The sequence below is a fragment of the Chrysemys picta genome, chromosome 14 (assembly GCF_011386835.1).
Source record: "Chrysemys picta bellii isolate R12L10 chromosome 14, ASM1138683v2, whole genome shotgun sequence".
Classification (NCBI taxonomy): domain Eukaryota; kingdom Metazoa; phylum Chordata; order Testudines; family Emydidae; genus Chrysemys; species Chrysemys picta.
In genome coordinates, this window is record NC_088804.1 from 23,462,217 (window position 1) to 23,534,305 (window position 72,089).

At 39.7% G+C, this 72,089-nt stretch overlaps 1 long non-coding RNA gene across 1 annotated transcript; it reads right to left on the bottom strand.

The window, feature by feature from the left end:
• Positions 1-2,943: 2,943 nt before the first annotated feature.
• Positions 2,944-58,324, bottom strand: LOC112059379 (uncharacterized). Its single transcript, XR_002888658.3, has 4 exons — positions 56,754-58,324; positions 55,109-55,198; positions 54,493-54,637; positions 2,944-3,084 (listed from the first exon to the last, which is right to left on the bottom strand). It is a non-coding gene; the product is annotated as an uncharacterized LOC112059379 (long non-coding RNA).
• Between the last annotated feature and the right edge of the window lie 13,765 nt (positions 58,325-72,089).

Genomic DNA, 72,089 nt, shown 5'->3' on the forward strand with positions numbered 1-72,089 from the left:
TACAAAGACTTCTGCTGTAGAAGTGACTGGAATGTCACAGATTCAGCATGACCTGATTGCTTAGTCAAACAAGAGACAAACAAAATGGCTTTTGACTTTAGCCACTGCTCTAGGAAACATTTGGGGAAGGCTGCTTCTAGCTGCGTTCCCTCCCCCAGCTCTTCAGACAGCAAGAGTAGGTAGAAACATAATGTGGCCCTCTGTTCCCCACAAAGTCCATAAATCTTGCACAACCAAGACAATTCAAACATTCCCCAGCTCTGTTTGTTACATTTTTCTCCCCATGGGCTAAGCTGCTAGAAGACATTCCCTGCCCTCATATTAACTTGTTTGTTTGTTTGTTTGTTTCAAAGTAGCAGCATAAAGCACTTACAATCAAGATCAGATCAGTTTACCCTCTTCTCAGATTAGTACAACTCTTCCTCATGCATTATATTTAGATTTTCTTTAAAAAAAATGCATTTGCTCCAAAGACAAACAAATCATTTGTCTTCAGATTTCATCTGTCAAAGCCTGGACAGGTTAATTCTATAGTATTTTTTAAATCCCTAAATGCTCTGAAGTTTGCTTCTCACATGTTATTGTCCTCATTAGTTGCACCTGCATATCTGGATTATTTCAAAATACCACTGCTCAGACAACATAATGGAGGTTTCTAGTCATTTTAGCAGGAGACATAAGGTTAGAGTGATGGAAAAAACCAGGAGAGGGAACCAATGCCTACTGTAAGCATGTATGGCTACCTATTCCCTACTGTAGGTTAGAATTCTTTAGTTCTACTGGTTTAGACTAAAGATGAGCAAATATGGGGGAAATCAGTTATGAACAGTTCAGTAAGTTTGAGATGGAATTTAACTTCAGCTGTGCTCACATCTCTGTTTACGTTTTGTAAACAGTCATGTTAGCAAGATTTGTTTAATCATAAACTGCAATTTGTATCATGACTAAACACAATCCATTTCAGCAGGAAGTACGATTAGTTTATTAAAGGTTAGGTCCCCAATTAAGGAAGAAAGACATTACCACATGATTAAATTCACCTCTGGGCATAGGGTTAGCAACAGGCCTATGCACCATGTTAGTCCTACTTAGAGCCTGTTTTGAGGGCTTGAGAGTGATTTAAGGAGCACCCAGGCCTTGTGCTGTCTCGTTGCACAGGGCTGAATTTCACCTACATTCATATAACAAGGGAACACATCACAGAAAGCAATTGACATGAAACCTGCAGAAATTTTTTCGCAAAATATATTTGAACAGTTGCATGTAGCTAACAAGTCATGGTCTGTTCAGAGACAATTCGCAACAGAAGAAAAGGGCTAGATACACTGTAAAAATGCTTGTGAACTGTCTATCTAGGTCTAGCTTGGACCATTTGAGGCTGCTGTTCATTAGTGATGGGTGAACTTCACAAGGGTCAAAGATTTCCTTTGGTTAAGCAGCCAAAAGTTCAAATACTTATATAGTCCCCTTTCCAGCTTAGGGGCTTCAGAGAAGCAGCTCCCTCAGAGATCAGCATGTAGGCAGAAACTGGGATTGCATCTGAGAATGCCAGCTTGACCTGTGCTGGAGGGACACACATAGAGTCATAGAGTTTAAAGCCAAAAGATCATATCATTTAGTCTGACCACCTGAATGCCAGAGGCCACCAACACTGCCCAGCACCCTCACACTATATCCAACAACAGACACAGCCTATAGGGGCTGGGTTAGGACCCTCACTAGCATGCCTGGGTGACCCCTGAGAGCCTACACATGGCTGGGCCCTATAAACTGAGCCTGGCAGGGACTATATGGCCAAGTAGAGACCTGATTGCAGGGAATCAAACTGCTGGAGACCCAGCCTAAGAGTCACTCTCTGCAGTAGAAGGGGAGGTGGCCATTTTGATTCTCTGTCAAACACCAACCCACTCCCACAGCTCCACAACACGGACACCGAGCCAGTGTGGAAAGAAAACCAGCTGAACCCCATAGGCCTTCCCACCACCAGAAGTCCGGGGATGGCTGGGGATCGAGTCTGCCAAGGACTCCAACTAGCTGGAAGGGAGAGCTTTTGGCCTCCCAGGAAGGAAACCAGGCCTTGACATTATGCTCCAGCCCCACCACCCACACAAAACTTGTGGGGGAGGGCTTCTCATTTTAGTGATTTAGTTTGTGGGCTTTTAGTTGTGAATAGAATATCATAAAGGTAACAGGGGTTGGGTTTATGCACCCAGCCGCTAGGTGGAGGCACCAAGCAGCTAAAGGGGGACTCAGCAAGTTCCTGAGGAGAGTGGAGTCAGGGCTCCACTATCCTGGGGGATCAGGGTGCCCCAAAAGGGGGTTTTACCTGTTATTCAAACATTATTCAAGCTACATCAGCTATGTCTTGGAGCTCCTAAACCGTGCGGAAAACCCTGCTGGAATAGACTATCTCACAATATTTGGAGCTTCTCTTACTTGTCCTAATCCAAACCAGGAACTACAGAGTCAAGAAAAAATATGCTGGGAAATTATTCAACTAAACTATTTTTAATCTTTTAAAAAATTGCCATGATTTATAGGTGCAAATTCAAGTAATCTGAGCCAAGTCCATTTCTGTGGTCAAATAGAAAATACCTGGCTAGTGTCTGCTGCAAGATGAAGAATGAATACTGGAATTAAAGGATACACTGAAAAAAATGCATTGATTACAGAAATGTACTGTTGTAATTATTTTATTATTCAAATGTTTTGTTGAGAAAATTTTGTTGACTCACAATCAATTGTAACAAAAAGATAATGTAAGCAATAATCTAAAAGATGCCAAATACTTTTAAAGAGGAGTATTTGATGAAACCTACAGACTCATTGTTCATCTTTTGATGGTTAGGCACAGACATCAATGAAACCTTTTCCATAACCTACCAGTTTTTAGTGAGTTATGTACCCTCTGAAGTATCTGCATTTGTGAAGTATTATGATCACTTCAGAATTACCAGTTTCCTATGAATGTCTGATTTATGAGCAATCTGTTAAATATTTGAATGAGATCTGCTTACCTGAACTAATCCATCTGAAGAAAAAATGTTCGCCCCAAACGCCAGGGGTTATGTTATGTCATCTTACCTATGTGAAAGAAAACACGCTGTTATCAAAGAGAAATTTGTTAACAATTTGGAGGTTATGCAATGAACAAAAGTTCTGTGGATGATTGGCTCTCCATTCTGGGTTGGTTCTTCACATTCATAATTATTAGCTACAGTTAGACTAACTTGATCATCGTGGCACAGAGAAAAATAAAATAAAATCAGAACTGCGGTGCAAAGTTTGATATTAAAATTCAAGCCGTCAAATAGCAAGAGTTGACCTGACTGCATGACATGCACAGTACACCAGACCTGTTCTACAGCTCAGCTGCTGAAAGCTACCAACCTCCATTTCCATGTGGGTTTAATAGTAATACTCTGCATTTCTTCCACAGCAGGAACTCAAAGCACTTTCCAAGCATTAAGTCCCACAAAGAGGATGGGGGGAAATAAATGGTGTATGGAAAGAAGAAGGAAGTAGGGGAAGGCAAAGAGCAGAATGAGGGAAGGGAAAGAGAGAAAATGGAAAGGGGCTAGAGAATGGCAAAAGAGAGGGAAGCGAATGGAGGGATTCTAGAGAAAGAATTCAGAGACTGGAGAGGTGGAGAGGGCCAGCCTGTGTGAAAGTGGTGGGCAAACAACATTTAAAAGGTGCAGAAATGTATTTGAGATAAGCCCTCTAAAGCTTGCATGCTTACCTGAAGTTTAATGGACCTTCAGGTAAGGTCTCCTATTTCCAACACAACTAGATCTGTTCCCTGTCCTTCTCAATCCCATCTTTCCTTTCCCCCAGTGCCTCTGAACGAATCCGGTTCCTTTTCCTTCAGCCATTAGGGTACAAGCTGCTGTATCCTTTCTCCCCTATCCCAGCAGCTCCTCTTGCGCCCCATTTCCTTCCAACCCTCAGACCTTTGCTGACAGTGCTGTGTCAGTGATTCTTACCCATTTTTCCTTAATGCTTTATGGTAGAGTTGATTATATACAGCTCCCAAATATACACATTGGGAACATGAAATCAAAAGTGTTGCACCATAGCCTGTCTTGACATCATTCTCCGCTAAGACGCCAACCCCTAAAGAGAGCTGAGAATAGAATGCTGCTTGAATCTTGTTTGAGAGCTGATCTTTGGCAGTGCCAGCCCTCAGTCCTTAGCGGAACAGTGGTGGCTTTCCTACTACAACCTTTTCCAATAATTTTTCAACAATATCAGCTGTTACAATTATACAGCACCCTAATATTTTAAGGTAAATAACCACACAAATGTGCCCTGCCACATTTACCTGTCCTGAGACTTTATATACAACCTTCACTATACAACACACTCCACTTAGTCAATGCTTAACTAGGACAAACACTTACTGGAGCATCCCCCAGGGAACTGGTTTAGCTAATGATAATGAATGGCAATGACTGCTGCATAACTGGGACAGGATTTGCAAAAAAGTTCACCTCCATTTGACCAGTGCCAAGGGATTAAATAGGTGTGGTGTGCTAATCGCTTGCCTTTTAATGCAGAAGTTGCTAAATAAAGATTAAAAGAAGAAGAAATAAGAATGGCGCATAATATATATCATTTCGTCAGCACTTTTTATTTTGCTAAACTATTTGATTTCTACATGCAGCAGAAAGATGTATAGAGCAACAAGACTGGGTTGTGATGGGCCCACCTCAAGCATCTATGGCCTTATTTTTAGATTTGCTGAACACCTACTGCTTCCATTTGGGTACCCAGGACTGATTTTTGGCCACAGAAAATGTAGGCACCCAAATTCAGTGGACACTTTTTAAATTTAGTCCTCAATGGCCTGATTGTGCACAGAAATCAAGTAATTAGCTGGTTAAGTACTAGCATTTCTGCCTGCAAAGAACAGAGCCCATCCTTTACTGGTGATGCAAAATTGTGTACACATAAGTGAAGACTGGGTAAAGATCCCTTAAAAATCAGACCTGAAGTGCTAGAGGAAACAGCACCAAAGTTGCTAACTTCGAAGGAAGATGCTGGTTTGACTGACGTGTATTATCCTAATGAATTGTGTCTGTAAATCTATCATCTGGGACAATTATGTATGCAAATAATGTCTGGAGGGTACTTCTTGCCTATCCTAGGCTGCATAAACTCTGAAAGATAGTGGAGGGTAAAGCATTTCAGTAACAGGGTATTTCTCATCTCACCAGAAGGGGAAAGGACCAGAATTCTCCAAGAAAGGTTTTCAGCCAGATTTAAGTATTCAAGGTATAAGATCATTCAAATAAGCCTCTGAGAAGCATACAAAAAATAAATTGGGGGCAGCGGGGGTTATAGCTAAAATGCCCCCTGGCCTCAAGCCTCATGACAATCACTTGTCACTACTTCATTTCCTAATAACTGTCATCCCAATAAATAGCAGAACAATTAACATTTATATCAATCATAAATATTACATTCATACAGCCCTGTCATTTTTAAACCAAATCCTGATCTCCCTTTTCTAACAGCTCTTGAATTTTATAGCAACATATAATAACCATCTGACTGCCTTTATTTCCATTGAACTTTTATTTTTAACGTCTTTGGTGTTTCAACCAAAATATTTATAGCATTTTCTTTTGAATACTTAATAGACTCCCTCATGAATATTGTTGTCCCTTTTTCTTGCATTATTTTGCAGCTCCTTCCTTTAAGGAGAGCTGGGCAAAGCCACTGATATTTGTTTTGTAAGTATTCCTGAGTGAAAGCTGAGAATTTCATGAGTGGTCATGAATCTGATCCAATGTTTGAACCAATGAGCACAGCTTTCTGGTATGAAGATAGGGTGACCAGACAGCAAATGTGAAAAATCAGGATGGGGGTTGGGGGTAATAGAGCCTATATAAGAAAAAGACCTGAAAATCTGGACGGTCCCTATAAAATCTGGTCACCTTATATGAAGATGCAAAACTTTTGCATAGACAAATAGGCTAAACCATGAGTTTCTACAAATTTGGCGAAATGTGTATGAAACAAGATCTCTCTCAAGTACAGCGTCTCCATTTTTTTTTTTTTTTTACTACCTCCTTGTACAGATTACTGGTTCCCATTTGCTGGGCTTTGTATCATCAGGTATCTTGTGCCATGCCTTCAGCACACAGCTGGTCCTCTTCTTTGGTGTCATTCCTCCTGTCTGCATTTATAACCAACTATGCAATGTCAGTATGTATTGATCTCCTGGTGGATATCACTTGGCCTTTCCAGATCTGGTTCCTGGTTGCATAGAACCTCAGCTGACTAGATCCTGGGATCCAGTTAGGTACAGCACAAGCTGGAGGGGAAGAGAACTGCTCTCACACTGCATGATATTGGTCTCAAAGGGTTGAACTCAAAGGCAAGGGAGGGACATTCCTGGCATGCTCCCTTTTCTCTGGCCATGTTCCCTATACGTGTAGCAGGCAGGGGAGTACCTCTGCCAGCCCTATGCCACCGGAGAATTCCCTTGCATTGGTGTGATCTCACAGGGCAAGATGCCCTGGCTCTATATTCAGAACCTGCCAATAGCATGCAGGATCTTGTACACCATGTTTAACCTTAAAAACCCTTTCTCCCCCCCTCCCCCCCCATTAGGCTTTTATGGAGGGAACAGGCAAGGCGCTCTCTAGGCTTTGACTACACACTGCTGGCTGGTTTGAAACTCACTGAGGTATGTGATCAGCTGAGCCCATCTGAAGGTGTACAGGAGCTGTGAGGCTGCTGGTGAGGGAAGGAGTTTTCCCCCACCCCTTCTCCACCACAGACAGGCGGCCTTGTGGCTGCTAGCTTGGAGCCTGCTCCAATGCATATTGACATAAATGGGAGTATTTTCATTGACTTTAATGGGTATTGGGAGCAGGCTTTGGCTGGGAGCTGAGAAACCACTTTTATTATTCCGTTATTTTTATTATTATTCATTAATTATTTATTAATTATTATTATTATAACAATAGTGCCTACAGACCAGGGCCCCATAATACTAGATACTTATAACAAATATTATATATAACAGATACAGTCCCTTCCCCAAAGCATTTACAATCTAAGTATAAGACAAGAGACAACAGGTGGATGCAGCAGACAGACAGGAGAACAGGGAAATAAATGGTTTGTGTTTTGCACAAAAAGCAGTGATCACAGCACACCAGCTGCCTAACCACTGTTGAGATTTGTGCAGACACCATGGTGAAGGAGAGTTGTGAAGGGGGGTAATGTGGTGGCATGCAGAATTTTATGGGGAGCACCTCCCGTGGGTGAAGACCAGCATGGGAGAAAGTGCAAAGATGCTTGTTGGAATTTTTTAAACGGGCAATCAAAACTGGCATAATTTGTAGAGCTATGGGAAGGGTTAAAATGTAGATGGTGTATCAGAGAGGATATGTAGGGTGGGAATGGGCCACAAGGAGCCTTAAATGTCATTTGTTTTTGAAGTGGTAGAAAGGGGAAGTCCAAGGAGGGATGTCATGTGAGAGGTGAGGTGGTTGAAGTGAGGAGCGAGGAAAATGATCTTTTGCTGCAACATTTTGACTAGACACAAGTGGGGTAAAATAGGATTTGGCAAGACTGAAGGTGATTGCAGCTCATGAGACACAAAATTATGAGGACCTGGCAAAGCGGTTTAGCTGTGTGGACAGAAAGGAAGGGCGAGATTTTAGAAACAGCAAGTTTTAGACACAACCTGTCTGTGAGGATTTAAAGAGAGATCTGAGACACAAAATATTCTTAGGTTATGAGTGACAGGGAAGATGATGTTCTGTCCAGTGACTGGAAAAGAGGATGGGGAAAAGCTCTGTTTTGACCATGATGAGCTTAATTCAACAGCTGGACATCCATGAGGAGCTGCCAGAAGGATAAAAGTAGACAAGTCAGGAGAGGAGAGGTAGATCTGCAAGTCATCAGCATAACAATGACAGTCTGGTGGTGATCTGCATAGAGTTGCACTAGAGTGAAATGAGGGTTGGAAGAAATGTCCCTCTCTAGAAAACTAGCCCAGATGTGAAGGATTTTGCACTTTCCTTGGTGCAGCTGCGGAGGTGAAAGAAGAAAAGATTTCCAAAGAATGTGTCAAGGACACACCTATCTTTTTATCAGTTTGCTGTTCCCTTCACTGAATAAATATGCTCTTTTCACTGCCTTCCTCACTCCAGCCCAGATTTCAGTCTAGCCACGTAATTCCATTTGCAGATCAGATAATTTTTAGTTTTGTTTAATATTTTAGGAATGAGCCCATCTGTTATTGGAGCCCAGTTTTCTGACCCATCGTGAGTCTAATCGCTAGAGGCCTTATTTTCATCTGTGAAAACAAATATTAAGGGTCTGGAAAGTGGGGTGATGCAAGAAGGTTAAGTAGGCTGGACACCATTAAGATGAGAAACAGTCATACCTCTATTTTTAAATCCAAGTAAAGGACTTGCTTTGCAAATGTAACAAGTTTTTTGTGTATTTGGTTTATCATGTTTTGGCCATTCCACTCTCTTAAGAGTACAGATAAGATTAGGACAGTTGCATGTCATGGTTTAAAGAGTATGAACAGCAACACTGTCTGATATATGAACATCTAAAAACTTGCTTCTCAGGTCACTTTTACCTTGAAAATGTCTTCTTTTCAACCTGAAGAGATGTCAGCTGGGACACTTGTAGTAAGCTTCTATTTCTTAATACACTCACTTTACAAGACATATTTTCCAGATATTTTGACCAATAAAGGTGTGTGTGTGTGCATGTGTGCGCACACATGCGGTCACATTTTTCAAATTTAGTGTAAATTGTAAGTAAAGGATACTACCAGCTACACTCAAGTATAGCAGCTATACAATTTTCTATATACAGCTTTCATACTAACACCCATTGAGATATACAGAATTGATTATCGCCCAAGTTCTGGTCCTGTTAAAATAAGAAGTGGTACAGCACACTGAATGAACCAGTGTAAGGCATGAATGTTTGTGGCTGGAAATGACTAGGAACAAAGACTAGTTGCAGACCTCCAACAGTTCACTTGTGATCTCAGCCAGATTTCAAACCCAAGTCTTTTGAAATGAAAAGACTCTCAGTCAACCCACTGCACCACCTAGACCTCCCAATACATTGTTAATATGTCTGCTGAAATACCTGGATGTTTGTAAGTGTCACCTGAAACATTAAGATGAGAGCACTGTGGTTTTGTCACTGGTATAAGTCATGACCTTATCATCAGAAGCCTAATCCTGTAACACTGTAGTGTGTTCAGGCTTATCATAATGACTATTCTGAATTGTGCTATGTTTTCAGCAGCCATTGGTAAATAATCCACTCTTTTCCTTTGTCCACAATGGTACAGTCCAGTTCTTAACATTGCCTGGGTCTGTATCATTGTAACAAATCTTTTCCACAGTACTATAATTCCCTCTAGTTGGTCTACTCATGTGCTATAAAGAAAAAAAAACGTTTTAGTAGCTTTAATCAAAACATTATTGACTAAGAGCATTAAAATCTCAGAGAGGCATTTAATTCAAAATTTCCCATATTCACAGTAGTAGTGATTGAGTAACTGAAATATCAACCTTTATGTCATAGTAGTTTGTTAGAATGTTTGTTTACTCTTCATCTGAGGCCCGCTAATTACAATTCACAAGCAATCCAGTTGGCAAATATGATTGGTTTACAGATAAGGAGTGATTCATGATTTAAAACACACAAAGCCAGTGCATGCAGCAAAAAGTTATTAGATTTTAGGCCAAATTACAAAATGTGTCTCCAAAAATGGGCTTTACAAGTGAAGCCAGTGTATGAAAACGTGTATTTTCACATCTAAATGGAAACTCATCAACACAATTGCCTATTCGGAATATGAAGTATTTATGTACTTGTGAGAAAGACTTGTTGGCTTACAAAAATGCGTGTCTTGCTTTCTCCATACAAATGTTGGGTTTTGTTTCTTCAAACTGGTGCTTTCGCAAAGTCTGCCAACACATTTTGGAAGACCCTGTTGAAAATTTGACCCAGCTATGTCCAAAACAGTCCTGAAAAATTTCTGTGAGCATTTTTCATTCCTTTATGAATGGAATTTGTGAGCTTATCCTTGATAAATATTTGCATTTATTGTACTTGAACATGACAGATAATCATGAATTAATCTTTTCCTCTGGTGTATTGATTAAGAATGTCTGTAAATTTCTGTTGCACTGTGGCAGGCAACTCTATGGTGGTAGTTTATATTTCACAGTACCTTAAGTGGGGGTTCCGGAACAAGGTTATTCACAGGGGTGCTGTTCAGAAATCATTACATTATGGCAAGGTATTCATTTAGCTGAGTTCAGGTTCAGCATGGGGAAAACTGAAACAAATAGGACACTTACTATATATTTTGGTCACTTTTTAACTGAGTGTTGCAAAAATAGGAAAAGTGTGATAGTTAATAAGCAGGGATCATCTGTTCTCGTGTTCTATTTTTGTTGATTTGTAAATTATTGCATTTATTGATACAAAGTTATTTTAAGTTACTTTGCAGATTTTTAAAACTAAAATAAGTAAATAATTACTTTGCCCCCTTTCCCAAAAGTTTCAGATATTTATATTTTAAGTGTTAAACTTAAAAAGCAATGCTGTTTTTTTTTTAACAAGACTTCTTCTCAATGCAAACAAAACCTGACGCTGTAGCTTATATTGTGATTTGAAAATGAGTTGCATTATAAAACATCTGTTGTTCCCTCACCTTTCCTGGAATTTTTTTGTAATACACACGTTTCTTGAGAATGTCTCTTGTTTAAGTTCTAAAGATCATTCCTCTTCATTTCGCCTGCATGGTCTATCTAAATGCTGATTTTCTGTCTCTTCTATCCAAACAATCCTTTCATATCTAGGTGTTTTTCTTTCTTTTTCCAGGCCAGCCTAGCTTTGCTGAAATTCACTCTGTTCCTACCAAACTTTCTTCATCTTCCAACACCCTTCCCAATTCCCCCTGTCCTCAATGCTGTGCTATTGCCTGATAACTGGCACTGTCCCTAAGTAGCTAGCCTTCATAGTCGAACATGAACCTCAGTAGGGTCAGCTCTATCGGAAGGTGGTAGAGCCATGAAATTCCAGGGGGCTTGAAAACTACAAACATGAGCTTGCCGTAGTTTACATTGTAAATGTGAATGGAGGCATTTTATTGTTATTAGGTGGAAGGGACAGAGATTGTAGATTTTTTATAGAACCAGCACTATGAAAACTAGAAATCTAAAACTGTTATGTTGACTATAATACTTTGCTGTATTCAATTAAATTATGTCATAATACATAAGCCATTTATAAAAGAAATAGCAATAAATGATTTTGTTTTAAGTGAAAGGTACCAGATTATAAACCCTGGAAGCTGAAATTTTTTCTTCATTTAGGACCAGGCAGGGGCTTGGCTAGCATGGTCGTGCACCCAACTGTCATTCACATCATGGGTGAGATGCAGTCTCACACAAGTGGGTGGGCAGGGCAGGAGGCGGTAAGGAGTGGGCTGAGCCTTGCACCCAGTGGCATAAGAGAATGTTTGTTGCACTTAGTATCAGGGCCAGCTCCAGGCACCAGCTTCTCAAGCAGGTGCTTGGGGCGGCCGCTCCGGAGAGGGGCGGCATGTCCAGGTATTCGGCGGCAATTCAGCGGACAGTCCCTCACTCCGCCTGGGAGCGAAGGACCTCCCGCCAAATTGCCGCCCGCGATCGCAGCTTTTTTTTGTTTGTTTTGTTTTTTGTTTTGGCTGCTTGGGGCGGCCAAAACCCTGGAGCCGGCCCTGCTTAGTATAGACCCATGTAGTTTACTCCCTACTCAGAGCAACAAGGGGACTGGATCACAATCTCCAGTGCTCCTCTAACCACATCTTGCAGCCCCTTACGTTGGCAGTTCATAAAGTGACAGTCTTGCCCAGAATAAGTATAGGGTAAGTTGTGGCTGTGCAAGTATCCCTGCGCTACCCTGATAATGTGCCCCTGACTTACCTTAGAAGCACCATGCCTGCATGCAAAGAGATAATTCAGTGTTCATTTGTCAATCAGGGCTTGATCCCACAACACTGAAAGTCAAAGGAAACTTTGACCTCAATGGGCAGAGAATCAGGCCCACAGTTCTTGGCCTCTATGCTGAGATAGCTTTCAGTAACAAGTCTGATGCCACTAACTCATTTCACCTACTACAGCCCTGTAAACATCTATCAAATAACAAATAATACCATAGAAGATTGTCTCAAACTCTCTTCATAGTGCATGTATGTTATTCCTCAGTTAGCTGGAGGGGATCACAGTTGCCCTTCTTCTGTGGAGGTTAACATGCTGACCCATCTCCATATCACTACACAGACTCGGTGACAGGAGAGCCAAAAATCAGTAAATGAACCCAGGTTTCCAATGCAGAAGTCTAGAGGTACATAAAATACATGAGCAAGACAATGTTAGAGATACAATGTGGTCTACTAGATAGGCCACTAGAATGACACTTATGAGACCTCAGTTCTATCCCAAGAGAGTGTGTGACTATGGATAAGTCATTTCATCTTTCTGCATCCCTGTTTCTACTCTGCCTGGTCTATTGAGATTGTAAACTTTTTGGTGCAGGAACTGTCCCCTATTATGTGTATTTACAGAATGTAGCACAATGTGGCCCTGATCTCAGCTGGAGACTCCAGGTGCTGTTGTAATAATAATAATGAGGGTCGCTGCAATGTGCATGCATACAAAAATTTCACAGCTCAATATTTTACCCATTTTTATGGGATGCTCTAGTTCACAAACAAATAGTAGATAATGTTTTCACCCCTCAGCTCATAGTATTAAAATTGTAATGTAAAGCCCCAATTGTTTTTTAGGACAAATGTATGGCTATTTTTCAAATGATAGTTCAAATTTTAAACTTTCAGGGCATTTGATGAAATACTTCTAAATATTTGTCTTCCAAAAGTACATGAGCTATGGGTGCAAATAGTGTCTTTCCTTGTGGCTTTAGACATTCCTAGTACCAGTGAACTTTAAATGGTGCTCTCAAGAACATGGCTGCATGAACAATCATGGAGTATATATTCAATATTTCCCACTTAGTCAAAGTATAGGATCTTGTATGAGAATGTCTAAAATGTTGCCAGAAATAACAGATCACTGATTGTAGAACAACTTTAAATGGGCTTTCTGTCAGCAGTTTATACAGAAGTAAACATAGTTGTCCAGCAATAACAAGGAAATATGCCATTTTTATTACCTCAGCATCACCAGTGCAGACACAGAAACACACCTGTTAACAAATATGAGGTATGTGGGGATATTGCCTGTGAAAAGTGGATGGCGGTGAGGCAAGCAGAGAATATTCTGATGTTTCTATAACCCCAGTTACAGTTCAGGCAGTATGCTACACAGACTATGTTATTGCAGACTATGACCGTTCATATTCTACAAACATTAAAAGCATCCTGCTCAATGGGATATGATCAGCCCTCGTACACTGGAAACTCAGTTTACAGCTTCCAAGATGGTCAGTTCGTTTTCTGGAAAGTTTTTTTTTTTTTTTTTAAACATTTCAAGTGCTGCACTTGATGGTTTATTAAAGGGTTTGGCAGAATTAGTTTTATCTAAACAGTGGCAATAAACTTCACTTCTGGCTCTTTACTCTTATGTATTTCTCTGGTCATCCTTCTTCATCTAGCATATTTTCCTCTATGATTTTTCTTTTGTCTCGGCTGCAACATATTTGTGACTACACAAATAAACAATATCAGTTCAGTAGATGGATCTTCAGGCCCAAACCCCAGAGTAAATTCCATAATCAACTAGGCTGAATGATGCTTTTAGTAGGCCAAGGTTGATACTAACTATAATTCACATTCCCTGGATACATTGCTCTGTAATAAAGCTTGAATGTCAGACATCTCAGCCAAAAAGCTAACGTACCTGTTTGAACTAGTCTTGTGCCAATGGAAACACATCAGAAACTGAAAACATTTAGCCTACTGTATAATCGTAAATGGATTCTTTTTAACCAAATGAAGACTAATCATCTATACATAAGCGCACAAACATGTTAAATGTTAATATGTAATAAAGCTTTAAACCAGTCCTTGTTGGCATGCTCAGAATAATGTCACTGTAAATAAATACATTGAAATGCTATTAGAGTCGAAGACATTTTTGTCCATCAGTAGTATTAGTTTAACAGGACAAACTTTCATTATATTCTGGCATTTGGTACATACAGTACAATGTTTATGTACCAAATGTCAAAATATAAAGATGTTTTAGCCTTTTTATTTATGTATTTAAGAGTTATTAATTTAAGAGTGACCTTATTTAATCAAAGCTGCAATTGAACTGCAGTTTAATCAAAATCTATGTCTACAAATTTCAAAATAGCACTTTTGCCTCTGAAACAGACATTAGTTGCTGTTTAATACTCAAATACATACTTAGCTCTCGTAAGAATGCTTTTTTCCCCTAAGCTGGCAACTCCAGCGTGCACAATGGTTTAATCGTATATTGTTCTCTGAGTACTAACCCTTTACAAATCATATGACATAAAAAGAAAAATAAGTAACATTGTAAAGACAGTAATGAGAACTGTTGAGCTAAAGTGCCTCTTAAAGAAATCCTAATAAATTCCAGAATTTCTAGTCTTCTGGCAAGCTTCCATTTAGAATAAAATCAATGATCAATGGTTGCAAACAGTCAGCATCAGGCTTGCATGCCTCCAGAGCAGAAAAAACTCATAGACGAAAGATGACATTTAAAGGAAAAAAGCTGACATTGACTCCATCACTGTCATTGCTTCTGCCATAAAGCAGCTTCAAATATTAAAACATTTTTCATCTGTGCTGCATTATTGGCACCAGAAATTGTTTTCTCTCTGTCTGATACTCACTTGAACTGCAGCAGAGCTCCCCAGAGACTCCAGATTGTTACCAAGGCCTCATAACATATTGGCAGTTGATGTGGTGGTGTTCATGTACACTTGCCACTCACAAAGGAGCCTCCCGCTCCGTCTCCCACTCCCAGGCAAAAGAAATTTGACTCAAGTTCAATGACTTGGAGGTAGGAATTGTGCATCACTCTGCGCGCGTATGTGTGTGTGTGTGTCTATGTGTGTGTGCGCACACACTCATGTGCAAGCACCTTCTTGAACTCTGTGTGGGTTTGCAGAAGGAGATGGGAGGGGTGCTGTGTGGGTTTGTGAGAGTGTATTAAACAACTGACCATTCGCATTGATTTTTTTTTTAAGCTGTGTTCCTCTCCTTTCACATAAACTCCTGCTCTTAATTTGTCTTGCATTCTGTGCTGTAGCTGCTCATTGGCAAGTACTTCACATTACAATTGGGATGGCAGAGTCTTTGTTAATACACCTCTACCCCGATATAACGCTGTCCCCGGGAGCCAAAAAATCTTACCATGTTATAGGTGAAACCGCGTTATATCGAACTTGCTTTGATCCGCCGGAGTGCGCAGCCTGGAGCACTGCTTTACCACATTATATTGGGTTGCGTTATATCGGGGTAGAGGTGTAGTAACGTAAATTTCTCCAAGCCACTAGCAGGGGCACAGATCAGCACATTCATGGGAGAGACTTAGCTATGAAGTGGAAAGTCTTCACTTACTACAGGATAATCTTGGCCCAAGTTCTTACACGAACACAATACCACTAGTATACAAGTCAGTGATCGAGTCTACAAACAAACACAGTAGGGCACTATAGAAAAGCATAGATGTAGAAGAATTAATGCATTGCATTTTACATTGACACAGCTACTGCACGCCACAAAAGATAGAGTGCTTTCAAGTATTCCCTACCATTCAGTTTATAGAAGCAGACACAGTCAAACGTAGGTTAGTTCTAATATGCCAAAAATTACTGGACTAAAATAAATCACTCTTTAATAGAGAAGGGCCTGAGTCATAGACTCCTGTGATGTTCAGCTTTGGTGGTCCAGGCTGGCCTTTAAACAGGCTATAGTGAGGTTCAGAATTTAATCCAGATCTGAATGCCCCCAGAGCTGGCTGGAAGGTTGGTATCTGCTGTTCTGATTGTTCATTACAAAGGCAAATCTCAGTCAGGGACTTTTAGTCCAAATCCAAAATTCCCCACTGTTAAGAGATGTGGGGGGTTGAGATCAGGCCTATCTGTAGTTTTAAATATGCACTTTGTTGCATTATGACCACCATATGGGCCCAAATCCTGGGCTGCATCTGAGCTATAGTTGGGTGCAGCTAAGGAAGGTGGCAGGCGGGGGAGTTGAGGGTGGTACATCTTATCCCTTCCTTTCCCCCACCCATGCAGCTGTCAGCTGCTGGGCTCATCCCAAGCATAGTGGGAAGTACGTACTTTGTGACCACAGCCAGTCCCTCGAGGCTGTTATAGTACCTGGGGAAATCCAGGGCACAGTCACATCCCAGTCATGCGCCCATCGTCCTTGGTGCACCACCTACTCAACAGGCCATGAGTGGTGGGGACATAGGAGCTTCTATGGCAATTCCATGCAGAGGGAATTCTCCGGGGTTGCATTTCAGCCACCCGCTGGCTGTTCTGTGTCAGCAGTTCTCAAACTTCATTGCACTGCGACCCCCATCTGACAACAAAAATTACGACATGACCCTGGGCAGGGGCGGGGGGGAGGGGAATAAAGCCTGAGCCCTGCTGCACTGGACTAAAGCATTCAGGCTTTGGCTTCACGCCCCAAGATCCAGCGAGTCTAACACTGGCCCTGGTGACCCTATTAAAACGGGATCCCAACCCCACAGTTTGAGAACGGGTGCACTAAATGATATAATCAAATAGTACAACAAAACTGGAAACAAACATTTTCCTGATTTACTTGGACTACAGTGGATTTACTTTTTGCAGTGGCTTGGCCCAACCATTAACTCACCAGGGTGCTTCTCTGTGCCTCATTTTCCCTTTTGTAAAGTGGGGATAATAATGTATAACCATCTTTGTTAAGTGTTTTGTGAGGTATCACTGAGAACTGCTGTATTATTGCTGAGTATTAATGTTACCTTTTAATTAAACCTGTCTGCAGATATTTTGTGAAAAAGCAAGAGGCAGGTAAGGGGCAAATGTTGCCACTGTTCTCAGGTGTACAGGCACATTTTAGTTAGTGATGACAGAATGCTACTCCTGAGACAGACAAAACTAGATTATTCAAGTGTCTGACTCCACTAGAGAATGTGATGCCTTCTAATCTCAACTTTTGCAATGAGTCACTAGTGGCTATGGGTCAGGTCACTCAGCCCCTCTGTCCCATTTTCTTCAATTTGGACGGTACCACACTTGGCTCCCACGCAGGGGTGTTTGAGGACTGGTTAGCTCCTTGCAGCCTGTTTTTGAAGGCGCTGCATGAGGAGAATGTTATTGTGAGAGCCCTAACAACAACAACATTGCAAACCAGAGCTTGCAGAATTCTTTTAGAGGGGAGAATGCACTGTATTCTCAAACATTTCATTGGAAGTCATGCAACATCCCTTCACTTTAGTCATTTTTTTCACAATGCCATCAGGCCATAATCTCCTGGAGACAGACAGCATTAAAAAAAGTATAGGGTTTCAGTCCATGGAAAGGACATGATCATTTGCCACAACCCCTTTGCAGCACATTACCTCCTGACCCATATGAAGAGAGCAGCAGTTCGAGTCTGACTTGAAAAGCCAGTGGTTGATAATACCTCCTATACATTCCTGCAGGTAACAAGTGATATTTTAGCTGAGAAGGTCTATATGACTTGGCTTGCTGGCCCTTTCAACTCAAGTAACTGCCTGTGCATGAATGACAGACTAGAGAGATTGTGTTGAAAACAAACAGAAAGAAAAATCAAATGAAAAGTATCTGTGTGGGTTGTTTTATTGTGGAAGTGAATGTCAGCATTAGGATTTAGACCTCCTAGTTTAACACATCCTGCCTTCCCCAGTTTAATAACCATACACAGAACTAAAAAGACAGCATATAAAAACATGTAGTGATTTAGTGGATCAGGCTAGCTGTATTTGGATTATCAGGGCATTTAGAAGAAAAAAAAAACCAAAAAACCGACCACACAGGGAGACAGCGCAAAGAGCCTCTCCACAACCATCTGCCACAACATCACGTGGCACTCTGTAAACTGACAGACACTCCTTTAGCAGGGCCCAGGCACGTCAGATGAATCAATCAATCAAAAAAATTCTTATGAAACTTAATCACGGAGGGTCGTGTTAGGGAGTGGGGAACAGATTAAATTACCACGGTATTAGATACGGGAAATGATTTCTGTCAAAACCATCTTTACTGCAATTATAATATGTTAATTATGTATTTCATTAAGTAAGTGGATTAGAGCCTGCACAGATGAAATCACGCTGAAGGCTTTGAATCATTTGCTGAGCAGTGTGGGAGGACTGGTGTGAATGGAACTCAGTTAATTTTGAAAACTTTCACATGCTAAACATGTTTCCCCCAATGCAGGAAATAAATGCCTCCCAGATCGCTGTGTGAAATATCCAAAGAGCACATTAATTTTAGTGATGTAATCAGATCATGCCTGATGTGGTCCAGGAGCTTGTCAAATATGCCATAAATGTGTTTGTGTATAACGATTCCACACTGTCTCTGACTCTTTCATCCATAGAAGGAAGCTAGCTTGGATAGGATGCTGGATTTTCAGCTACTCCACACGTCCTGCATATAGTGACTACCATCTCAAAAGAAAAAGAAATGTCTTCACAATACATTGTGTAGCAATGTATGCAATTGCCAGCCATACAACATTCAGTATACAGATGCATTTAAGTGGCACAGCTCTCTTCCAGCTTGTCTTTTTTGTGCTACTAGCCGTTTTCTAGTGCTGGCAAAGAAGCCATTGGTTTATAGGAAATGGATTATTAGTCCTGCGTGAGTGTAGCCCTGGTGAGCCAGTCATTTGCCATACATTTACATATACACTAAGTGACACATACCAGACCAGATGATCGGCTGCTGTAAATTGACACAACTCCCTTGACTTCAGTGGATCTATGCTGATTTACACAATCTGAGGATCTGGCCCTTTAAATCTTCATATTATTTTAATATTGGTCAGTAAAGATTATTGATTTGCACAGATGCAATTGGAAACCATCAGCAAGGCAGAGGGGCAAAAGTGGTATAGCAGTCCAGTCTAGAATTATCAATATTTAAAGTTCTTGTTTTGTACAATAGATGCCTGTGCGTGTGTGCACGTTTGTGTCTGTCTACAGCAAGGTGCTGTACATTCATTTTATACTGTGATTTTGATTGAAAAAAAAAAAGAAGTGAAATAATGGAACATCCTGGTAACTGTTGTTCTCCCAGACTCCCTGGTAAATTAAATGGCTCATTTTAGAGGTTTATCTTGGAGAGCCAAATTAATGCATAAATAAAAATAAATGTGTCAGTCTCTAATTACAACAAGAATTGGGTGTCTTGTCACAGGATGGTAGACCTAGTGCTAAATAAGCTTCAGTCCATGGGAGACAACCCCACACATTAAAAATAAAAAGGGCATGCACTGTCAGAAAGGGATAAATTCTCCAGAGCACTGGCATATCCCTTTCCTCTTTGGAATTGCTTCCAGGATAGGAAAGACATTTAAAATATATTTTTAAAAATATAAGACCAAAATAATTAATTTTAAAATAGAGAGCATATACAATATACATAAATTGACTTCATCCCAATTATTCAGTTATCAGTAATAATCACCAGGGATTTAAAAAGCGGAAAGGATCTGAGACAGCATAACACCCTGCATGGAGTGAACGTTGGTGTAAATGACTGGAAAAGGTTGGCTGATTTGATGAAAACCCAATCAGACTCTCTGGGGAGATATTACTTTCCTCATTATTCCACTGATTGGCCTTATTTCATCTGAAGAATGCAGCACATTCTTTACAGTGCTGGCAAGCCTCTTTAACAATATCCAAGGAAAAAAAATCTATCACCTCCTTAATCGAAACAACAAGGAAATTAACAACAGTCATCTTCTCGAAAACTCTGGCTTGTTCCTCAGGGAGCTGTTACAAAACCTCCCCAAAATCATCAGCTGAACTGCTACAATGAAGCTAAAAGGCAGAGAAGGTGGGATTTTATCAGATTTTGCAGATAGCTTAGGCCTTTCATAAATTTACTAAAAGGAACTAAGGCAGCAGATTCAGATCATAACGCCACCCTCTGCATTGAAAAAAATAACACTGGCGTGGTTTGCTTATAGCAACCTAATTTTAACCAATAGTGACATAATTTACTAGGGGAATTTGTTCTTCTGATACAAAATTTGTTATGCCCACATCACCAAGCAGGGGTTTGGTATAAAGCAAGTAATTTCAAGTCAAGTACAAAACACACTTGTGAAATTCAGTCTGAGAACTGTGTTATCAATGGCCTGGAGCTTGCAATAACTGTTAATTAAGTGTATTTTTCATTATTCTTTAGCAAAGAGGCAAGATTTAATGATGTAAGTTAACAATGGATGATAATTTAGAGTAGTGACAATAGTTTAATTATTCACACACACGTAAAAGTTAACTTCATAACTTATTTCTTTGTAAGAACAAGTTCATTTAAAATATTTTGAACACTGCATACAATTACCATGTACGGTATCTTGCTATTCTTGTTTTTGTAGATACAAGAAGTCAATTTGCTACAGAAGTTTCTCCCTTGGGAGTAAAGCAAAGAAAGAATTCTTCACCCTATTCTTATTACAGTTTGGGAGGAGAACAGAATTTACCAGAGACAGATAATGGTGGGCCCATTATATGTGCACAGAATGGAGGTCATAGTTGTCATGTTCTCAGACAGTGGGTCTCAGGCTTGTCTAAACTAGTTCCAAACTTCTCACAAATGCTCTTGTTGAATTACAAGGAATACTGAAAGGGAAATAAAAAAGAAACATAATTTATGATGAGCCAGAAAATTATGTTTGAAAATTATTTTAAAAGCTTACATCTGAATAGACACGTATTTGAATGACTCCAAAGTATCAGCATCTTAGGCCAAATCTAGACTATACATAGTCAAGAGACTCCTGTAGGGGAAACTCTTGTCTGGCGTTTATAACAAGACAATAGAAGGGGATTTCAGTTTGAATCAGGGAGTATGACTGTCCAAGGAAATTTGAATCCTAATACATTTGAACAGAACAACAATTAAAGTGAAATACATATTACCAAGTAGCTAACCTTAACACTGAAGACAGATGCAGATCTTTCTGTTACATCATTGTACTTTGTGTATTATGGTCTCATCACAATGGACAAGTCTAGGGACTCAGCAAGTAAGCAATTTTACCTGGGTTTCCGGATTAGGAACATCTAGGTGATCCTTGGTTATTTTTCAAAATGTTCCAAAAATGTCATGCAAAGAATTTAAAACTCAGTGATATTATGCCATATCTATTTCCAGTGGACTTTTCAGACATGATTTAGTGTTTTCTCCAGTGCTGTGGCTGAAAACGTGTAACAGTAACGTGACAAAAGTAAACTTCAGTGGCTCTACTAGAAAGAATTCTAATGTACTGTTTACTGTATCAATTCCCAATCTCAATGAAACTATTTATGTATCTGTTAGGGTCACTTTTTAAAAGAATGGATTCACAGTTAATTAAAAGTGGGTGACTCTCAGCTGTCATGTAAAGATGGCCACCCCATAAAAATTAATAATGAAAAAGGACACATGTCATAATGTTTCTGTTAATGAGATATCACAACCCATGTGCTCAGCATTCAGGCTTCCAATGAGCTACTCTCCCTCTCACAAAACACCTCTTGGACTTTAACTTTCTTAATCTGGGGGAGTGTTTTGAAAGATACATTTAGAGAGGCAGGTTCAGAGGTAACGTAAGTAGAAGAGTAAATCATATCTTGGTAAATGGGTCTGATTCAGACCATCCACACACACCCTGGAAAAGGGCCTCTTGCAGTGAAAAGTCCTTCAGGAAAAGGTTGCAGTGGCACAAGGCAAACAGGGGGCCTTATGGAGCTATCTGCAGAAAATCAAGCTGCCTTCCCCAGGCATAGTCTGGAAAAGAGGGCAAATGGGGGTTCCCTCGGGTGAATTTCACTAGGAGTAGAAGGGGGCCAAGTAGCTTCATGGAAGTGGAATATGTACCATCTGGTCCAGACAATGTAAGTCAGTGTAACCTACATGTCAAAGGGGTGGAAGGCTAGGATTGTTACAGGAGAAATAACTAGAAGAAAGTACAGGAAGTTATAATATAAAGCACCACTTGCTCTTTATCTTACATTTTCATGGTGATTTCTTGTCCTACTATAATCATTACAGCCCACCTTTCAGCCTGCAATGGTTCCCGTGTATGTTCACTGGACTTGATTCACCCTTGCAACTAAGTACAGGCAAGCTGTACACAAGGGAGATTCACCCCATGGGGTGGGACTGTGCAGTTTACAGAGGTCCACACCAGGAGAGGACACCAATTAAAATACAGTCTGGGGTCTATCCGGGACCTGCCTGCATAGGGTGTGCTATGCACTGAATCCACACTCCTCCCAGGTGCTCTGGCCAAGCCCTCTCTCAGACCTGTGCCATCTCCTTTTGAGGTGCACTGGCTGGCAATCAATCTCTTGGCTGTAATATGGTAGTGAACACCTTGTGCCAATACAAGCCTTCCCATCTGGAGGGGACTTTGTACTACTGTGAGGCCTACATTTCAAGTTCCAACTTAAACCATAATTGACATCACCGCTGAATTTGGACTAGCAAGTTCTTAATTGTGCCATCATGGGGTACCAGGAAATTGTGATTGACCACAAAGAACCAGTGAAAACCAGTTATATCATCTTACTCTCAAATTCACTCAAATGGCTAAAGTGTAATAAATTATGCCTTTTTCTCTCTCAATACACTTATATAACCATGAAAATCAGGCTAGTATATTTGTTCTACTAGCCAACATAAATTTTTTTCTTTTTGTCAAGCTTATCAGAGTCACTCAATTTAAATCTGTTTCTCCCTCCCAATTAAAACAATATTGAATCGTCTTGGAATGTACAAATACTCAAGGTATTCCAAAATGAATAGCCAGAAGATTTTATTACCTCAGGATATATTTATCCATCAATGCATTGGAAGCAAGAAAAAATATATTGACCTTTGGCTCTGTGCTTATAGAAATACCATTATTAGGAGGTAGCACCCATGGAAAGGGTGTACTAAAACCAGATCATCAATTTCTTTCCTTTGAAAAATTATTCATGATTTTAACAATGTCAAAATTTAGTGGTTCATGAATTTCTTTAACATTATTGTTATAAGGAAAGGTGCACTGGTTTGTGAATTAAGCCTAATGGGTTCTGATGAAATTGGACTGTTAGTTCAATAAATGAGCTGGCTTGACTGAAGAAGGTCTACATTATCAAGCAGCAGCTCCAAGTTTATTGCACCACTCACAGAGTAGAAAATTTTACAGCTATCCCAACAAATGGGAAAATGAAGCAAATGCGGAAAGATAGGTGACTCTACCATTGATAAGATCTTGGAGGGGAATGAGAGTGACCTTAGAGTGTGAGTCAGCCACATTCTTCACGGAAGTTTCTCAGTGTTGTAGGCCCATGTGGAGCACACTGCAGTAACACAGCCTTAAGGTGACAAAGCTACAAATCATTTTTGTACAAACAAACAGGGAAGAATTAGTAGGGGAAGCAAAAGTGGATGGGAACCTGGGAGGCAGTGACCATGAGATGGTCAAGTTCAGGATCCTGACACAAGGAAGAAAGGAGAGCAGCAGAATACGGACCTTGGACTTCAGAAAAGCAGACTTTGACTCCTTCAGGGAACAGATGGGAGAATAACATGAAGGGCAAAGGAGTCCAGGAGAGCTGGCTGTATTTTAAAGAATCCTTATTGCGGTTGCAGGAATAAACCATCCCGATGTGTAGAAAGAATAGTAAATATCGCAGGCGACCAGCTTGGCTAAACAGTGAAATCCTTGCTGATCTTAAACGCAAAAAATAAGCTTACAAGAAGTGGAAGATTGGACAAATGACCAGGGAGGAGTATAAAAATACTGCTCAGGCATGCAGGAGTGAAATCAGGAAGGCCAAATCACACTTGGAGTTGCAGCTAGCAAGAGATGTTAAGAGTAACAAGAAGGGTTTCTTCAGGTATGTTAGCAACAAGAAGAAAGTCAAGGAAAGTGTGGGCCCCTTACTGAATGAGGGAGGCAACCTAGTGACCGAGGATGTGGAAAAAGCTAATGTACTCAATGATTTTTTTGCCTCTGTCTTCATGAACAAGGTCAGCTCCCAGACTGCTGCACTGGGCAGCACAGTATGGGGAGAAGGTGACCAGCCCTCTCTGGAGAAAGAAGTGGTTCAGGACTATTTAGAAAAACTGGACGTGCACAAGTCCATGGGACCAGATGCGTTGCATCTGAGGGTGCTAAAGGAGTTGGCGGATGAGATTGCAGAGCCATTGGCCATTATTTTTGAAAACTCATGGTGATCGGGGGAGGTCACAGATGACTGGGAAAAGGCTAATGTAGTGCCCATCTTTAAAAAATGGAAGAAGGAGGATCCGGGGAACTACAGGCCAGTCAGCCTCACCTCAGTCCCTGGAAAAATCATGGAGCAGGTCCTTAAGGAATCAATTATGAAACACTTAGAGGAGAGGAAAGTGATCAGGAACAGTCAGCATGGATTCACCAAGGGGAAGTCGTGCCTGACTAACCTAATTGCCTTCTATGATGAAATAACTGGCTCTGTGGGTGAGGGGAAAGCAGTGGATGTGTTATTCCTCGACTTTAGCAAAGCTTTTGATACGGTCTCCCACAGTATTCTTGACACCAAGTTAAAGAAGTATGGGCTGGATGAATGGACTGTAAGGTGGATAGAAAGCTGGCTAGATCATCGGGCTCAACGGGTGGTGATCAATGGCTCCATGTCTAGTTGGCAGCCGGTTTCAAGCCCCAAGGGTCGGTCCTGGGGCCGGTTTTGTTTAATATCTTTATTAATGATCTGGAGGATGGTGTGGACTGCACTCTCAGCAAGTTTGCAGATGACACTAAACTGGGAGGCATGGTAGATACACTAGAGGATAGGGATCGGATACAGAGGGACCTAGACAAATTAGAGGATTGGGCCAGAAAAAACCTGATGAGGTTCAACAAGGACAAGTGCAGAGTCCTGTACTTAGGACGGAAGAATCCCATGCACTGCTACAGACTAGGGACCGAATGGCTAGGTAGTAGTTCTGCAGAAAAGGACCTAGGGGTCACAGTGGACGAGAAGCTGGATATGAGTCAACAGTGTGCTCTTGTTGCCAAGAAGGCTAACGGCATTTTGGGCTGTATAAGTAGGGGCATTGCCAGCAGATCGAGGAACGTGATCGTTCCCCTTTATTCGACATTGGTCAGGCCTCATCTGAAGTACTGTGTCCAGTTTTGGGCCCCACACTACAAGAAGGATGTGGAAAAATTGGAAAGAGTCCAGCGGAGGGCAACAAAAATGATTAGGGGTCTGGAGCACATGGCTTATCAGGAGAGGCTGAGGGAACTGGGATTGTTTAGTCTCCAGAAGAGAAGAATGAGGGGGGGATTTGATAGCTGCTTTCAACTACCTGAAGGGGGGTTCCAAAGAGGATGGAGCTCGGCTATTCTCAGTGGTGGCAGATGACAGAACAAGGAGCAATGGTCTTAAGTTGCAGTGGGAGAGGTCTAGGTTGGATATTAGGAAACACTATTTCACTAGGAGGGTGGTGAAGCACTGGAATGCGTTACTTAGGGAAGTGGTGGAATCTCCTTCCTTGGAGGTTTTTAAGACCCGGCTTGACAAAGCCCTGGCTGGGATGATTTAGTTGGGAATTGGTCCTGCTTTGAGAAGGGGGTTGGACTAGATGACCTCCTGAGGTCCCTTCCAACCCTGATATCCTATGATTCTATGATTGTGTTGGGCTGCATATCAAAACCAAGGTGTTCTCCTGCCTGAGTCAAGTACAGACAGTCCTGGTCCTATCTGAGCATGCAGAAGCCTATAGGGATCCAACAAGCCAACAACATAAGATACAGCATTGAAAAGTATTCACGGAAGATAAAATCCTGACTCCATTGAAGTAAATGCCAAAACTCCTATTGACTTCAAAGGATGCAGGATTTCACCCATGATTTGTTAATGATATTTGTGACTTTTTGGATCACTGAGGTTAATTCTGAAATAATACATGAATTATAGCTTCCAATTACATTGTCTATGACAGAGCTGCTATATTGTGCACAAAATCATTCAATGAAATATAGCTATCTGGATAAAATATCTGGATCCAAATATAAAACTTTGAGATAAGAGATCTCAAGATATCTCAGTGAAAGATCTGACGAAAGCTCGACAGATTTGGTAACTGCAGCAGATGAACTGACTGTACAAATGCATGTTCAATTGAAATCCAACTTTGTTTCTCAAATTTAAATTAAAATAAACCAAAATATATATCCGATTAGAATAACCTCTGAAATTCCCCTGAAATAATGTATTAAAAATCCCTACCCAAAATTCATTGCACTCACTAGCTACAGTACAGAGCAGATATGCAACATGTAAAGATAGTTTTTTTTCTTGCTTTATTTACACATCACTTTTGGCTCCAATGTTACACATAATACTTCCACTCAAAAGCTTTGTCTACTCATGGAGAGAAATGGGGGGAAGTGATTTACTTTCAAACTACATGAGTCATTTGTCTTTTCTTCGTGTAGAACACGTTCTGACTCACCCTCTTGTCCTTCTCCAGTTCTCAACTATCCCAGCCAGCAGAGCTCACCTATGTATGTCCTCATTTGTGCTGCTGGACCCAGGCTGGGTGTAGCCTTTCAAGAAATCTCTCTTGGATCTGTTCTGTGAGAGGCAGACAGCTCTGGGACCTGCTCCTTGCTGGAAAAAAAATCCCTGCAAAGTGAAGTTAGCTGTGTAATTCCCAAAATGGAAACAAAGCTAAATTAACCAAAAGTTATGCAGTGTTTGAATCTAGGATATTGAGTGAGTTTGCCTAATGAGCAGCAATCAAAATGAAAGGCATTTTTTATTCATCTTGGAGTGTAGTAGGAAGATAAATAACCTTTACAAAGTTAGACGAGACCAATGGGTTTGATTGCAGTTAGCTAGTGTGGCAGTCATTGTTCTAGTTTTAGTGTATCTGTAACACAGCCGGGCAAGGTTGGAAGTTGTGTAAGCTCAACTTCCCGCCATATTTCATTCTGAATTTTGACTTCACACCAAACACCAAACTCTGCCAAATCACCAAGTATCATCTGGTTTCTTCTTTAGAGACTGGATGAAACCACCAATTTTGACCAATTTCCGCGCAATGCTATAAATCAACCTATATTCATTGAACACTAGATCAATACTTGCCATATGGATTGCAAATCTGAGTAACCACTGGTGTAAATTAGGAGTTTGTAACAAAACCTGAAACCTGGCTCCTTTCACATGGTTTCAGATTCCCTTGCCAACACTTCCCACTTAGCATTATAGTATGTTACTTGGAATCACAGATTATTTTCTTAAGTGATCACAAGACAAAGGAACTTATATCAAAAACATTTGGGTCCAGATTGAAAGGGAAAATAATGTAGACGTATACAATTACCACAACTATGCACACAATCTGGCTGGTAGAACAGGCAAATGCACCTCATTAACCATGTGTGCACAGTTACCCAGTTTATGGATGAAACCTTTCCAACTGCAGGTGCTAACTGGATGTCTCTTTGTGCATACATTTTGCATGTACAATGGCACAACTAAACTTTCTGAAAGGTGGCCTTCAGCTTGATTAATTGTTTTATGTCCGAAAAAACATGTATAAAACCCTGAGGTTTTCTATTTAATGCCTTAGCATTCTGTAAAACTCAAAAGGCAACCTGGGAGGTTGGGTGTTTTGTATGTGTGTGTGTGTGTGATTGTGTGTGTGTGTGTTTGTTTTTCAAGATTGCCAGTATAATCTTGTTTGGGTATTTGGAAGATCACAGCTCTTTTCTTTTTTTAAAAGTTATGTCTGGGGACACCGTTTAAAAAATAACTGCCTGATCTTTTGCTTTCCATTTTGGTGAGAAATAGTTAATGTTCCATAGTCTTTGATTTATTTATTAAAAGTATTTTACCAGGAAACAAAACAGAGACAGGCCTTCTCATTTACAGTGAGACCCCAGAGAGCTGTAAATTTACATACACAAAGGACTAGCATCAACCCCTGAACCTTTCATGTTTATTTTGATAGCCCACCCTGCTGGTAAGGTCTTTTGTTAAGAAGCCAGGTACAACAAGGCAATGCTCCAAACAAACAACACTGGTAGCATTGTTGATCAGGTCATATGATGTCCTGCTCTTGAACAGTACCCCTTGTTTCTTACCCTTTGCCCCTAGAAACAGAAGTTAGAGTCCCTGTGGCAGATTTAGCATTTCCTTTCAGTGTCTGCCAATCTATCAAAATTCAGCCACCGCTGTGAACCCATCAACTCAGTGCAAAAAAAGAACAAGGCTTACCATGGACCCCCTCAAACTAGCAATCATTTATCCCTCCCTGAACTTTAGCTGACCTTTGCAAGCATGCTAGAAAGTTGAAGCATGTAGCACCTTGTTGTGTACAATCTGTTTTTTCCCCAACTGATGCTTTTATTTTATTTCATTAATAAAAGAGTTGCTTTTCAGAATAAGTATTTGAAGATAAATAAAGTCTTCAACAAAGGGATACAATTACTTAACTCCATGCAAAAGAATACAACAAATATACATATTCTGTATATGAGCCCATTAGTTTCACTTTGGAGAGGAATTAAACAAAACAAGTGGATTCCATGCACGAAGATTTACAGATGGGAGGAGGGGAGAGATTGTTCCCAGAACGAGATGCTGCATTTATAGACAAAAAACTGTAAAGTAAAATTAACGTTCAATGTCCAGCTCCAGCAATGAGAACCCCATCGAATGGCAGTAGGTTGGCTAAATATTGGAGGTATTTTGTTTTGTTATTTGGGGGGCAGGCGGGGAAGAGGTGCAGCTGAAACAAGAGGAGAATCCAGATTGCAGCAAGGGTTATACAGAGTGTAACTCTCTCTGTAAATGTAAACTGACCTAAGGGGCATGATTACATACATCTCATCATGAGACAATATACTTTTTATTTGTTTGAATTTTATTTGTATTGGTAAAACTGACCTGAAACTGACACAAGTTTATTAGAAAAAGGACTCTCTAAAACAGAGTGGGCTGGTCTTCTTACTTAAGATGGATGTGCCAACTTCTAGTATGATTAGAGAAATGGATAACTCACTAACATCTGTGCAAACTACAATAAAAAGGGATTTAGTGTTACCCCAAGGAAGGTAAAAGAGGCTGTCTGTCCATTAAACGCTTTATTACAGTGCCAGCAGCTTTTTTCTAACTCAGTTATTCCTGCACAGAGCTCAGCACTGTGACTGCCTGTCATCCTTACCAGACAGTGCTTGGGGCTTCGTAGTTTTTTGTGCAAGGTAGATGACAATCAAATGAGTCATTGAGCAGGGAAAGCGCCTGACCCCTAGTGAAGGATTAACTACGGAAAGTGAGTGTGATCATGTCACACCATTACTTAGAATTTTCACAGTCAATTTCTGAAAATATGAGATAACTCCTTAAAGAGACAGCTCAAGAAATGTTATGAGCCAGCAGAAATTCCCTTCCAGTACAAAGGCAGACAGTGTCATCATGGAGGCATCTGTTTAGTTGCTCAATGCAAAACAAATAGTACCCTTCTCATGATGGCCGATGAGGTCGGGAGGAATGAGCAAGATAGAATCCAGGGATATTAGTTAGCATTCAACTGTTTTGGATAGAAAGGAAAACAACATGAGAGAAGAATCTTAAATCCTACATTGTGTCACAATCTCCCTGTTGATAAATGCAGGACTTTTAAAATGCAAACATTTTTTTAAACACCTAGTGTGTGTGTGTTTCATTTGATTCTGCTTTATCTTAAGAGAAATAAGCCCCCAGATTATTACATTAGCTCAACTGCCCACCAGGTCTACTGGGACTGGTTAATGTTTTACCCTACATTAAAATATATGAAGGATGTGAATTCTGACATAGTGCAGCTGGACTACAGTGAGAAAATATCCAGCAACCCCATAGAAATACCACAGAGTTCAACAGCAGCACTAAGCCCTAGCTTGTTGTCTCTGTGATCCTATTATCACTTGCTTACATTAAAAACCCCTTGTGGTATCAAAACAGAGGCTTGACCCATTAATCAGCAAATGAAGACCCCGTTTGATCTGTTTTTACACAAACACATTTTTTTCATGCAAAATTCTAAATGTGAGATTCATCAAGTTTCTTTAAAAAAAAGGGACTCATCCTAAGACCCTCAAAGCTTAGGCATGCCAAAATGAGTTAACATCTGCTGCTGCCTGAATCTAATTGAAAAGATTCGGTAAAAATTTTACAGATCTGCTTAATGATTTTGTATTTCTTTTTCAAAATCACCTTGTTCATTATCTCATCTTAAGTAAGCTCAATTCAACCTAGAAAGAAGTTACCCAGACCTACTCAAATTTTTATATAAAGGGTGCAAATAAAAGGAGGTTACTATTTCCTTTGACATTGTGTTTGTAGAGTTTTGTGACTGCATTCCCTCACAGGTCAGCTCCACTATCACTGAACGGAGATCCATTAGGGGCACCTTGGAAATTTGGACCTTTTACTAGAACTGGGGTTTAAATAGCAGTTTAATTTATGACATTTTTCGGGGCTGATGGCATTTTTGCTCTCAGGTAAGGTCATCTCAATATATATCCCTTTAGAGAAAGCCAACACAAGATTTTCTTTTTATGCTTTAGATTCAAGTAGCCAACTATTCAGCTGCTAAAATGTAAGTCACATACACAACGTATGCATGTTTGATTCTACAGTGTATTTTAAAAAGATCTTTTATGTGTGTGTAAAAAAGAGAAAAGTGAAAGAAAGAAAAAAACGAATAAGCATGTGAATAATTAGATCAGAGATAGATGCCACCTTTTCTCAGTGTTGAAACTGTGAGGGAAAAAAGTGCTACCATATAATTGACATAATTGATCTATTTTTTTCCCTTTTTTGCTGCAGTAATTTTTTATGCATGCCATTGTTGCTGTTATTATCCAAGATGTGATCTTGTGTGGTTGATAATACTGACTAGATATGAATACTGGTAAGTACCAGCCAATCACAAATCTATAGTGTCTATTTCTGCATCACCAGGTGCTATCTCATGGGAAATATCCTCTTTTTTGGCAGGCACACAGCGCTCTGCATTATCTGTCATTTTCATTAGATTCTGTAGCAGCTGAGCCAAAAAGACTTAGTTCTAGCATATGTGCTCAAAATGGCCAAGATGAGATTGTCCAAATTCACCCTTTCAGGATTGTATTAGAAAACAACTGGAGCTAAAGCTAAAAATTAGAGTTAGCAAAGCAATTGAATTACATTTGGGAAACTGAAAACGCCATAAGCTCAAATGATTCCAGCTTATCATAGTCATCACCTCCAAAAAGCTCCAAGGAGCCTAAGTCAGCAATGTCAATGTTTTTTCAACACTTCTTTTGTACAGACTAAATGTGATGATGTCAACAGAGAAGAACAAGGACATCACAACAAGGCAAAATTCCACTATATTCCAGTAGCTCACAAAAGTAAAGTAAGATGCCTCTGATTATATACAAGTGCCACAGTTTATGGGTCATTCTTGTTAGATATTGAGTCAGCAGTAATATATTAGTTGGGACTGTTGTTTATTAATATTTCTGTAGCTAAACTGTGTGAAGTGGGACTATGAGCCTTTCTTCAATTACAATAAAACAGTAATATTGTACCATTTAATGAGGATGGGCTTAATTGGGATGGTTGCTTTATTAAGGCACCTCCCAAGAAACTAATTTAGCTTAATGTTAGTGAATAGCAATGTCTGCTGCTTAATTGGGATGGTAGTAACAAAAATTCTGCTTAATAGGGATGCATTTGGCCAGTACCAAGGGGTTAAGTGGTTAACCAGGTGTTAGATGGATGTGAAATTCTAATCTCTGTTCTTTTAATAAAGAAGTTGCCAAATAAGAAAAAAATAGAGATGAATTTAAAATGTAATTCAATAAATATTATTTTAGTCTTTTATTTCATTGTAAAGAACCTTAAAATGATTCACTTGTGCATTCAAATTCAAATTGACTTTGACAAAATGTACAACCTCTTTTACTCACTTTCCCCCTAATTTGTTCATTAGAGGAAATTTCACGTGAATTATAAATTCCTCCATTTAGTAGGATGGAGGTGCTGCACAAGGTACAGGGACAGACAAAGTTTTTACTTCATTTAAATTTCACTGAAGTCCAAATTGAACTTAAGTGGTCCATGGGCCTTGTGTTGGCCCTCTGCATAGGTGTGAATTTCACCCTGAATGATTAAAATATATACACTTGAGTTTTCATGCTGGAAGAGCTATTCATACTCATGGAAATATCTATTTTGTGAATGTCCAAATCCATGGGAATCTTCAAAAACCTTACCCAAGCCCTTCCTGTGCTTATAAAGCTTGTAGTAAGACAATCAGAGAAGCAGAGGCAGTACTATGTGACTCCAGAGATCTATCAAAGTGCAAGTTACCAATAGCAAATAGTTGTAGTGCCTAATTCATAAAACAAGAGCTCATATTGCATAATCTGAAATTCTTAGCATAAAACATTTGTCAACTGATTTTGAATAATGAACAGATCTATAAAGATCAAACACTATTTGTGGATCATCTGCACACCAAAAAAAATGAACTAAAATTCATGGAGTAAGTTATTTAGTGCAAATAGCTTTGAACAGAACTGCACAACCAGGACAAATAGGTCATTCCAGTGTTCCAGTTAATGGGGTTCTACTGTATACACTTGCCTACCGTTAAGAGTCTTGCTTTAGCAATAAGAACAAATGCAATAATTTCTCCTTGGTAAAAATTCTTCCAGAAATCAAATCACGGTATATTTTAAAATAAAACTGAAGATATTATTAGAAACTGGAGCTCTGATAACAAGCATTTAAAAACTTAAAGCTTATCCTCTGCATTTGTTCAGTCACACTTATAATGGAGTACGTGATCCGAAGAACTGTATAATGACACAGTCTCATTGATTCTCTCTGCAAAACACTACCTTTCCATATCACTCTAAAACTATTTGTTGCTATAACTATTAGACCAGAATCGACTCCTATGGAAGTCAATGGCAAAATTCCCCTTGACCTGATTGGTGGCAGGTTTAGGCCCTACTGTAACCTGTTTTGCTAACCAACAAAAATAACTTATATCTTATAACTTCATCACCTTATATTTTGATTTCATTTATAATAGTGTTAATGGAAACATGACAAGAAACCCTGAAAACATTTGAGTGAAAGAACACACAAACAAACTTTCAAACGGTCTTTCAGCAAGTGAGTCTAAAGTTATTGAATATGTAAATTGCCTTATTAAAAGAAGAATGATGTCTTTTTCAGCAATCAGTTTAATTACACTGAAACCCTTAAATAGAGAAATCAACTAGTTTTGCACAGCAAAAATTCTTTAGAAGAGGAACTTAATATAAAAGATCAAAATTAGAAAATGTTCATGATTTGAAAAAAATATCACCTTGCTAATGGTTTATGAGCTGTTGGGAAACCGCCATTATTACAGATCTGCACTATGTTACGTTGGGAAAGTTCTATGGAGACATCAACTGTCTGCATTATACTTGGCCTTAGTCAATGCCATTAGCCTTCCACTCTCAGAACTACTTCAAATGTTTTAAAAGAAAGGGGGTATATGAAATGTATTTACCCTGGCTTTGGAAAGGAGCCTATAGTTCAGATGAGAAAGTTCTAACTCGCCCTGGTAGCACCAGTATATAGTTAAGTATATAGTATTATAGTTAAGTATTTGCCAATATTTCCATTATAAACCCTTTTCTGTAAGGATTACTTACATATTAGGCAGCTAGTCTTGAAAAAGAAATCAGCCAGAATCCTGCCCCAAAATAAGTGGCCACAGCCTCTCTTGAATTCAGCGGGCACTGCCCATACCACAACCAGAAGTGGAGTTTGGCCCATGTTTTGAAACAATGTTGGTTTTTTGGGGGCAGGAGGATTTCAAATATTTGAAAAAAAATGGTTGGATTATTTTTAAATTATACAGCCTGAATCTTGTGGGTGACATCAGTGCTATGATACCACGGTAACAAACATGGTATAAGAACCTGACTAGACTAGACTAGAATAGCCAGCATTCAGATGGGTGATGATTCCTGTGTACTAACACCAGATTTAAAAGCCCCAGGTCAAACATGGGACCATCCCTGCTGGTGCCTGGCTTAGCTGATATCGTTGATTGGAAATTGGTTACGATTTTGAGGATAGGATTGAAGGTAATGGATCAAACATTACTTCCTGAATTGAGAAATCAGGGTGCACTTTTCCTTTGGGGGCAAAGGACCTGTTTTGATGTTGACCTCTGGGAAGCTGAGGAAGCCCAAAGGGTTCTGAATGAGGAAGAACACTACCTATCAAATTTAGGATTTCGGAGTTGGCCTACAACCATTGGCTGCTAAATGCTGTCTCTCTCAGTGGCTTAGTTGTCAGAGATCAGCATCGTATTCTGATGATCTGCAGCTGATGAAGTGATAAGGGAGAAAGTTAGAGTGGCAGGGCAAAAGTGGCATCCTGCGTCTGACCAACAGCTGTGGAAATAATTGTTGAAATCTTATGCTGTGGCCACGCAGGAGGTGTATAAAATGAGCGGGATTTAAACTTGAGATTTAAAATTGTGAAAGGCTCTGTGTCCCATAACCAGCCCCTTAAGACATCCAGTCCCCCTCACATTTTTTCATTAAAACAGAATACAAACAAGAAAATAAAGATACAGAAATTATATATTAAGTCAAAATAATGATCAAGCAAACCTATTGGACCATAACTTGAGGACTTTACCCAGGCAAACTTCCTTCAAAGTGTATGGGAGTTTACCTAAGTATTGTGCACAGGACTTGGCCCAATGTGCACAGAATCCACTGTTGTCTGCAAAACTCTGAAGAACCCATAAAACATCCTCATTTCTTTTATTTTTGGCAGTGTACAAAATCCCTACTAAATCCACTAAAGGCTGCTGTGAAAACAAAAGCACCCTGTAGGCTTATGTACTTGCCTTTCCTCCAGAAAGAAAACAAATTCTAAATCCTATTAGGGTTAGGGTTGATGGTCTCATTTTTGTCCATAGTGGACATTTGTCTACATAACAAAGCTGGTATACCATTTGGCACAATTGTTTGTGATTGGCAGCATTTGCTCAGGAGAGGCCCAAAGCTGGAATGATGTAGAAAACTTCCATTATAGAATACAGACAAGGTCAGCTTCATGCAGAGAGTAACAAGAAGCCTTGGTCCCTAATGCCTTTGTCCTACTGCATGTAGGGTTTTGTATTTTGATGATACACTTTAAGGAAAAAAATTGTTTTCAGCTGTTAACTGCTATGTGCATAAAGGTTATCAAAACTGTGAAGAAATATGTCCCGTGTATCAGTTAAAAACAACTAAGTTTACCTACTATATCTAAAATAATCCATCTAGAACTGTCATGGATGTTTTTACAATATTTTAGATAGAATGATTGGTTTAAGGGAAACTGTTTAGATTATGTCTCTTAGGAAAGCTGTCCATAGAGCAGTAACTAAGAATAACAGTTGTATATGAAGAGTTATGCCTAAGATCTCAGAGGCCCACCTGCAAAATGTCTCAGACTCTGCAAACCCACCTTCAGAAATGGAATTCTTCAAGGGTGGGAAGGAGGTTTGGGCATTGCTGTCTGAGCTGAATTTTTTTAATGAAACTTAGAGCTAAATTTGCCACAGAGCAAAGTAAACCCTTCACAAACAATGAACATGTAGACCTCCTGTGCAGGCATAGATCTCCTATTAATGCAAGTGTTAATGGAAGCAACACAAGTTTGGGGAGAGTAATATATTTCCCAAATGCAGCTTATTTTTGTGGTTTCTGCTATGTTCACGTCCATTAGTTCACTCAGTGTAGTCACTGTACATAGTGAGATGTGGCTTTTGTATACTGTACAATAACTGCTCCCAATATCTGTTTTAATGTTAGCATTTCAGTATCACCGCTCCAGTGGTTTGGACAAGACCAAAAGCTCTAATTCTAACTCTAACACTGGGGTTGCCTCCACCCCTGTAGAAATTATTATGGAAGGGGAACATGGCAGAGAACTCTGCGAGATTCTCCTTACAGAGTCTTCTTTAAATTCTTCCATTGGGGAAGCAGGGTTTACTTCCCTCCATAGAAAAAGCAGGGGATTAGACCTCAGACCTGCCATTTGTCCATGTGCCACCTGGATCCCTGGGATCTGCAGGACCAAGCACACATTGGCTTCTCCATCCACACCAGCTCCAGGACCCCTGCTCGCCACTCCAATTCTGCAGCAGCCTGGTCCAACTGCACTCACATACAAACATTTGGATGTACCATAGCTTACTATAATACCATCTTCTTAGAATGGGCTCCTATAGTTACTGTGCTATATATTTTGTAGCTCATGAAATCCTTTTACTTTTCATATATGTAATGCCATCTTACACTTAGATACTATTAGGCTGTACAGTTTGTGAGGGCAAAAATGCAGGTTAGAATGGTTATTGTGACATTAGAGATTTTATTTTTCAACAATACAATACAAAACAATACAAACAAAAGCAACAACAAAGGAAGACAAAGGAGAACATTGATGAAAAAGAGTGAGAACGGTATGTACCTTGCTGCACCCTCAGGACACCAGTAACTTATCTGCTGACAGATCATTCCCATTATATATGTCTATTTACTCTGCTAATCATTTAAGAACACTGAAGTTAGCATATGCCATATTAAGTGGTGCATATGCTACCGAGCAGTTTGTTAAAAAAAGCAGAAATACTCTTTGTGAACTTCTGTTCCCTTCTGATGTTTCAAAAGAAGCCCTGAAAAATCATCATGAACATAGACAAGCCCAAACTCCAAAGCTATTCACCCACAATTTTAAATCAAGATTGGATGTTTTTCTAACAGATCTGCTCTAGGAATTATTTTGGGGAAGTTCTAAGGTCTGTGTTATAGAGGAGGTCAGACTAGATTATCACAACTCTTGTGACTTTGATCCTTTGCCATCATGTCTGATGTTTGAGAGGGAGAGGAAACCTCAGGATTCACACAAAAATACTCAATCTTTGAGGGTGAGATATTAGGCAAGCAGAATTTTGCAAAGCGGTTTTAAAGCAAAACTGCATGGCATCAAGTGAAGGGGAAATGTCCTTCTATATGAATTATCCCATTTTCTTGGATCAACCAAACTGGATTGGAAATCTCATGAATACAGACTCACTCAGATACTCCTGGGAGGTGCCATTTAGGACCAGATATACTAGGATATATTTCTCTTTGGGCACTTGCTCTTCCTATTTTGTCCAGAATTACAATCCTATCTGCCAAATACTGACCTAGATGGATTACTGGAGTGACCCACTATGGAAAGTCCTAGGTGAAAGCTCAAAAGAGCGGGGGGGGGGGGGAGGACACTATCATTTTTATCCTCCCAAATGCTTCACCTCAAGTAATGGACAAACAGTCAGTTCTCTTCCCTCCACCAGTTTCTTCATCTTACCATTAATGCACATTGTTTTCCAGGTTCGGAATTAAAAAGTGAGTGTGCACACTAACACTCCACATGCAGAGAATGAGTTTTACATGTGTGAAAACAGCCTGTCCAAATGATCCTTTTCTCTTCCTCCTGTCATCTGGCTCCTTCTAGATTATCTAGATAGATGCTAGAAACATGTGGCCCCCATCATATCCCTGCTTGACATGGATTCTTTGCCGTACTCCCTATACGTAAAGCCATTGTATGCATGCTGTTCTCTGAATGGTACTGAAAACTAAAATATTAAAACGGCATTTTAAGGCTAACTGTACTAGTGTGGTTAAATAGCATGCCTGAAATGCCCCAGGCTTCACACATCATTCTGATGAGGATGTGTCATATTCTGATGCGCGCATGTCAAGCTTAGGAAGTTTAGACAGGTACAGTTAAATCGCACTGCAGCATTGAACTTCTTCTTTTAAAAATTTTATCATGCTTGTCGAGGAAGCCAGGCAGGCTGACTTTACAAAGTTCACTTAACATAAAAGGGATCTTGCCATGCCAAGCCCAAAAATACATGGTGTAGCGACCTGGGGTTGATGCATTTGCTTTTCCAGCCCTGCATGGATTTGTACACAACAAAACCAATATTTGAAAAGGAGTGGAAGGAAGAGTAGCTAGGAGCTGACTACGAGGATCCCATCTGTCTCCTCTTCCCAGCTACCTGTTTGAGTTTGGAGTTCCAGGCTGCCACAGTCCATGAGACTCGCAGACTGTTTCATTGATGAAGACAGTTTCCATGGCAGGATAAATCCAACATCAAACTACCTCTGCAGTGCACACCCATGCTGACCAGATCAAATTTGAAGTTTTAGTGCATGGCAGGCACCATCTGACTCAATTAAGGTGAGCTGTTGAATTCAATTTGCCATGCCACCTCTCAGTGATGGAAAGCTCTCCCCTACTCAAACTATCCCCTTCTCAAAAGCAGCCCAAAGATCCTTTCAAAAACCCTTGTATGCGACGATATAATAATCCCTGAGGAGGGCTGCAGAGACGTCACACAGTACTGTTAATTTCACAGTATGTCAAGATGTCCTTTGGGCAAAAATCTGTTATTGTGATGTGCACAGCAAGGAGTAGGGTATACGGAGTCTCTTCTTCCCTGCCTCACCCATCCCCAAAGATCCCTCCCTCCATGTGCTAACTACTCAGGTTGGGTCAGGCAAGCTACAGTTACGCCAGAGAAAGGAGTACAAGTCTAGCTAGTCAACAGATTCCTGTGATAGAATTCAATGGCTAACAGCTTAATTAGCCCAAGATCTTATCAGAGGGAATGTTCTGGAGCCAAGACATGCCCTAGGTTGTGGTACTTATGGGGAACATGAACATATAACTAACATTTTTCATATGGTTCTGAAGCACTAATTTCTGGATGCCTCTTTATTATCTGAGTTTGTCCTCAGTTCCTCTACCTATTTCACGCTCCCCTTCCCAGAATGTTGGAAAGTTTTGCCAAAGCTACTGAAGGACCAGCCAGTTACTGGTGTTTTTATTGCATTGGCCTGCCAAGCCTAACAGAGATGCAGTGGAAACAGACAGTTCTGTTGGTAATGAAGGATTCCCTGATATTGAGTGAATCTGTGTGAAAGAGAGGCTTTCAAGAGCAGACTTTTCAGGTTGAAAAACGCAACTAATAAATCATACAACAGGATTTATAGGATGTTTTCCTGTAAGGTGAGAAAAATGCCTTTTTAGAGGCTAAGATTATGGCCAATAGGCTGGCAGTGGGTCAATCTGCTTTCTCTGTTAAAACCTCTGATTCTGCTTTGCCTTTTCATCCAGTGGAGTAACCGGAACCAAGTGATTCAATGTGCTAGTCAGGGTTGCTTCCCCAGCCAAACCAGCTAGTCCAAATACTGTGATATTGATGAATCACTTTGCATAATTAAACAACTCCTCTTGCAGCCTCAAAGATGTGGCTACTTGACAGGCATGCAGTTTAGGATGAATTGGTTCTACCAAAAAATGGTAAACCTCATATACACAAAAATCCTCAATGATACAGGTACAGTTTTACAGGGAAACACAAAACTCTTTTAGATAGTAAATCTACGATGCTTTATCAAGTGACCAGCACGATCCCACAGTATAACTCTGCACCTGTGTAGAAAAGTACATTGAAACTCTGGTAATAGCAAGGTTGATGTAGATACACTAATTGTCACAGCTGCAGGCCTCCATACATCACTCAGAACTAACATTATAAAAGCTTGGATTAGATCTTAGATAAGAGATGCAGACATAGAAATGTCTGAGTACAGTCCCCACTCAATTAGAAGGGCGGCAGCAGCATTCAATATTTTCTGCAAGTCATTGGTCTTGCAACAGGACCTTTGCCAAATATTACTAACGAACACTAAATGCGAGCAAGTACCACTTGGCAACTATGATAAAAGGTGGCACTTCCCAAACACCACCAATAGGCTGCATTCTTCTCCCTGGTTAATCAAATCTGATTATTTTAGAGTTTAAGAACAGATAATTCTGTTTATTGGCAAGAAATATGATATACTGTTATCTGCTCTGCGTTCCAACATCTAGGGAGGTAGGGATATGCACATATAGACAGGCCTTCCCTATCCATTTAGAGTTTGGTTCAAACCCCATTAAAGCCAATGGAAGTCTTTCCATGGAAAACAAAGGGCTTTGGATCAGGCCCTTAGTACATACCTAATCCCCTACATTCTGTTAAAGTGAAGTTTAGCGTCCATATCCTTCAGGAACAAGAAACTTTTAGAAAGTCCCGATTCTTGGCTTAGAGTCTCATGGCAACTAGGACCCTCCTATATTTACAAGTCTGATGTCTCCTCGGTGGGACTCAACAACATGCTAGTAAATGGAGAGCAGCAGAAGCCATGTCTTTTAATGAGGCTTCTGATAGAATACATAAGTTAGATTCAAAATTAGATTTAGTGGGTCAAGCCCGAATCTTTGTTTGATGACAATCAGAGGTCAACTAATTTTTAAACGACTTGATCATGTCACTTTATTTGACCATTTTTACTTTAATTACAGGTCACATTGGATGTTGCACACTGCTCTATAAATACTTGAACAATCTGTTCGATAGAGTGATAAAGTTAAGCAATTTAAAAAATAAGTTGAGCTATGTCACCTTCTTGTCAACTAGGCTACTAATTTAACTATATGTAGAACTTATATAATGAACTGCTCTGTGGAGTACTGAGTAGAATTTCTAGTTATTCGCTTTCAGTGCTCATTAAGGTGAGAGATGACAGGGCTGGCCACGTGATTCGCCACAGTCTGATATCACTGAGCTTATAACTAACCTGGATAGAATGGAATTAAAAACACTTATCAGCATTTAAGAAACTGAGTAGTACAGCAATAGGTTAGTCCTGCTTGCCCTAGTTTTCACACTGTGCTATTACTATTATGAAATACCATAGATGCTTTCATTGTTACTACAATTAACACAAAATTCTGCAGCTAAAATCCTCCACCTCTCTAGCTCTTCTACCCAGGTCATGTTCCTCTTTGAATCACTTCACTGACTTCGCCTCACCTTCTGCATTACGTTCACGCTTCTCATCCTCACCTTCCAGACCCCAAACAACTCCCCCAATGTATAGAATCTATTTTAGAAAAGCCTTAACCCTCAGGTATCTGCTGCTGTTTGTAAGATTATCAGGCGCCAGAGAACAGACTTCCTCTAGGAGGGCCTAATTCACCCCTGTACATGGCCTGAAAGGGGGCCGCTTGCACCTCTCTGATCCCAGGGCTGCTAGGTTGGGTTTGGCCTATGCCACAAGCAAGGGCTCTCCTAAATCATATCCTGGGTGTCATGGTACCTCTGTGCTTTGCAACAGCCAAAAGGTTTCTGGGGAACAGGACTGCACGAGCTGTGCTGCTTTCTGGCTGCAGCGCTACCCTCCCATCTCCAACCTGTTCTCAATCTACCTGGGAACACCTGCTGTTCCAAGCCATTTCTGTGGGGGCAGCACTTGCTGAGGGGTGCTCTGTGCTGGGGAAATTCCCCAGGGCATTTAATGCTGGTGCATGATTATGGCCCATTTTAGTCTGTTTCTTTGACTCTCCAGTGTGGAATGATGCTTTCAGTAGGACTGGTCTGTACTATTTTAGTTCACCCTGTGTGATGGTTACCCAGCCAGCCTTTTGCAGCTGCACAGCCATGCTGCTGTTTTCCCTCACTTTGGGAAGTGCTGCTGTTTAAGTTTAGAAGTCAAAGACAGTATTTCACAGAGGAGTGAAGGAGATGACATTGTGAGACTCTCTTTCTCTCTCTCTCTTTCATATATATAGTTTCTTAACGGAGAGGAGAATTTTATTATTGTTGTTACTAAATGATTTTTGTAGAAGCAGCTGTGTGGCCAATTCAGGGCTGCCATGATTTTGCAGCTGTGAAAGAAACCAAATGATGGGATTTAGTTTAGTTACATTGTTATATTAAGACTTTTATCCCTTCACAGTACAATGTATTAGAAGCTGCTGTACGCTGTTGGAAAGCTGTCCTGTTTGAATTCTAGTTGCTGAAGGAAAATACATGGCTTAAGTTTTGATGTACATCTCTTCTTTAAGGCATGGTATGGTGAGAGAATACTTGTAAATGGTAAAACATTCCTCTCGCATGGATTTAGAGTGATTATATATAGAGAAAAAATAAAAAAATATGTTTTTCCTCTGTACTTGTCCTTGCAGGACTTTCTTCTGACTACACTCCCATTGCTCCTTATACTTTACAATACTTTGCAAGTTGACTTTTTATTATTGGAATCATTTCAGGTCTTCAGCCTTCTAAAGGGCTAGAGGGGCTAGAAATATTTCCAGTTGGGGTTTAGGAATACTTGAAGATTTTATTTATTGTATCAGCATGCACACTCTATTTAACTCTGAGTTTTGGAACTGAAGAAGCAAAACATTGTATTGACTTTATATTTAAGCTGCAAGAATCCAGTCTTCTCTTCATTTAAACCTTGCTCTGTGTGTATCCTGGGGGAGCTGGTGGTAATTTAGGTTATATTTACCCTTTTATTATAAAAGATTTATGCAACTTTTATTTTAATTGAGAAGCTCTCACAAATTAATTGTTTGCAGCAATCCCTTGAAATTTGACAAGGAGAATAGTCCTGGGCCTACCTAAGTACCTCTTTTTTGTCTTATGAAATTCTTCTCAAGTTTGGCTGAGTTATAAACTTCAAACAAAAAATCAGTTTCCTTTCTATCACTTGTATTTTCAGCAAAATTTTGGCACCATGCCAAAGTAAATGAACACAAACCTAAAGAGCCAAGGCCACACCACTGACAGATAGGGTGACCAGATGAGATTTCAAAAATATTGGGACCGCCGCAGGGGGAGCGCCTTTTCAATTGTTACACTCACCTGTCCGAGTCTTCGACCAAAGAAGGAAGTACCTGCCGCCGAAATGCCGCCGAGACCCGGACATGCCGGGTGAGTGTAACAATTGAACAGGCGCTCCCCTGCCTGTCACCGCCACCTAAGCAACAAGAAAGGGGGGGGGGAGAAACCACGCCCGAAACAAAATATCGGGACAAATGGTGTCCCAACCATACTTCGGTTGGGACACGGGACAAACTGCTCGATATCGGGACAGTCCCAATTTTATCGGGACGTCTGGTCACCCTACTGACAAAGCAGCAACTGCGGCAGCACACACACACAAGACTGGAACTCTGGGAGGAAGAAAGAGCGGAATAGGACTACCACTGATATATAGTCCATACCTCTGGCCTCAGCATATGATCCCAGTGTCCCATCCCCCACCTCTGGGGGCCCAACATAGGGAAAGAGCTCCCACCATATCCTGAGGAGGGAGAGGGTCAAGCAAGAGAGCTAAGCTTCTCTGAATCAGCCCATGGCTTCAGCAGCCCATCCCCTCCACGTCAATAGCCTTCTCCTGTACCAGCTAACATAACTAGTCCTGTAACTCAGTTAAGTGTGTTCTGAGGGATCAAGGTTCAAATCCTATTCGTGATGCGACTTGTTAAAGTTGCACAAAATAGAATTTGTTTGTACCTTTTTCCTTAAAAACAAACACACACACACACACACACACACACACACTCAATTGTAAAGAATATTATTTAGTCTGCAAAGCACTTAAAAGTTAGGAAACTCCATAGTTTAGGATGCCCATCCACCTATAATTCTGTCCTTTTGTGCAAAACCATAATTATACAGTTTTTAATTAAATGCTATTTTTCCACATGAACTGTGCCTCACTTGGTGCACAAGTTGGATGGTGCTCAGGGAATGAGCCAACTATTCAGTGTTTCTTTTTATCCTCATCATTCGGTGTGTGGTCCCTGGTTTCTTTTTTGCATTCAATACAGAATTATTTAGTTCCTCTTGGTCTTTTCTATGGCACTCATCGGCATAGAATCTGCATGTCTCACAGATATTAATGAATTATCTCCACCCCTCCCCTGTGAGATCTGAGAGTACAATTATCTCCATTTACAGGGAAACTGGGACAGGGAGTCTTATCCCAGGCCCTGCAGTGACACAGACAGGGTTATAAGTCAGGGCCTCCTGACTCGCACCGTGTGCTCATGTCTTCAGATCATTCAGTGTTACTGCCCATGCTGGTGAATATCTAAGCAGCTCCAATTGACTTCAGTTGCCACTGTTAATGCTCAGGACTTGTGCAGATCAGAAAGTTGGTGTCTCAAGTTGGGCACCCAGAAAATAAGGAATGTACAATTAATGGCCACCTGCCAAAACTTTGGATTAAGTGATTTACATCTGTTGCAGAGGTAAGGATAGAAATGAGTTCTTCTGAGTGGCTTTCACCTGCCTTAACCACAAAATCATCCCCTCTCTTACAGCAGTTCCCTGCCTTGTGTTCCATCCACATTTCAAATTCTAAAGCAAACAAGGTAGGGATCCTACAACTGAAATAATATAATGCAGTACAAACTCTAATGCATTACCAGAACACGGTCCATCCTGTGCACTGAGTGAGGCAGAAATCCTATGGAAAAAACTACCGTGTGATCAGATAATTAAAGACTGTATCATAATATATGCACAAAGGGGCACAATTAAGATTGCTTGGGTAACTTAAATTCTGGCATTTTTAAATTTTTGAGTGCTTGAATTTACAACCTTAATATTCTTTTACCATAGCTAAGTAGCTAGGTTTCTTTGTATGTACTTATGCACATACACATGTACACACACACACACACACACACGTAAGGGTTTTATTGAAAGCAATTCTAAAAATGAGTTGCTTACAGAAAAGCAACCCAATCAGCAGATTAATGTTATTGCTTTCTACACTGCCACCAGCCTCCCTCATCTAGCTTCCTCAAAGCAAAAGTCTATCTAAAAAAGGAGTCAGCCTTTCTTCATGAGAATCTTTTTCCATGACTTAATATTTCCATTGCAATCTGAATCCTAAATTCTCAAAGAGGGGAAGGGACAGAATGTAAGTTGCAGTTACAAAGAAGCAAATTATGTGCAACAAATATTAGATTTTCTACCTTGTCTCAGTGAGAGTGACAAGAAGCAGGCATCCATATACTATGTATGCAGCGAATGGAACCTTTCCTTAGCAAATAGAAACTGAAATGTTTGCCCAAAGGATCAAAGATCCACAGTGGAAAAGACTAATATTAGAGGGCAAGACAACCAATTAGTGCTTCCAGTCCATGAACAGAATCTAGTGTTATATTAAACTCAGGTAGGAATTTCATCCTTTGCCCTCGATAAACTGTTAGGCCATGTAGATTCTGTGTGTAGGAGCGCTGAGATGTTTCCAGTGAGATCTATGTACAATAAAGTAGACAATTGCATACATTATCCAGTCTCAAAGAGTTTACCGTTAATGCAGGAATCACTTTTCTAATCCAACCATACTATAACTTCTTAAATGCATTAACGTGGCTATGATCAGTTGACTTGGTAAGGGCTAGATTGTGAAACCCTAACAATGCATTGTACCTTACAGCTTGAGAATTCCATTAAAATCAGTGTAACAGCCGTGTTAGTCTGTATCCGCAAAAAGAAGAACAGGAGTACTTGTGGCACCTTAGAGACTAACAAATTTATTAGAGCATAAGCTTTCGTGGACTACAGCCCACTTCTTCGGATGCATATGCATATGCATATGCATCCGAAGAAGTGGGCTGTAGTCCACGAAAGCTTATGCTCTAATAAATTTGTTAGTCTCTAAGGTGCCACAAGTACTCCTGTTCTTCGTTTTATTAAAATCAGTGGAATTGCTTGAGGAGTAAGCTACTAGTCAAAGTGAGTTTAGCGTATCTGCCCATAAGAGTAAACTGGAAGGTGAGACAGAATGATGTCTTGAAATGCCAGTGAAAATGGCTCCCATCTTCCAACTCCAAACAAAGTTTAGATTGCATCAGGAGGGCACATGTAAGTTAGTTAGCAGGAAATGCTTGGCAATCTTAGAATAAACGCGGAGAATGTCTGGGAACCTGCAGTGTTCAGCATCAGCATTTCAAATATTCAGTTATGTAATATTTAGACTGAAGGGCATTGATACATTACCATGGATAGGAATTTTATTAAGGAAACACACTGAGCTGGACTGTCAAGATCCCTCTGAGGACTGACAATATCTGTTTGCAGGATTTTTACTAATTGTTATTATTTATTATAATTGTTATTTTCTATTTCATTTCACACCTCCTAAGAATTCTACCCCACAGTGCCCTTTTCCCTTTTACTGCCCCTTTCTTCTTTCCCTTCCGGGGAAGAGCGTAAGACACAGAGGTGGCCTGACTAACGTGTCCAGAGTGTTCCCTTTCTAATAATGTCCCTCATATTAGTGCCTAGCAGTCAAGTTTTCCTAAAGCACTAAAGTAATTCTGTAATGCCCTTACTGCTATGGAAACTGCTGAGCAAAATCCTTGCATAATGGGTCTCCTTGGCATTCTTTAACCCTATTGATAATGATAAAGTCTCATAAATCTAGGTAAATCTTTAATTACACCTTAGGAGCACTTTGATATTATAACTGTGATATAGTAATAAAGAGTACATTCAAAATTAGGTCTACATTTTATTGAAATGCTGCTAGGGTTAAAATAGGATCACTTGGCATTTGCTCATTGCTATTTTTGCTTTTTTCCTGCAACCACTTCTAAAATGGAATATATATATATATATATAAATAATTGTTTAGAAGTGTATTCTGCTCCATGGCCGCTTTTTTTTTTTTTATTGTAACTGGAGGATCTGCAGTCCATGGGCCATGTTGGATTTATAAAAACTAAAGGCTGGAATGCAGAGGTCATACTCTTCTGTGTATATTTGATCTTTTAGTCTAGAATTTCTCTTCCCCAACCTCCTATTATGTATTTATTAAAAGTACAATTTTGGTATAGGTTTCGTGGGGGGTTGGTAACATTAATAAAAATTTAGACATATATTTGTTTTGTAGTATAATAAAATAATGGAGGCTCCAATCCAGTTTTTAAATGTGTGTTACCATTTCACTTAGTTTCCTAATGTATGCAAATTATTTATATCTTCAGCCAAAGCATACATTTTAACTTGTGTGAATAATTCTGAAAGAAGATTAAGTTTTTTTTTAATTAGATTACATTTTTCAAAATCTGGCTAGGTACTAAGTGACAGGATTAACAAGGGCGCTTTGCAGGGTTTTGATGTTTTCTTGATTAGATCAGGGGTATTTTATACAGAAGCAGTAACTGATTAAGTGGTTTTAGTGATGTGAATGAATGCATGACCCTAGTTTATCTCAGTATCTTCATAAAGAAGCCATCTTAACTGTCAAGAAAGCCCAACCAAGAGTGAAAATGACATTAGCAAAAAGCTAAGCAAAAGGTCAGTAGAGCAGAATGGAAGAGAAAAAAAATGTTCTCTTCACCCACTCCAGGTATTGGGTTAACCAATATCAGTCTCACATACACAGCTGGGTATGTACCTAAAATATTTTTCTGTATTTCATTAGCCCAATATTATACTAACATTAGAAGAAAAAAATTATTTTTGCAGTGCCTACTTTTTTTCTGTGCAAAGAATAATATTTTAAAATGTTAAAGTTTTTTTTAATATTAATCCAAGGAAATTGCTGAATAGGTAATACTATGATATTTAAAATAAAATAAATGCATTTCAAGATAGCAGCTGCACTAAGACCTATTACTTATAAACAATAATAGTGGCCAGCAAGAGACTTCTCATAGCAACTTGCACACAAGTTCTCCTAGTCATTTTCCAGGTGTGATTTCTCAAACTTTTTTTTTAAATCACAAACAATGATAATTGTTTTCATGTATGCAGCACCTTCCATCTGAGGGTCTCAATATGCTTCACAAATATGACTGTAATTCTCTCAACAATCCTGTGAAGTTGGCAAAGTCTGCTTTACAGATGGGGAAACAGAGGCAGAAATATGTTAAGTGCTCAAGATCACACAGGAACTATAAAGCAAATCTGTGATACAGCAGGGATATACACACATACACACACACTCAGTTAAATGTGTTAGCTAGAAATCAGGTAAAGAAAAAAGATTACCTTAATTACTGTGGTTTCAAACATGTCTGAACTAGCCAGGCAAAAATACTGTTTTGCACTTATACAATATTGCACCCACATCTGTAGATTCTTCCAGGAAATGAACAATTCGAGACAAGTTACTGTTCATCTTCAGCCAAAGGCAATGAAGAATTGCCATTAAAAAGAGATGTTGTGATTTCTTATTTGTGTATCAAACATTTCGTTATTGGGTGTTAAAAACAGAATGCAAATTAAAAAAAATAAGGATTTTTTTTAAAAAGCTACATTGTCTTCGAATAAGAAACTGTGTGTTAACAAATGCAATGGAGAGGCAATAGTTTGCATTTGTTGAATCACTCCAGGTAATACTTGGAATGGAGTGAGGGAAATGCAAAGCTCACATCCAAACTATTCTCATTGCTAGAAGAGTATTAAAGTAACAAACAAAATGCAAAATCCAAGTTGGGCATATCTGTGCATGGGTTAAGGGCAGCAGAATTCATATCAGATTCTGGGCAGACTGGTCTTGCGGCAGGTTTTCACTCTGAACCTGGTCACTGTTATTTTAGTTCATAGTTATGCACATATGCAGGTCTCCACTTAAAAGTATTTGAAAAATAATAACAAATAAAACTTTGCCTTTCTGAGGATCACAGAGCTCTTCGCATTATTTTTCACCGTAAATATTATTTTAAGATTCACACACACACAGAAATCCATTTTTTGCCAAGATAAAAAATAAAATGGTTTTCAAAATCATTTTAGGAAAAGAAAAAAAATTATGAAAAACGGAATCTTTACTGAAAAAAATCTAATTTTTGGTTTAAACATTGTAAAATATCAACCAAAATCAGAGTTTTCCACAAAACCTTTTGTTTTGGTTGAAAAGCTGTTTTCTGTTGAAAAAATGAACCTCAGTAGCTAGGTCCCTAGTGGCTGCATACCTTTAAAAGGTCATTTTTTCCCTCCCGTGTTATTTTTATTCTTATTGCTTCCCCTTCCCACCCAACTGCAGCACAGGAATACTTTATTCATGTTGCATCATTGCCCCAACTACAGCCCCGTTTGGAAAGCTGTCACTCCCCTCACCTCTGAGGAAAAGGGAATGTCAGATGCCTCATATCTTTAGAAGGCTTAGTAATGGGTACGTCAGCCTTTTGACCCAGAGACTAAACTTATTCCAAAATTTTAGAGTTCCATAGTATACAAATGGGAAGAAAATTTGTTCCTGGGTATTTTTAACTCACTATGTTTTCCTTCAGGAACATGTTCGAACTCACATTATCAGGCTCTCTGCTCTTAGGGAGGTTTGGGGGGAAGGGAGAGGAGATGTTGTTTGGTATATTTACTAATATATCATTTTTCTATTGTACTTTTGAACAGATTATATCCAGATTCCTGCTGGATGAGTTTCCACTCTCTGTAAGCTGTTATGAGACTCAGCACAAGCATTGGTGGTGTGCTCTGTAGGATTTGGGAAGCAGACTTCTGAATCATTATTTCCTCGCCAGAGTGGTACTGAGTGGGAGCCTACGCCGTTTTTATTTATAATACTTTTAGAAGCATGCAATTTGGAATTCAGTTCTGGGGCTTGATTCAGATCTGTAGGGTGCAGTTTGCAGCTGCTCCCCTGCTCTTAACTACTCCTGAATACAGGTTCTCCCTCAAGGTAGGACAGGCAGTTATACCACCATAACTCTCCACCAGGGGAGGGTCCCTTTAAATGACAGGCAGGGATCCAGAGGATTCCCCACTGGCAGATGCTCTATCCTAGCTCTACCTTTTTCTGGATTAGCAACCACAGACTTTCCACACCACGTGCACAGTGGTGCTGGATCCTTGGACATGCAGATTTTGTAACCTGCTGCTCTCTTTTAGACTGTTACATCATTGACACACACCCAGTGGCGGATTAGCCACTGGGCTAACGGGGCCTGTGCCTGGGGGCCCCGGAAAAAATCCACCCCCTGGCCCTGGAACTGGAGGAGCTCTCACTCCCTGCTGCACCCCAGGGCCATGGCACAGGGACAGAGCTTCTCCAGTCTTGGGGCCACAGTGGGGGGCAGAAAGGAGCAAAAGGGGTTGCAGGGCTGCAGTGTGGGGAGGACCCGGGGAAGGGGCAGAAAGGGGTGGGGCTGTGGGCAGGGCCACAGGAAGAAGGGGCGGAATGGGGGAGGGGCCACAGGCAGAAGGAGTGGGTGGGGCCCGCCACTTGCTCTGGCCCAGGGCCCCAGGAAACTTTACTCAGCCTCTGCACTCTGAGTTGCAATAGATAAGCGACATGTGCATTGCTTAAACACATCAAGCAAGATTTTCTTGTCTGAGCATTCATACATATTGCTCAACACCTAAAAATAGCTACTGTTTGTTATTCAACACATAACCTTGCTACATCCCTAATCTGAACAATACACCTGTGGGTTGTTGCCCTTCGCTTCTTCTCTGACCCATGGCACCAATGACAGTATTTTCTTTAAAGGCCTATAGGCAGAAGTGAGAAGGCTAAATGGATCTGAAATAACAACTTATGGCTAATCAGCACACGTTGATCAATGATGGGAGAAAGTATATAAAGATGTATTTTATATTGTGAACATAAGGATAGCACCATCTTGACTTTAGACCCAATTTGCTGGTGCCCTAAACTTTGTTTAGTCACTTACCTCAGTGCAAAGTGAGTGTAAAATGCTACCATGTCACAATGGTAGCATTTTACTCCACTTTTGCACTGATAGGGGCCAAGCTCTTCATTTCTCCTTACACTATGAATAACCACATTAATTTCAACAGAACTTTAATGTAGGCATTTTGTTCAGGCACTAAACACACACACACACTTTTTATTTTTTTAGTACCAGGTGTGTTAAGGGGGGTTGGTGGGTGGACTGTATATTTTGGTCTGCATCTTTCTCTGATTCATTCAGTGGCTGGGACTCAAAGGTACAGTAGAGATAGATTCATGAGAAAGAACTACAAATGGGGTAAAGACAAAGATTTTATCAGTAACACTGAAAGTTAAAATTGAAAGTTAAATTAAAAGCAACAATGCCAATGATAAAAATGTTGATAGAAATGTTAAATAGGACAATTTTACTGTAGGCAAGCGGTTTCCAACTTCAATTGAATTCCTAATTAAAGCCATGACTGCTATTTATTGTGCAATATGCTTATTTGGTGTTGCAGCATCTGCTTCTTGCAAGCTGCATTCACCCTCCTTTCCTGGGTTAATTTAAGTTCACCCGCCTCCCCTCAGTTCAGCACTGGCACTGAAGTCTCACAGAAAGTGAATTCAGCACATTTCAGAGATTTAGTATGTATTTTATTTAGTACAACATGTGCCTTTGCATGTCTGATTCACTCCCCCCTCTCCTCATGTGCCTTGGTGGTGCAAACATTTTAAAGTGCTGTGTGTACTCAGCAACAGGAGAACTGAACAGCTAACAAGGAGAAATCTCCCCCCTTCCCGCCCACAAACACCAGAGAACATTTCCTTCAACTGAACCGAATCTGACTTTTAGCAGAGTCAGGAGAGAGCTGATGGAGAGGAGAAAGGAAATTCTCTGCTGTCACTTCCAGCCTCCAGGCTGTTGCTCACTGGAGCTGCTGCTGTTTATTATTACTAATTGTTTTACCAGAGGCCCTAACTGAGATCAGGGCACCACTGTGCTTGGTGCTGTACAAACACACAAAGAGAATCCATGCTCTGAATTGCTTCTAGAATCTAAATCGACCAGACAAATAGTTGGCCGGTAACAAGTGACACAGAGAAGGGAAGTGACTTGCCCCTCATCACACAGCAGGTTAGTGACAAAGCCAGAATAAGAAACCCAGGTTTCCTTATTGCAAATGCAGCACCCTCTCCATCAGAACACACTGCAGATTTCTCGGTCTGAGAACCCAAAGGTTACGGTGCTGTTAAGTAGCTCCCAAACATGGCCAGTCTTGGGCCCACTCAGTTAAACTTTGCAGTATCTCCACTGGTGAAATGCCAGAGGCAGAAAGTTTGAAGGGGCAGCAGTGTTCTCTCTGCTGCTGTGGAAAGGCTGTCACTTCTGTCCAATCTGTGGAAGGGCTATAGTACCATCACCGCATCCCAGTATGACCAGATAGGAGAGTGCAGAGACTCTTTGCTTCTCCACAAGAGGAGTCCTGAAGGTGGAGGAAGCAGAACCTTTCCTTTAAGGGTATGTCTATACTGCAGTAAAACATGAGATGGCTGGCCCATATCAGCTGACTTAGGTTTGCAGGACTTGGGACTGTTCATTCTAATAGTGGGTTGTTGGTTGGTTTGAAACTCCTATTTTACCCAGACTACAGAGCAGCCACCAGATGGTAATAAGAGTTGGTCACAAGTATCAGCGAGTGTCTGGATTCAAACCAGTGATCAAGAGGTGAAAGAAATATCTTATGGCCACCACCTTGAGCATTCCATTTGATGGGAACATCAACATTTCCAAGGTGAAGGTCATGGAGCAGTACCTGAGATACATTTTACTACTTTTTCCAGTGTGTTGGCTCTAGGAAATAGATCTAAAATTATCAAAAAAACAAGAACCCCTCCCTCCCCGCCAGTAGAGGGAATTTTAGCACCTATAGCATGCTACTAAAACATTAACATGAAATAACTTTTGATCAATGCTAGGAGAAAAAAATTATATATTAAAACACACACGTTTCTTCCTGCATAATTCAAATTACTTTACAATGCTGATTAAAATAACAGAACATTATAGCTTGCTAAGCTAAACATTATATTTCTAAATCCATTTTCAATTGTTTTCCTTCAATTTAAACATTTTTGAGCAATTTTATTGCTAATCATACCTCCTAGACTTTTTTTTGTATTAGACATTAAAATTCACACATTTTATCTAAGTTACACAGTGCTATTAGGTTTAACTCTTTCAGTGCCACAGCCCAACTACACTAGAGCAGTCAGAAGAATGTGTCCGTTAAAAAAAATCAGCTTTTGCCAACAGATACAGAGAGGAAGGAGAGAAAAAAAATAAAAAGGGGGGGAGGGAGAGAAAGCGATGAAGGCAGAGAGGAAGAGAGAAAGTGAGAAGGAAATGAAGAAAAACTAGTAAATGACACCCAATTTTAAGGTTAAACATTATATTTTTTATGTCTCTACATGTCATTGTTTTTTTCATCTGGCAGAAAAGATCAAGCAGAAAGATGGAAGAATTTGCTTTAATTCAAGAAAGAGGGTGGAGCAAACTGAGATGACTGTGACCTGTGAAAGAGGAGCGCTCATAGTTCCACAGTTCAAGCAATGAACAGCTCCCTTCCGAATTAAATAAGGTACCTAAAGAAACATTTTGTGAATAGAGGGAACATTCTGAGACAGAAATGTAAGATAAAGCTGATAGAAAGGAAAGCTGCAGTAAAGTAGCTACAGACAACAAAATATCACACGTTTTGGAAACACCTGTCAAGGTTTTAATATCTCTCTGTAACTATTTTCCCCCCAAGGCATCTCTCTCTGAGTACTGCTGTCTCATTGCTTCTCGCCAGGAGGAACTCCACTCTGCTGTCTTAAATTTCAATCCCATTGTCCTTAAGCTGGACAGGTTCCCATTAGAATAAATGGGAGGCTGACCTGAGTAAAGATTTCATGATGGGGCCCATGCTGTACCATTTGCACCTAGAGAATTCTAATTCTCATAAGTCAGCAGAGCATGCACATTCAGAGACCACTAAGTGCTGGTAACTACATCAAAACATTAATTAACACAACTAGATTGCCACACAAATAAAACATTAATATGGTAATTTCTAGCCTATAACCAGCTGGAATCTTTTCCCCAGCTATATATATACTGACATTAACTGTGCAAAGCAAGTATTATAACAAATTCAAATTAATATCACCTTTTCCCAGTTTTATAATTCAGACTCAAACAATAAATTATTAAAATCCCTTGGAAACAGAGAGACAAGGTGGGTGAGGCAATATCTGTTATTGGGCCAATTTCTGTTGGTGAGAGGGACAAGCTTTCAAGCCACACGGCTACAACTTCCCTTGGGAATACTCCCTTTTGAAATGCTACTTCTGGATCCTTGTTTAAGGTGTAAAGTCCTTTCAGTTAAGTTGTTCTGTCCTGGATTCTTTAAATCCCATGGATAGTCAATGAAGATATCCTAACTTGGACCCCTGTGACTGACAAATGCTTCCAATCTCTCTCCTGTCAGCTTTCCGCCAAGCCCCTTTCTATCTTTTCTCCACAGCCCTGCCCTCCCCACCCCCCAGTAGTTGTTGTATGAAACTGTCTGCACCCTACTCACAGGCTTTTGCTGTGCTATTCCAGATAGCTATGGAAGAGGAGAAACGCTGTTTGACTCAGGTTCATGGAGATCCAGGGTGGTGGATTTCTCTGCAGGATTGATACTTATTCGTAACTTTGATTTTCATCTCAGGCTGTAGTTGCACCTATCAAAAGCCACATATATAGAAATATATATTTGACATTACTGTAGGTAACATTTTTTGGCATCACATCCAATAGAATACTAATGTCCTTCATGAACATTAGTGCATTGCACATACATAATTTGAAAGAACTATGGAAAGACAGCTAGCAAACATACGAGCAATGCCAGTTAATGAAAAGCTCACATTTTAAACTACTGTTTAACTAATTAAAACTGAATTAAATGAATATAACTTTAACTATGTCAACTGTTTATCATAAAAAGTTGTTCAATATATCATACTATATGTAGGAAGATTTTTGTAATCTTTAATTGTAAGAAATAGTCAAATACTATTTAATTGCATAACTGGGTAGGATATAAAATTCACAATTACATGAATTATATTTAGTAAAATATGTTAAAACACAGTTTTTAGATGGTGGAATTTTATGGATATTATAATGGAATTGAAGCACATTTTAATTACCTAATTATTGCCATTTTCAAAGTCCAGTTACACCATAATTGAGTCCAAGGTTGAAAGAGTGATTGAATTGATTTATCTGGTCTCAGTTACCTGTAATAAGAATAATTTGGGGTGTAACCTGCCCGATAAGAATCCAAACATTAAACCATACTGAACTGAACCTTGGACTTTAAGTGGTAATCCCATCACTAATTTATTTTACATTTCTAATCCTAGGTACATAAAACAGTAAACAACGGATAACATTTTAAGAGATACAGACATGAACTGATATGACAGGACAGTCTTTTATGCTTATCATGCTTTTCCTCTGAGCAGACTTCCTTAAGGTTTTGCATAATACCATCCTCCCCACCATCCAGACCTTTAACATGGGGCCCATCTTTGACTCCTCCATCTTTTTCTCTACCCACATCCAGCCCTCAATCATCTTCTTCTTCCTCCACAACAGCAGCCTTTCCGTCCCATGAATAAAATTGCTTCTCTATACCCTCTTCACATCCCTCCATACTTACTGATTTTCAAAGAAGCTGAGCACCAGTTTGCCCAATTTATTGCAGTGAGTGTTGAGGGTGCTTGCATCCTCTAAAAATCAGATCAATAGTGACTGTTCCCCCACCACTAAAACGGTCTACTTCAGAAAGAGCTCTTATTTTACATCATTTCTTCCAACCACAAAGCACCCCTAGAAAGGGAAACAATTCAGGGGGATGATAGAAAAGTATAGAACTCCTGAAGTTGTTCAGGATTTTGAGGGACAGAGACAAACAACATAGACAATGTAGAAGGAGAAGTCTCATCTTTCTTTTAATGGCTTTCTTCTTATCAGCATCCATTTGCATTGTCTTATACAGCATTATCTGCTGTTCCTAATTATCAATCACAAATTTATCCAACAGTTTTAGAAGGAAGTGCCCAATTGAACTGATAAAGAAAACAGAATAAGAAAGAGGAATCCCATATCCAGAAGACTAAACACAGTTCTATGCATTTCTTAAATCATTACCAATCATCTGGGCATGTGAGTCTGACAAGAAACATCTTGAGAAAACAGAGGTTGGAAGACAGAAAAACAACAGAAGAAAAGGGAATGAGAGAAAAAGCTAAAGCTTCTCTTCAGTATCCTACTTTTCATTATAAAGAGATCTAGGAAGGAGAAGAGGTCATTGTCACAAACGTCTTTCCTATATGCCCAATTCTACATGCATTTCACATATGCCCTTTTGTCACAGCCAGAAACATTTAATGGATGCCCAAGCTTACTCAGTGTTGCCAACTCCCCTTTCTCAAAGACTTAGAATAAGGCAACAGTATCGGTGCTTTGGCTTCAGTCCAAACACACTGCTGTTTGTCCCAGCTAATGAAGAGAAAACAGATTCATCCTAAGGGATATGTTTTAGAAATGTACCATCCAAAGGTTCCCAGGTGAACTGCCTTAACCAGTGCAGTTCGAGAACAAAGATGAGGAGACACACAATTTAGCTACACTATGTCCAAAGCCAAACACAATAAAGGAAGCATGCAAATATAAAAGTGAATAATGCAGAAAACCTATTTCTGAGAACTAACTAAGAGGTATTGAAAAGAAACTTAACTAGAAAAAAGGGGAAAAAAAGAAAGATAAGCAGAAATTTCAGATACTTACAATCCATGCACTTTGGGATCTCAACAGCTGGGTCACTGAAGATCAGAGCATCCGGAAGTTCTGTCTGCAGAGGCATCCCTTTTTAAACTCCCAAGATCCCCTTCTTATTCCGAACAGATAGAGATCATGTCACTTGACTTGATTATGACTTCTGTTGGTTTAATTTAAAATTACTTCCTTTGGGATAGCCTTTTTTTTTTTTAATGTCAGGTGCATTTTAAAAATAGATTCCATGGCACTTTCTCCAAATTCCATCTCCCCCTTAATGTCAAACCACTCACTTTGTTGGCAGACTACAAAGTGAGCTCTTTGATAGATTCAAGTCTGGGATAGTTAATTATTGTCCTTTAAGCACTTGAATTCAAGTAGCTTGGATGCAGCATGATGAACCATTATACCTTGGTCAGTCAAAGCTTTAACCCCACATTTAACCCCACAAAGCAGGTTTCCAGTCTCACAAACATTAAAATTATAATTAAAAGTCAAAAAAAATTCTAGACAAAGGGATTCTCTTTCCATAAGACGATAATACTTCTTAAAAATACTGTATTATGATTCTCCCGTATTACTCTATTTTTGCATCAATATTTATCTCCGATGAGATTTTATATACAAGAGTATTTTAGCATCCGTATCACACAAATACCATGGGGTGGTTTAACCAAAAGAAAAGAAAAGAAAAGAAAAGAAAAGAAAAGAAAAGAAAAGAAAAACATGGGTCAGATCTACAAATATTATCATAGAACTAGTCTCATAATAAGACCTTATTAGCAGCAAAACTACATAAACTGCTAAGAATCTGGCCATGCAGATGGATAAATGAGATTTGTACATGAAAATTCTCTCATCTGTGCAGGTGCTAGAATGTTTCAACTGCAAAAGCAATTGTTTGAGAAGTCCTCAAATAGCTTTGCAGGCAAAAGGCTGTGCACATACAGTAGCAAGTCACTCTGGAAATCAGGTCCTACAATTAATATGGATCCGGATTGGTTCCCTTTACCTCCTTTCCCTAACAATGCACCTAACCAGTGTGAAAGTGTGATGGCATGGAGAAAACATTGCTTGAATTATATGAATGATCCTTTTCCACTGTGTAACCCAACTTAGTTGGAGGATACCTACTTACCTTGTGCAAAATGGCTTTCTAGGCTCCTTTAGTTTAGAGTGTAAATGTAATGTGTGTCTGATTAATTAGATTGGTGTTGGTATTTTGGACAAGTGTTGGGCCTGAAATTTATTTTAGAATTTTTTGTTCAGTTGTATTTACAGATGCAAAATGAAGTAGAGGTGGGACTCAGCGTTAGTACTGCTTAATGGTATATAGAACATCCTGTTCTTGAAAATCTTTTCTATTTCTCATGAGGTAAATTCAAGAAATTTCCTTGTTGGCAGCCTCTATCTCTTAATAACACTTCTTTTGTTGGATGCATACACACTCTTATGTCCCTTGAATGAGCCTTGATACTGGGAAAAGTTTTGAAAAAGGCCTCAGCAAAATGGCTGAATGAGATTAACAATGGGTCCTATCCCACACACCTCAAAAAGGCAAAACTCCTGTTGACTTTAAGTTCAGTCATGGGGAAATGTCACAGTATAAGAGGATGAGGATGAGATACTCCTGACATGGCTCTCTGATGTAGAAACATGCTATCAGAAGATATAACCAGGGTGTAAATGGCAGGAAAACAACATGGCCCTGTGCCTCTATATATGTTTCTCAAGGAGATGGCAGAGATGCAAGATTCTCTCCTTATGCCTAAGTAGTTTACCTTGTGTAAATAATCAAGGAACCACTAACTCATTTATACAAAAATCATAACAAACACAAGACAGCTACTTCAACTAAAAAGTCTTAATCTGTTGACTTTTGAGCCAAAATGGTATCATATATTTGTATATCTTTTAATAGAAGCTTTTCGCTGGATGTTTTATGGGGTCTCTCACCTTTGGGGTCATTCTTATGCTAATCTCACAATGCAATTTTTTAAGCCTGCTAGTAAAAGAGCATGTCCTTTAGTCTTGTCTTGCTATTTTCCCCTTGTAATCTATTACTGGCCCCCTGTGCTTGAGTATCCATGACATTGTCTGCATATCCAGGTTGACTCCTGGCTCACAAACAAAACACACAAAAATGAAGACAATACACTGCATCATAAATCAAGTAACATATTTATGCTTAAATCTAAATGTAGGGTGGCCAACATGCTTGCCAGGGTTGTCAGAAGGAGACAAAGGGCACATAACAGGAAATCCCAGCTCCAGATTAGCTGGTGGGATTGTTCTGCCTTTTTCCTCCATAAGTAAGGTTTAGGGAAAGGTTAACTACTTCGTCTCCCTTTGCCTCTCAGTTCAACGACACCCTGAAATGTCCTGCAGGCCTCCAGGAGCCAATCAGTGTTGCCAGTTATTGTTATAGCCAATCAAGTTGGCTGTCTCTGTTCCATTCAGTTCAGTCCGGGTGAAGCTCAGAAGCCAGACCTTACATGGAAGAAATCTCTACTGAAATTTGGACAAAATCATGGCAGGCTTGCAAAATGAATGGAAGTTTTAACAACTTTTTGTTTTGCTTGTTTTCTTCCTTTTGAAATTGGAATGTGTGTGTTAATAACAGCTGCTAATATACTGTCTCTGGTCAGGCATAGGTCAGTGATAAAGGAGGCAAAATCTTGTTGAGAAACTCTTGCACACAAAGCTTCAAGTTTATGAGTATTTTTTGATGAAGTATTTGATATAGACAGTGTGAAAATCCACTTACTGCCAGAAAAAAGTAAAGATTCTGTCTGCCTACTTACAGCATGGAAAAGGGCAAATACAAGGAAAGTCATCTTCACTGATTGTGTAATGATATATTCCTTTTTAGGTGAAAATTACAAGTAAGGAAAAGGGAAAAGGCCAGCAAAAAGACCAAAGCTGTTAGCAAAGGTGGACATGTTGAAAGCACATTATAAGTGTACAATTAGCTGGAGTGCTAGCTATTGTGCTCAGAGTTTAAATGAGTTCAAGTATTAGTACCGCTAGTTACATTGGGATGTGAAATCACAAATGGGAAGACTCATGTAGATTTATGCAGCACATCTGAGCCAGTAATCTGGAAGAACTATAGCTACTGTTTGCAAGAACTTAGATCACGATCATTCTTGACTACTGCCTTGACCATTTGGTTTGACTTGCTCTAGAACTAGAGAGATACCAGTTTTAGAGATTTGTTTATAGTATGCAATATATTCTATCCTTTCTATCACATTCAATGACTTTCACTTTCACTGAAATTTTTCCTTAATAACAACAAATAGGAGGTCTAGTCAACCATAATGAATTTATACTTCGTTTAGCTATACATCACGATGAGCTAGATAATGGGCCAGATCATCAAGCTGGCATTAGTCATTATAGCTGCATTGGCTTCACTACATAACTGATCAGACCACGTAAGTAACAAGGATTGGGTAAATCCAAAGTATATTTTAATCCAAAAATATGTCATTTGCAATTGGATTTGGGTTTATTGACTGGTGAGGCAGCAAAGTCTAAGTGATTAGAAAAAGATACTGTCAGTCGAGAGATATTGTTTCTATTCCCCAACTTTGCTAATAACTCATATAATTTCGACAAGTCACTTAAACATTGTGTATCAATTTCCCTGTCTTTAAAAGTAGGTTGAAACTACTTACCCACTTTGGAAAATGAATAATGCCATATACATGCAAATTAGCATTGCTAATAGCAGCCTGTTCTATTTTAAATCATACATAATGTGGCCCTGAATATGTCTGAGGACTTTGAGAGTAAACACTATACAAATAACAACATTTACCTATTTATTATTAACCTCTCTATTTCTTTTTACCCTAGGATCCTGCTTTTTTCTGATGTATTTTCAGGAGGGTCCAACTCATCAAAAAAGGAACAAAGAAAGTAAATAGTACTATGTGGTTTTGATGTGAATCACTCATATGTGGGTCAGTGTATGAAAAGCATAATTGACTCTGCTAGCGTGAGTTAAAGTCAGACAAGCATAGAACAGCATGCAAATTTTCTGATGGTATGAGACAAAACATTTCTGTTTCACCTGGTGATCAAAGTCCCTGTAATTTAGCTTGCTGTGGTGTTTTGGTTTGTTTGTTTCCCTCCCCCACCCTCTGTTCTGCAATAGGACCTCTAGCTATCATTAGTCTTGTCTACCCTAGCATATTCTATACCCATTTTCCAGTAATGGGTGCACTTGCACCCGTAGCGATAGCAATTAAAGTGTCGGTGTAGACACAGCTCAAATGTTTTCAGCACTCTGTCAAGAACACCGGCTTGGAACATTCGAGCCCCATCCACACTACCACGTCAGTTGTCAGCACCGGGGCAGCTGCTTCCATTGTGCACAACAGGTTCAAAATGTGCTAAGGACAGCTGTGTTTAGCCTTTTCTTTCCTGATATAGGTGAGGTACTGGGTAGCCACCAGTATTTTAACCACTGTGTCATCTAACTTGGCTCGAAGCAAATCTAAATGATACAGTAGATAAAATGGCTGCAGCTGCAGGTATTTTGCATTGTCTAGTGCTTCCATTGTTGTTTTCTGCACGCCTGGTAGCAACAGTAGAGGGGAAAAGGCTCCTCTGTGATAAGGCAATAGTCAAAGTCCAAGTGTAGGGAGGGTATAGGACCTGGTAGCTTTGAAGCAGCTGGATGGCTCCAAGATCTGACCAGCACTTGATAGGCATGGAGCTCAGCTGGGCTGAAGAGGTGTATCCAGGTTCAGACCCATAACAATGCCTATTTCAGGCTCTGACCCACAGAAAAGTAAGAGGGGGAAAAGAACCTTTATAAGCTGGGCCAAATAATAACAAAGTTAGTGTTGCTGGCAACTCGGAACAATGGCATGAGATCGAGCTTCACTTTCATCACAGACATTCAACTATATTATAATGTCACTTAAGGGACGTGACTTTGAATGGCAACATTGTCTCCTATTAGAAACACACATTTTGTAAGTCAAGAAGTCGTGTCTAATATTTGAGCTTCTTTATTCCCAGCCACTTAAATGTCTGCGTCTTCGTTACTCCTCCTCAAATATTTCCCTGATTATTTTTTATCAATGTTGTCCCTGATTTCCATGGTAGGTTAGAGAGCTGAGAGGAATGTCTGTGAGGGATTGCAACCATTTCTAGTGGAACTGAAGGCTGGGGTGTGAAATAGCAGTATGTCAAAGCACGCTACAGAACTCGTAGCGTGCAGCAGCCAGGTTCACACAGATAGTGCTTGGCTCCACTGGATTCTGAGGCAGCACTGTTAATGAAGCTCTGGCAGGGGTGCAGTGGGAGCCTTTAAAGTGCAGACACATTGGGACTCAGTGCCAGGTCTTCCCTAACTCAGGTCTCACCTTCACTTTTATTGCCAGCCTCCCTTACATAGCCCCCTTCCTCAACCACTGCCATCTCCTCTCCAGCCAGGATTACATCAATCCTTGCCTCCCCCTGTATCCTCACTCTCTCCCTGACTCCCTCGCACATAACCACTTCACTATACTAAGAGGAGGGAAAATGTGAAAGACCCAATGTGTCTTCAAATATCAGTTTTATCTAAAGGACTATGAAATGCATTAATCACCATTGGATAGTGATTGCATGGTGTCTCTACAGGACAGAGCTAAGGTTGTTTAGGCCCTCAATGTGTGCTTCTCTACTTGAACAAGTTTGGATTTCTTTCACGTTTAATCAGATCTCTGAATGTCCTGGGTTTGGGGATAATTACAGGATCCTTGTAATGATTTTTACCTCACAATACTGATAAGTATTCACCACTTCAACTCCATTTGAACTTTTTTTTTTCTCTGGGAATATACTGAGCTGCTTGTGTTGCAGAACTAAAATCTATTAGAACATATTTCAGTGCAACTTTAACTTTTAATTTCTTTGCTTTAAAAATTTACAATAGTCTATTAAGATTTTTTTTACATTTTAAAATGTTAAGCATTTATTCACAAACACCAGCTTAACATTCCTGAATGTCATGTGGTCCAGCATTTAGAACGTTTTAAAATATTTTGAGAATCAAGATATTTCCCCTTGGAAGTGGACAGCAGAATGTAGACCCCATATAAAAAGTTGAACACAAGCCTGAACTTCACCACCTCACACAGTGCAATTTTTCTTTGATTCAAGAAGCTCTTTTCTGACTCAGGGTTTGTCTACACTACAATTAAAAATCCACAGCTGGCTAGTGCCAGCTGACTCATGCTCGCAGGGCTCAGGCTAAGAAGCTGTTGAACTGCGGTATAGACATTCAGGCTGGAGCCCACATTCTAGGACCCTGTGAGGTAGGAGGCTCCCAGAGCTCAGGCTGTTGCCCAACCCCGAACATCTACATCATTAAACAGCCCCACAGCCTGAGTCCCATAAGCCCAGTTCAGCTGGGCCATGGGCGTCTATACTGTCTAATTGCAGTACGCATACCTTCAGAGTCTGACAAACAAGTGCCTTGGATACTATACTCACTAGGCAAACCTTTCCAACTTACTACCATTTTCCTCAGACTCCAAATGAAAAGCAAAAGCCTGATAGCTGCTTAGAATGCCACTGAGTCACACTATGGAATTCATATTACTGCAAACAGGAGCTATGCCCATGCTGCTGAAAGGGAACCAGAAAGGTCAGTGTAATCATAATCTTCCCCTGACCAGGATTTTCTGCTTCATGTCAGTGTTGGAGATGGTAGGTAGAGGGGCTAGGGAACACACTGGGGTGTGTGACCAGTTGGCAATCAGCAGGGGCAGAAATGTTTGGTTCCAAAAGTGGAAAGGTGAAGGAAAAACATAGTTTTCCATGGCTACAGAAATGATAACCCCAGGTCCTCCAAATCAATATTAGAATCTCCAACTGCCAAGATATGGAAGTGTCTAGAGAGCCTTCATGCACAGAAACCAGCCTTACGTTGTGATTATCAGCTCTTAGATCTAAGTTCAGCTGTGCATATGTGATTAAGTTCCTTTAGAAGTAAAAAGCTGAGAATTGTCTCTCAAATCCCCTTAACAATGTTTTGGCTCTTGCTTCAAATTTCTCCCATTCAGGTATATGCACCAGTGGCAACATTTAGTTTTTTCAGTGATTCTGGCTCTCTCTCAGGCTGCTATAACAGGTGCCCTGCAGAGAGGTGCTGCATAAGGTTCTCTACACAGCTATGCCAACACTTTGCAATCATGATCTACAACACACTGTTATTCCTGTGTGCGGCCTCCCCTCAACTGAGATTGCCAACATTGTGAATCATGCCACAGTGTATTGATTTGGACAAACGTCCACTATTGACTAAGTCGACACAACTGAACATTCTTCCCTGATAACACAAGCCCAATCTGAGAAGCTTGTACTGAGCATTTAACCCACTAAGCAAATTTTCTCATAATTTTTCTTTCCAATTCAGTCTCACATTGTGTATCCTGACTTCCATGTAAAAGATTTGTGGCAATTGCGTGATGTATGAGGTGCCATTTGTAAAATATTATTTAGTGTAAAACATGGTGTTTTTTCCATTGATTTACAAGTTGGATTTATAAATCTGCACTTCTCACAGTTTGAGTTATATGTCTTGCCTCTGATTTATAAAACTTGCCAGTAAATCTTCAGCAGAAAATTTTGATTCAGAAATCATTATTTTAAACATTAGATTTAGCTAAAACATTCAACTGCTTTATAGGTCCCAAAATCGATTTACATACCACAATCTGGATTTACAAATTCTATAACAGATTTACAAATCAAGCTGAGAAATTCCGAAATAAAATGCTTTGATTTACAAATCCTCACTTTGCACTTAGGATACAACTGACTGATTTATAACATTGAAGCTATACAATAATGATCTAGTTTATGAAATCCTACTTTTACTTTAACTCGAAGTTCTGATTTATAAATGCTGATTTGCAATATAGCCCAGAACAAATTGTTTGGTGCATTGCTACTTGCAAACAGCACCTAGATACAAGAAAAGGGAAATATTTTGGGGAGTGCCTTGGTGAACAGTTACTCACTATGTTCAGGAGCTGAGAAAACAGAGAAGAAAGTTTCAAAGAGCAAGAAACACTCTCTTCATTAATTTGTTTTTAAAAATAAGCCTAAGGCTTCTAAATAAATCATTTAACTTCCCTGCCAAATTCATTCCTTGGGCTAAAAAATATTTCAGGCAAGTGGATTGATAGCCTACAATCATTTTAGGAGTTTACATGAAATGGCACAAGGCTCCTCACTTATCCAATGAGGAAATTTGTTCTTCCCTAGTGTACCTAACCTATTCCTGCTTTTAGGTTCTGCTAGGATGTCATTTATTTGCTCATTGCAGCCCATGTATTTTCAAGTGTTTGGAGCCTAGCAGGGAAATAAAGAATGGTACAAGTAAAAGAGACTTGAATGCCCAGATCTTTAAAATATCCAAAAAGATGTTAAATGGCCAGTAAATTGTTTCAATATTTCAAAGGCTTGAACAACACTTCAAAGATTCAGAATGGATATTGGGTACACTCAGTATTTTCAGATGTTATAAGTATAAAATGTGGCTGGCAAGGAGATGCTAGGAACTCTCACTACTTGGGTTTAAATAGTCCATTTTTAGTGACAGCCAAATTTCTGGACCTGTTTTGGTAATTCACACAGAGAGAAGAAACGTCTAATATAAACGGTAATTCAAGATTTAGGGTAAATGTTTGGAAGTAACTTAAAAAAACTCCACACAACTTTTGTCCATCTCTGGGCCCCAATGCCAGAATTCAGCTACAGAAACTGAAGTCTCCTTTAGCAGCTCACTCCATAAATCTTCAAGAAATATGAACTGTTTTGAGTGTCCCATTGATCAGACAGGGATTTTCTTTATCCAGAGAACTTGCTTTGGGAAAAGATTGGCTCTGTAACTGTACTGGAGTGATACCATAGCAATGGGTCTGTTAGAGCACAGTAGTAGAAGACACAATTCTTGGATTATATTCCAAAACTCTAACACTCATACACAGGCTGTTGTGACATGTCTAAAGCAACACAATGATTCAATTACCCCTCTGTACAATGGATGTACTAACATCTACCTACTGCATGGTCACATTGTGAGCTTTCATTAATGAAGATTTCAGGCGGGGGGAAGTGAGGTTCTTACCCATGAAAGCTTATGCTCCCAATACTTCTGTTAGTCTTAAAGGTGCCACAGGACCCTCTGTTGCTTTTTACAGATTCAGACTAACACGGCTACCCCTCTGATACTTGACAAAATGCTGATATTTATCTTTCTCTCTCTCTCACTCTCTCTCTCACACACACACACACACCCTTCAAGAAAATATCCAGGACACCTGCCATACTCCTTGGGAAAACGTAAACAAGATATGTATGAAAAAAGTGTCAGTCTTCGATATCTTACAGATTTCTTGTTGCCGTTAAAGTAATTCATGAAAACTATGTATACATTGTATCCCCCTATTGATTAGTATTTTGCTTATAAGTGTACTAATGTAATACTCAAAATCTCAGTTTCCCCATTTGTACAACTGGGATAATGATACTTTCCTCTTTTGTAAAACACTCAGAAGTCTATGGATGAAAAATATAGTTTACTCTCTCTATATATATAAGAGTAAGAGATTGATTAAATTGTCAAATACACACCTTCCTGAAACAACTGGTTTGGTTTTACTGTCAGATTATTTTAGTAGAAAAAACAGTCACGGTGTAGGTAAGTTACTAGCACACAAGTAACAAATACATTTAGGGCTTAAGCCAAAGCCTATATTAAATTTTGCCACACAATTGTGCTTATAGTGGTCCAACAACTTGGGCCCTATATGTACACCAGAACAAGAGACAGGTGACACAGGTAGAACTATGTAATACTGTATTATGCTAAATATGTTTTTAAATATATCGTTTGGAGAACAGAGAATGTAGTATGTGCTGATTAGAATAGGAGACAGTATATGATTCATGACAGCGTGTTAATTTGACTGTTACTGGACTACCAGTGCATTAGGCCTGTTTGCCAAGTTGTGCTATGCAGGAGGTACCCCGGTCACCCTGCAGCAGTTGGTTGTGTCATTTTAGCCAGTGTAGGTTATCTCAAGTCTCTCTTTAACTATGAATGGGGATACTGCCTTCCAATGTGCCATTAAGATGCAGTCTGTTTTATTAGGGTTACCACTGTTTGTGTAATAAAATGGGAAGATCCAGCACATCTGTAAGAGGTAAAGCTGGCTTTTTGCCAAAACATTAAGTGAACAGAGCATACACAACTATGTGTAGTTCAAAGAGCATCTGTTAGCTCTCAGAGAGACTCTCCCCCCTGACACAAAGCAGCCAGCCAGGCACACTCACCATTTGCCCTATAAAAATGTCCCCTTCCCACTTACAAACTCATCCCAGATGGGAAAAGATTAGGTCACATTGGTTATTAAAGCACTTGCTAGTAGCCAATGGCTAATCTGTCAGACTACCCCATTGCCTCCCAGGCATGTCATTTAATCTCTTTTAGCCACATTTTCACATTCCTTCCTGGGGTAGCGCCAGTGACATCAGTGCAGCTACATTAATGATGAGTTTAGGCCTCTCTTTCAGATTCCTCAGCTGTAAAAAGCTACTTAATTATTTGTAGGATCTAACCCTGGACTGACTTGCTGTGTGACATAGGAATGTCAGTCGATCTCTCTGTGTGCTTCTGTTTTCTTTCTGTGAAATGGGGCTGATGATCATCCTTATCTACCTACCCACCTGGATCACTGAGGGTTAGGAAGCCTTATTAGTTTGTCTATGTATAATCCTTTGAAAATGTAAATGTGTTCTTTCTCTTTCTTTGGGACACTATGGCACAACTTACTAGAACTCAACATCACAAAATGTTTTACTGATCTTCAGCATAAATTTTCCTTTAATTAATACGTCTTCCCAACCTTGGTGTTTATTTTACCCTTTCAATACTTGAGGATAGTATTAGCTATTGTTTTGACAAGGTTACAGTGGTCACCATTAAAAAGTCAATATTTAAGTGACACTTACCACACCATGGTGACTGAGATACTGTAGTACTTCTACACTTGGAATCAGTAATAACTGTGATCTCTCCACTACCACTGAGAGGTGACTTTTGGACACCACTGTCCACATCAGAACTGAATCTCCTCTCACTTACTCTGGTTTAAATAGGAATAACTCTACTGAAATCATAGGACCAAGTTCAATCCTGATGTACCACCATTGACTTTGGTGCTGCATTTGGCCCAGTGAAATGACACCAGCATAAAACTAGCGTAAGCAGGAAGAGAATTAATTCCATATCTAGTGCCTTTAAATTTCCCTCAACACTTCTGGTGATTGACAAGAAAATGTGTGTGTCTAGTTAGCAAAATAAAGAAGAAACCAAATTGTTTCACTAACAATATTTACTAGAAAGATGAAAGGGACAGAACTAGCTGTGCTGTCACAACTCCAGTATTATGTAGCTTCTAGTATCTTATGACCAATTTGATCTGTTTACCAGAGATTTAGAGTCAAATTTTCCACCTGGCCTCTTCTTACATGCAATTTTGTGCACAACATGCACACATACTTCGCAAATGCAAACATCTGCCTGCGTACCCTAAAAGCTCAACACTTCGAGCTTATGCACACGTGTTTGCACCTGTAAACTGTGGGTGTATGTACGTGCATGAATAATTTTGTGCATGCATAAGAATAGGCCAGGGTCCGTAAATCGGACATTTAAACTGTGGCAAACAGCCCTTGTGTAGAGCCAACCAAAAATATTGTCTCACTCTCATTTTCCTGACAGTTTCATGTCAGGCTTACTTTTGATCAATCAAATATTAGCTGTGCTGTAGAATTATTGCAAGCATGGGAAGTGAAAATGATCAGCAGAGATTTAAATACCTGTCTCGTGAAATTGTTGTGCCTCAAAATTTGCAAGAATCTTGCTAGTAGGGAGGTTGTTTTTTCACCCAAACCTTATACTCACAGTCTCTTCTCTGAGGAGGATATGAGACCAGCCATTCCAATAAGAGTTTGAGTGCATGGGATATAAATTGCTTGGGTGTATTTTTATTTATTTACTTCGTAAAATGTGCTCTATATTTACTCCTGGAAAGTGCATCTTACCATCTTAGTAGTTCCATCTCATAATCCCTTATTTAACCCTTTTCCAGTCTTTTAGATATAAATGATCACCTGCCTTCTTAAATTCACTTCAGGACACTAGTTAGAGTAATATTTATGCCTACCGTGTAGTTCAGATGTATACTCTGACAGTCATTTTCACCTTTTTATGAAGTCTACAGCTGCAGTTTGTTTGCAATGCATTTGTGTGCAGTGCCAAATTCTACTCTAGTATAAGAATTTTCAGTGGGAGTTGTGCCTTCTTATAGTGTGATTGAATTGGCTCTCCCAATTCAAAGCTATGTTTTTATCTATGTTTGGTTACTCTGATGTATTTTCCTGACAGGTGCCCTTTTACTGTAATTACAAGAGCAAATTTCTCAAAACCTACTTTGGCCATTTTTCATGTTCTGAGTGCAGAACTCAGGATGGACACACACCGCAAAATAAAATAGTACATAGCAAAGAATAGCATAAAGGCAGTTTTCCTCTAATAGGTGTTGTGTCAATATTTCAATATATTTTAATGTACCCTGAAGTTCAACAACTGCACCCCTTCAGAAAAAGATAAGTAAGACTTTGAGAGTTATTGAATTATGTGGTTTATCTCAATACATCACAAAAGTATTTTAGCACAAAGGTTTCCATAACTGAGATGCTAATAGTCCAAACCTTCTAAAAAAAATCACACGTCTATGTAATGTAGTGGGTGGGGATTAAAACACTGCAGTAATATTAGCGATTTATATCTTAGTATCATAAAAGTTAGAGGTGTAAGAAGCCTGTTAGGACACCTAGCCCTTTCCTCTGTCAATGCAGGGTTGTTTCCTATAGTGCATTATTCTGGGGTTATCTCCAGTCAGTATTTAAATATCGTAAGTGATGGGGTTTGAACTACTTTCCTTGACAGACTATTCTATAACCCAATAGAGCTCACCCTTGGGAGGTTTTTCCCCCTGATATTCAGCATAATTTTTCTATTTCCCCCCCCCCAAAAGTATCACATTACTTGTACTTTTCCTCTTTGGGGCAATCCAAAGTAATTTCTCCTTTATTCTTGGGGCCCAATTCTTGGGTCTGCTAAAGCTATTTGCATCTCTTGGGTAGCACAAAGCAGCCTTGAAATCTGTTTAAGCAACCAGTGGAAGAATCCTCAGGTAGTGCAGAGTCATTTCCTCAGTATCTATATCGTTTCCCCTCTGGCATAAAGGGTACGACCATTTGCAGAACTGCTTTGGTGCCTTTGGTTATTTTACTGCCACATTCCACAGCAGAGTTTTGGTAAATTTGCTCTTCACTCTCAGCCTTGCGTTACTACTTTCCAGGTTTCTCCCTCCCATAGAGCATTGGTGTCTGAGTTTATTTTCCCCCAGTATATTACCTTGCATTTGTCCACGCTGGCATTCTTCTTAATTATTTCCTTGGTATGTTTCTAATCTCTCTGTTCCCTTCCTATTATTTCTCTCAGTCCTCAGTGGTACCAATTTGGTATCATTGGTGAATTTCATTAAGTGGATGTTTACTCCCCTCTTCCAGATCATTAACGAAGCAGTTAAATAAGCCTGGACTTAACATGTTCCTTACTAGGAACCTCCCCTACGCTCAATGTGTTGCCTTTTATTGTTACCCTTTGTACAATCTGTTAGCTGAGGGTTCAATACACATGGCAGTGATTCTACTTAAGCTGATTTGAATTAATTTTTCAGATAAGATTTTGTGAGAGACAACTTCAAATGTTGCACCAAAATCCAGATATATTATATCTAACGCATCTCCTTCATCGATTAATTTTTAAAAAGCAATCAAGATTTTCTGGCAAGGTGTATCCTTTATAAACCCATCCTGCTTGTGATAAGAGGAATGTAGGAGTTAAAGCTGCCTCAACAACTGTTGTTAGGGGTTTTTTTGGTTTGTTTGTTTCTTTTATGACAGCCATGCTGCTTTGTTTATCTACAGTAGGTGCATTTCTTTACTTTTGCATTTGCAACTAGACACTATTAAAAAAATGATTTTGCATGATTATGTTTGAAACTAAGAATCTCCCACACTGCAATCAAGGGTAATGGCAACAACTCGCAGGTGTACATATATCATATGAACAAGTGAAACATTGATTATGAGGGCTGCAATGACGGTCCTGTATCCATAGCATAATCTTCTCAAGAGATATTTAATCAGGTGATTATTTACATCTTAAAGACCATGAAAGGAGAAAATGTTAACAACTGAACTATGCAGGGGAACGATAAGGAAGATGGTACGTAAAAGTGCTCACCAACAGAGTGATGAAATAAATGTTTACTTTAAATATATATCCTTACACCACTTGGGGAGATCTAGGCCCAGGCAGTCAGCTGGTGTAAATCACTGAAATCAATGGAGCTACTCTGATTTACATTGGCTGAGAACTTGGACCCCTAATTTTTTTCTTAATTTTTTCTACAGTTTCAAATAAGCTGCTTCAAAGTCTGCAAAGTTGTAGAGCCCTTTACAAAGAATGCACTCCAGGCAGCTTTTTTTTTTTTGGCAAACCTCTCATAGGTTGAATAACATTTGTGGGGGTGGAGTAGAGGGAAAACAGGGGTGAAATTGCTGCTAATTTTACTGGGGGAGGAAGAGTCCCAAAGAAGCTGAAATTTCCAATGTTGCAAAAAAGTGTGTGCACAATTTCTAGTACTATTTGTATTTATGGCCCTCACACTCAACTTGTGACCTAAAATTCACATTTCTTACAATGAAGGGCCAGTTCCTGTTCATACAATGTAGCTTAAGGGGCTTGTCATGTCCTACCTGGGTGGAGCCATAGAAGGGGATTTATATTTGTCAACTAGGATCTTGAAAAACTCTGGTGGCAAATGATAAGGTAATGTTCAGGATAAAATTCTGGCTCCTGTGAAGTCAGTGGCAAAATCCCCATAACTTCAATGGGGCAGGATTTCACCCAAGATGTTTTATAACCTCAGAAACTAACAGGAGCGGAGAAGGTTGTGTGATATAGCAAACAGTGGAGAGCAACACCAGTTATTGGTATCCTGATTTTAGATTCAGCTTGCTGCCCCATTAAGAACCACAATAATATAGTCCACTATTGTTGAAAAATGGCATTCCTGCTTAATAGGTCTGGTGCGGTGGGACATCTCAATACTAATTCATATCACCACTGGATATTTTTATTTTGGTGCCACAGCGAAGGGAAATACCTTAGGAAGGATGGCAGGTGACTTGTTC